Source organism: Malus domestica, chromosome 15, assembly GCF_042453785.1.
Source record: "Malus domestica chromosome 15, GDT2T_hap1".
In the NCBI taxonomy this organism is placed as follows: domain Eukaryota; kingdom Viridiplantae; phylum Streptophyta; class Magnoliopsida; order Rosales; family Rosaceae; genus Malus; species Malus domestica.
This window is the reverse complement of record NC_091675.1, coordinates 17,916,935-17,989,023: the sequence shown is the minus strand read 5'-3', so window position 1 is coordinate 17,989,023 and position 72,089 is coordinate 17,916,935. Positions and strand designations below refer to the sequence as shown.

Here is a 72,089-nt window from a genome sequence, read left to right as displayed (position 1 = left end):
TTAATTTAGTTAATTTAGTTTAAAATTTTAGCCTCCTTAGATCATCTCCAACCTTGAGGATAAAGTTTAAAAATTTAAGTCAAAAAATTTTAAGCTATAACTCAGAAACTGTTTTTTCCTAATCTTTATGGCTTAAAATTTTAGCTTGAGATTATTAAATAATGATTTTAGCCTTTTTTTTGGGTAACTTTTTTTAAAATAAAATTTATGTAGATTATCCTAATTATTTTATGAACATTTTAATCTTAATTAAAAATCACATAAATACATAGTTATTTATAAAGTTTTAAGTGAAATTTTATTTAAATAATTTTCTTACATTATTTTAGACGTTAGATTTAATTTTGGGTTGTCAAAATTTTTTTTTACCGTTAGATTTGATGTTATTTGATCACAGCCGTTAGATTATAAGTAAACAAAAAACAAAAAAACAAAAACAAGCTTGAAATATGACAGTGTGGTGAGTTTAGAATAATTTAAGCCAAACTTAAATCATGGGGGAATCTAACCTAAAGATATATTTTCTCCCCATAGCGTATTTTAGCCTAATGGTTGGAGATGATTTGGGGGGTTTTAAAGTTTATATTTTAAACTTTATCCCATTGGTTAGAGATGATCTTAGCATTACTTTATGTTGGTATAACATGTGAGAGCATGATGACTTATTTGAGTCTCTAAAATATAATTTAAAATAGTTGATGATTTCCTTAAGAATTGGACAAAATGGTACTTGAAACTTTCGTTTTGCACTCCTCAAACTCATGTTGGTATACAGATGAGCGCATCGTGACTAATTATTTAGAGTCAGGGGAGCATACTCCAAAATAATGTGTAATTCAAAATAGCCATTGCCCTTCGCCAAAAAAAAAAAAAAAACCTAGTGCTTTTCCAAAAGAATTTGACAAAATGTCACTTTGCAACTTTAGATGAAAAGGACATGAAATGGTCAGATTCACACAACTGTGGAAGGAAGGAGTCTGCAGCAGTACGTAGTCTGCATCATCACTGATAAGCCCTAACAGTAACATGCACTGATTTACGCTTTGACCTTTCGAGCACTATGTCTGTGTGGAATATGCATGCAATACCACATTAATTCCAGAATTGATCCAAAAGTCTTGTTTGCCACAAGAGGAATCAGAAGAATTGAACATTAATTCTTGATGACTTGCTGGTGAGTTAGAGTTGGTACGTAGTAGAACATAATTAACATTGGAATCAATATCACTCTTTTTTATATAAATGGAGGTCAAACAGAGCCATCGACGTTGGCTTGATCTATATAGAAACTGATTTTTCATTCACATTAAATAATTACAACAAATAAAGATGATATATATAGCCACAGTCTAGCTACACTAGTGCCCTTAGTTTCTAAATCTAATTACACAAATACCATATCTAATTGGTTACAGTTATGACTAATCAGTGACTTGTTTGAATGATTTGGCATCTGTCTCAATAGAAACATGCAGCAAAGCTCCTTTTCCGGCTGACTAACTTGACTTATCATAACCGACATTTTATTTTTATTTTTATGGCATATATGTATATTAAGCACAACTACTCTGGTCAATCTCTAAGCATTCTCCACCGGGACATTATTAGAGTTCTTTGACTGATGTTTTTGGTCAAGTTCTTTGTACACATCAGCACTTACTATTCACATATTTCCATCATTTTTTAATTTTGTTTATTAAAAATTTAATTTATAAATTACCTTTATCACTCATTATCACAGTCAAAATAATTGGAGAACGATGTAGTTAAAATTCCGTTTCTTTTATAGTTTATAGGCAAGAAAGACTTCATGAACCATAAAGTCTGAATAAAAATAAACTTCAAAGTCTGTAACTGAACAAGTCCTCTGTATCTTTACTACAAACACGAACTCACTTCAAAGTCTGCCATTGAAAAGCTAATTGTGAAGTCACCATATAAAAAAGTACCCAATGCAATAAGATTGTACCCACCACGCATTCCAAAGGGGATGCCAAAGTCCAAGCACTAGTACAAAAAATACTTTGCGTGACGTAGGTCCTTCGTCGCGCAAAGTCAAAAAAGGTCGCGCAAAAATTTGTGCGACGAACCTTCGTCACGCGCAAAGTGGGTTTGAACGACGCACAATCCTACGTCGCGCAAAGTGGGTTTGAACGACGCACAATCCTACATCACGCAAAGTGTCTTTGTGTGACGCACAATCCTACGTCACGCAAAGTGTCTTTGCGCGACACACCATTATACATCGCGCAAACCCACCTTGCGCGACGTAGGATTGTGCGTCACGCAAAGACACTTTGCACGACCTATGCAACTTATTCGTCACACAAACTTTTTTTTTTTTGGGGACAAAAAAATTGCGCAACATAGGGATTGTGCGTCACGCAACGCAAACTTTTTTTTTTTTTTTTAGGACAAAAAAAGTTTTGATTTAATTTTTAATAAATATTGTAATTCAATTCTAAAAAATAAATAATAAACCAATAAAAAGTATTTAATTATAAACTATATGAAAATGTACATACAGAATGTCCGAACAAAAAAAGAAAAAACTACAATAAGTAGTCTTCTAGGTTTGATACATCAAACTGCTAGGTATCAGCTGGATGAAGTGGCTGGGAGGTCGGAGGTGGCCTTGCGTCGCGCAAAGTCAACGAAAAAAGCGGCAAAGCTATCTAGATTTGGCACCAAAATCATGCGGGACGCACAAAACGTCGTGCAAACAGCCTTTGATGATTTTTTTACAGATACACTCATTGACCCTATATGAATACAATTAACTAATTCGATCGTCAATTTAAAGTATTTGCACAAGTGGATACCAAAAAATCTTAAGTTATACTTAATGAAAATATAATTAAACTCTAAGTGTTAGTAAATCAATAGTTTTGATGGGAAACGCATTTTATGAAATTAATTTCAACGATCCAACCGTCAAACTTGTTTTATATTCTTAAGGATCTCATACGCCAAAAATAGCAAATAACGAACATGCAGAGATCAAGTAACAAGACAAAAAATTTTGACAGTTATAAACGAAAAACTCACGATTTAAAGGTAGTTTTCACTCCAATTTTGATGATTTTTTACAGATACAATCATTCACCCTATATGAATACAATGAACATATTCGATCATCGATTTAAAGTATTTACACAAGTGGATACCACAAAAGCTTAAGTTATACTTAATGAAAATATAATTAAACTCTTAAGTGTTAGTAAATCACTCGTTTTGATGGGAAACGCATTGTACGAAATTAATTTCAACAATCCAACTGTCAAACTTGTTTTTATATGCTTCAAGATCTCATACGCCAAAAATGGCAAACAACGAACATGCAGAGATCAAGTAACTGGACAAAACATTTCGACGGTTATAAACGAAAAATCACGATTTAATAGTAGTTTTAACTCCGATTTTGATGATTTTTTACATATACACTCCTTGACCCTATATGAATACAATGAACTAGTTCGATAGTCAATTTAAAGTATTTACACAAGTGGATACCACAAAATCTTTAGTTATACTTAATGAAAATATAATTAAACTCTTAAGTGTTAGTAAATCAAGCGTTTTGATGGGAAACGCATTGTACGAAATTAATTTCAACTATCCAACCGTCAAACTTGTTTTTATTTGCTTCAAGATCTCATTTGCCAAAAATGGCAAAAAACGAACATGCAGAGATCAAGTAACAGGACAAAATATTTCGACGGTTATAAACGAAAAATCATGATTTAACGGTAGTTTTAACTCCGATTTTGATGATTTTTTACAGATACACTCCTTGACCCTATATGAATACAATAAACTAATTCAATCGTCAATTTAAAGTATTTACACAAGTGGATACCACAAAATCTTAAGTTATACATAATGAAAATATAATTAAACTCGAAGTGTTAGTAAATCACTCGTTTTGATGGGAAACGCATTGTACAAAATTAATTTCAATGATCCAACCGTCAAACTTGTTTTTATATGCTTCAAGATCTCATACGTCAAAAATGGCAAAAAAACGAAAATGCAGAGATTAAGTAACAAGACAAAAAATTTTGACGGTTATAAACGAAAAATCACGATTTAACGGTAGTTTTAACTCTGATTTTGATGATTTTTTACAAATACACTCCTTCACCCTATATGAATACAATGAACTAATTCGATCGTTGATTTAAAGTATTTACACAAGTGGATACCACAAAATCTTAAGTTATACTTAATGAAAATATAATTAAACTAAGTGTTAGTAAATCACTCGTTTTGATGGGAAACGCATTGTACGAAATTAATTTAAACGATCTAACCGTCAAATTTGTTTTTATATGCTTCAAGATCTCATACGCCAAAAATGGCAAAAAATGAACATGCAGAGATCAAGTAACAGTACAAAAAATTTCGACGGTTATAAACGAAAAATCACGACTTAACGGTAGTTTTAACTCCGATTTTGATGATTTTTTTACAGATACACTCCTTGACCCTACATGAATACAATGAACTAGTTCGATCGTCAATTTAAAGTATTTACACAAGTGGATACCACAAAATCTTTAGTTATACTTAATGAAAATATAGTTAAACTCTTAAGTGTTAGTAAATCAAGCGTTTTGATGGGAAACGCATTGTACGAAATTAATTTCAACGATCCAACCGTCAAACTTGTTTTTATTTGCTTCAAGATCTCATACGCCAAAAATGGCAAAACACGAACATGCAGAGATCAAGTAACAAGACAAAACATTTCGACGGTTATCAACGAAAAATCACGATTTAACGGTAGTTTTAACTCCGATTTTGATGATTTTTTACAGATACACTCCTTGACCCTATATGAATACAGTGAACTAATTCGATCGTCAATTTAAAGTATTTACACAAGTGGATACCCCAAAATCTTAAGTTATACTTAATGAAAATATAATTAAACTCAAGTGTTAGTAAATTAATCATTTTGATGGGAAACCCATTGTACGAAATTAATTTCAACGATCCAACCGTCAAACTTGTTTTTATATGCTTCAAGATCTCATACGCCAAAAATGGCAAAAAACGAACATGCAGAGATCAAGTAACAGGACAAAACATTTCGACGGTTAAAACCAAAAATCACGATTTAACGGTAGTTTTAACTCCGATTTTGATGATTTTTTACATATACACTCCTTGACCATATATGAATACAATGAACTAATTCGATCGTCAATTTAAAGTATTTACACAAGTGGATACCACAAAATCTTAAGTTATACTTAATGAAAATATAATTAAACTCTAAGTGTTAGTAAATCTATCGTTTTGAAGAGAGAGGAGGGAGGGAGGTAGCTGCTGCAACTAGTTTGCAGTTTCTACCTCCCAAACTGATTAAGTGAAGTAAGAAAAGGTCGTTGACTTTGCGCGACGCAAGGCCACCTACGTGACGGCGTCGCGCAAAACTGTTTTGCGTGACATAGGTGAACATGCGTCACTCAAAGCTGTTTTGCGTGACGTAGGTGGCCTTGCGTTGCGCAAAGTCAATGAAAAAATGGGCAAAGCTATCTAGATTTGGCGCCAAAATCTTGCGGGACGCACAAAACGTCGCGCAAACGGCCTTTGCGTGACGGCAGGTTGCGCGACGTCGGTCTCCGTCGCGCAAAATAATTTTGCGGGACGTAATTTAGCTGCGTCGCGCAAGTTTCCGTCGCGCATAGTGTTTTTTCTACTAGTGAAGGTAGAATGCTACTGTAAATATTTGACATCAAAAGTTTTTCCAACCAAAGTATTATTTGCTTATTGGATTTGAAAGCTTTGTGATTTAAAATCAAATTAGATATCAATGTTAAATTGATTTTTAATTCATTTTAATGGTAGATCGCTTGTTTTACTAACATTTCAATCAATAAAAATTTATTTCAGCATTTTTTAAATAATTATAATCATTTAAACTTTATTTAAATAATAAAACAAAAATTCGGTTTGATAAGTTTTTAAGCCCCATTGACTGCAAATCTTCTTCTTCTGGTATTCAAATTCTTTTCGTATTTATGTTTGCATTTAAGATTGGACCCCATCACGCGTGGCCTTTTAAAGCCCCATTAAGCATTGACTGCAAAAATATTCTGGTATTTATGTCTGCGTTCACATTATGTTTACCCGATTACATAGTTCGTGCCAAAAGTTGGTTTTGCAGTCTCCATAAATGCTAACAAAGAAAACGTGCCCAATGCAGAATGATTGCTCCTCACGGTGGCTTTTAAGCCTCGTAATGTAGGGGTGGACGCGGGTTTGTTTGGATTCCAAACTGAAACCGATCAAATTAGATTTAAAATTAATCAGGTCGGTTAATTGAATATGGTAGGTTAGTTTGGATTGGTTTTTAGTTTGTGTGGAAGACAAAAATACATAATAAATTTATCTTTTAAAAGTTACATAATATAACAATAATACGAGTGATTGCTTAAAGAAAAACACAAATGAAGCAGCTCAAGGAGAGCATTAAAGCAGCAGCTGCAGGGTTCTCCAAATGGTGCCCATGTTCTTCTCCAAAGGGACTATTAAATTAAATAGATTTTGTTTTTATGTGATGAAAACATTGTAACTCGTAAATAACTAACATTTTTTTATTACTATACATATTAATTATGACTAAAAAATAAAATTAATATATGTTGGTCGATTTGGTTAACCACGCCCTAAGAATTTTGAGAAACGATTGCCAAACCGATAAAGATCAGTGCAGTTTGGTTTAACCAGGAAAATTTAAAAAAAAAAAAAAAAAAGTAACCAAACCAAACCTTTGGTGCGACTCAATTGGTATTTTTTTTTAATGCCCAGCCCTACCATAAAGGTAAAAAGAATTATTCAAGCAGTTTTACAAGGAGATTATCTCCCCTCTCTTTCCTTCCCCTCTTATTTAAACGGTTATGATTAAGTCATATCAACATTTTATTTTAAATTTTTAACATAGGGAAAAGACAAAAAAGAAAAAGCTGACATGGAAATATGTGAATAGTAAAATGTTAATGTGTACAAAGTACAAGGATCTTAATCAGAAACTGAAATTCAACAAGGTTTCAGCCATAGAGAATTGGTGACTAGAGACCGCATCTTAATTTCTCCTTCTCACACACAATATATAGTACTGTAAACTAATTCTCATTTTATGGTAAGGGCATGTTAAGGCAAGCTTTATTATCGTGGGACTAATAGCGGCATCTGCAACACAATCAGTATATGATTTTAAAAGAATAAGTTATATCTAACCGAAAAGGCTAAATATAGCCCTATCCAAAAATATAGTCTTGCAAAAAAATATTTCTAAATGAATAATGTCAGGTCATATTCATATATTATATCTGGCCGAAAAGGCTAAACATAGCCCCCTCAATAATTTATTATTAGTTTTAAGTTTATACTTTTTGTTTAGTACATCGATATTTTTACACGAAGGAGAGGGGAGTTCGGCTAAGCACACAATGAGCAACCTAATTTGGTATCGAGTTTGCCATCTACAAGATTCAAACTTAAGACCTATCACTTTCAAGTGAAGAGGAATACCACCAGACCATAGTACTGAGTGACAGTTTAAAGTTTAAGTGAAGAGAAATACCACCAAACCATAGTACTGAGTGACAGTTTAAAGTTTAAGTTTATTGATTAATTTAATATATCTATCTTTGGATGTTTTCAAATCTAGTCGTTAAATTTAAATCAATTACTGTAACTGAAGAGTTGGGTCAAAAAAAAAAAAAGGTTAAAAGGAGGGTTACATTTGGCTAGCCTGATGCCTCTTTTGGTCAAATAATAGCCTAGTGGGCTCCACAGAATTATAGACTAGCCATTGATTGAAGATGAGTTTTTGAGCAAATCAGGTCATTTTACAGCAGGTTTTAATGTTGGAATTGCCTGATGAATTTTACAGCAATTTTTAATGTTTTCACATACCGAAATTTTTTGTCAATTCTAAAGACCCATTCATTTCCTTGTGATCTTTACTTCTTCTTCTTATGTAGGTGTAAAATTTTACTATCAAATTCAGATGGAGATTTTGGTACATAAAGTTCCTTCTATATCACTAAAGAAGCCTAGGTAGGCTAAAGTACATCCAACTATGCAATACAAAAGGAGAAAATCTTCTCTTTCAGTTTCAAGACTCGACTGAACTTCCAATATTCGCAAGCGATGCAGCTTCTTCTTCTTTCTTCTCGTTTTTTTCTTTTTGTAGACTTCGTCGCTTCCCTGTGTTCCATCACGCAAGTATGCTTGACACCATAGCCATTGTAACCTTCCACCAAAGTCCTCACCATCTCTCTGTCATGAGATGGACCTCCAGCTTCCCCCACAACAGTAACAAGTGTCTGCCTATTATCGTTTACATAAATTAGAACTCATTAATTAAATTCGTAATCGCCTACATACCACCCACTGGTGGGAATTAAAACAGGGAAAAAAATGTAGAACCCTAACAACCAAAATGACAACACTTACACAGTGATAAGCACTTGTGCATGTCATGTCATTAATTTCCTAAATTAAGATTATAGTGAAAAAAATTAGAGAAACAATTCGCATAAAGTATAGCAAGTCATCATTTACTACAAGGGTGGAAAGATGTTGAGTCATTGCATGACAGCGTGGATTCGAACTCCTTCAATGGCTAATCTAACATCTAATCTAACAAAATCTATTGTTTGACAAAAAAATTGCATAGAATAAAAATACCGAAAAAAAAAAACAAACACACACACACACACACATATATATATATATATATATATATGAAGCTATTAAAAACAGTCGAACAAAATGGTTTTGATCGCTTTATTCATCTTGAGAGTGGCTTTTGATCTCACCATCCCTCTTATGTACTCCTCTACATAGAGAAAATGGTTGTTAAGGGTCGTTGGATAACAATTGGGTTTCTAGTTTTTTTGTTATTGGGAAAGCATGATTGAAACAAGAGAAGAATAAGATGTTGTTAGAGAAGAGAAAAGGAAAAAGAAAAAGAAAACTAAAAACTACTTTAAAGTTGCTTTACTTTCTTTAATATAATGGACAAAAGGCTGTGTTAGTATCTAAACTACATATTAATAAAACACTCATTGTCAATCAAAATCATATGAAATTATCAGTTTAACCCTCTAATTAAAACTAAACATGAATAAGTAATATGGGCATAAATGTAATTTCATACAACCAAATTTTGCTATTTTTTTTTCTTCAAAGTCTCACCTACATGTAATCCTAACATATATCTAATTAAAAAAAATAAAAAAATTAAAAAATAAAAAAGCTTCCCACTCTCATATATTCTCTATCACTCTCTTCCTCTCTTCTTCTACTTCAAAAACCAAAATAAAAAAAAATTCACACACACTTTGTGTGTGCCCATATGCTAGTTGTGGAAGAAGAAAATCAAACTTAAGACTTGGAGGACATGAATAAATATTTTTAACCAACTAAGCTACAAATTTCTTATATCTTTTTCATCTTCTTCTTTAAATGAAATAAAAAGAAACGGATATAAATAAGTTAAAGTTTAGGTGCAACGACAATATCTTAACTAAATTAAAGTTTAGGTGTTGCGACAATATCGTAATTAAGTTAAAGTTTGATAGCACCGACTACTATTTCTTCATAAAATCAGCAATTGTCTCTTCATAACCTAAAATTTACTATAAAACAGATGAATGTGCCACTAAAATTCAACTTAATTATGATACTGTCAATGCAACCAAACTTCAACTTGTTTACTCTATTACCACTTAGTACTACGGTCTAGTGATATTCCTCTTTACTTGCAAGTGAGAGATCTTAGGTTTGATTCTTGCCGAAGGCGAATGTAAACCACATTATTGCTAACCCATTGTGAGGCTTAGCTCACTCCCCCACCCTTTTAACGTAGATAGTATCGTTTATTTAAAAAAAAAATGTTAAACTCTTTTTTTATTGTGAAGTCTTTTTTATTATCACTCTTTATTATTATTATTATTATTATTATTATTATTATTATTATTATTATTATTATTATTACAAATGATATTACTACTTTAAGGTATATCAAAAAGGCTACTGGTATATTGCTTTAGTGGATTGTGTCTTTCTCTTCAATACACAATGTCTTTGGTTCAAAACTCTTCCTGCTTTCCTTAGTCAAATGAATTTTAAAAAATATAGGCGCTAAAAGAAATTAATACATGAGTACAAAATAAAACTAAAAAGAAAATACTACAAATTAAAAAAAAATGTTGCAAATTAAAAGTGGGTACAAACTAAAAATATAAATATATGATACAAAGTTTAGGCATAAAACATAAATATACTATATGTAATTTTTCTATCATTGATTAAATATACAATGTCACGTGACGGTATACATATGGGTACAAACACAAATAAAACTTTAAAAAATATGGGCACAAAAAGAAACTAATATATGGGTACAAATTAAAAATGAAAAGAAAATTGGTACAAATTAAAAAATATTTGCAAATTAAAAATAGGTACAAACTAACAATAAAAATATATGATAAAATTTAGCCATAAATATAAATATACTAATTGTTGTTGTGGCCTATATTTTACAGAGATGTGCGGCAAAGAGAAGAAGAGAGATTGGAGAATAGACTTGAGGAATTGTGTGTTAATTCCCCAGTCCTTGTGCCTTTATTTATAGTAATTAGGAGGAGAGAAACTTGCTCTCCAAGTAATACAAAGTATATTAGGGAAGATCTTCTAGATCCCAAAGGATTCCTATTTTATCTCTACTTAGGATTTACACAATTACATATTGATAAGAACATATGTCACAACACTCCCCCTTGAGTGTGCAAATACTCAAGTAGATGGCGCATCAGATCTTCAGGCAAATGTAGAAGTAGTGGATGAAATCGTCTCGTTTAGTCGGCACAAGTAGCGAATGCGAGTCTCAAAACAAACGGAAGAATGCAGGAGTGGTAAAACTCACAAAACCTTGCTATGGCAAAACCCAAGGTGGGAGAAAAACCCATAGGCTAAGGAGAAAAGTGAGAAGTTGCATTAAGTCAAAACTATACGTCTTCTGGACGCAAGTAGAAGAGCTCACAAGGGTATGATCAGCCTATGATGGGTGCCTCGTTAAAACCTAGTTAGGTAGCAAAAACCCAGTGGGAAAAATGCTCCTAATCGTAGGAAAAAAGAGTACATTAAGATCAAGTGAGTATACTTCTAGATACTCCCCCTGAGTTTGACAAAACTTCCAAATGAAACTACAAGCATCGCAAATGAGAAAGTTACGCATACCAATTCCTTGGACAAGCTTCTGAAATGTAGACTTCAGTAGTGACTCCGTGTAGATGTCAGCAAAGTTATCTGGGATTGGACTGCTTGACTTCAATCTTCTGATGCTCATGCTGATGTAGACACAATATGCTTGGTGTTGACTTGTTGGATGTATCATGATCTGGTCGATACATACAGCGTTGTATTCATGGATCGTTGTTGGGACTCAATGATGGATGAAAAACGCAGGGATTTTGAATATGCTCAACAAGAATTCTCGACCATATCTCTCACGTGATGAGACATAGTGAATCTTGGAATGATTCAAAGGTTTCGCAACAAAAGGTCTATCTAGTTAACCTCCAAGATATTGCGGTGTTCCTTAATGGTAAAGACATAACCATGCGGGAACGTACCTTGTGTGATCAGATAGACGGTCTGATTCAGCGAATCCCACAAGGTAGGCATCATTCCGAAGATCAAGGGGGTGTGATCTATTCTGAGATGTATAGGGAATAAGCCCAAATCCGTAGTAACGGAAAAAAACGTCTTTAACACCAAATTTGGTAGCGGCGTGTTAGGCGCAGTGCTGCTTTATGCCAAAAGATTATCAGCACATAAGATGTTTGATCTAGTGCATTTGAGCTAAGTACAACAAACGCCAATGGTACTTAGATATGGCTGCCTCACGTTCCAATATGGAACCTTATGCTCCATACCCTCCGTTAAAGGTCTCATTTGCATCTAGCATACAAATGATCGGGATATACTCATACATAACACCTTCTGGGTCTAGTTTGAGTGGTGGACCAGAATACCATCAAAACTAGCTCGAAACTTCAGGTCGAGGTAATGTCAAGTTCTCCCAAGATCATTCATCTTATAGTCCGACATGCGAGTTAATTTGCTCAACTCTAGCAATTTTGGATTTTATACACGCAGGGGCATATATTCCTAACTGATCAAATATTCACTTAGACGGGTATACCACATCCGCCCGGATAGTTCTGCATCCGTAAAGTGAAGGCTTCTTGGGAATCAAGATGATGTTCTTGTGGTCTAGAACTATTTGAATCAGTACATGTAAGTCTTTTGGAAACTCCATGTAGGTTCATATCACGATCCCAGAGATACTACAACCACATTTGTAATGCTGCAATCAATCACATGGCGTATGAGAGAAACCTTGCACCACAAGGCGTCATATTGCACTATTTCATTCATCTCATTCATCATAGATTGATTTTTTTAGTTGACCAATCAGTTCTACGTTGATATTAATCAACGGAATGCGGTTCGTTATCGTCGCTTTTCATTTATGTCGGTACCATATAAATGAAACATCATTTATGATAATCTCATTCCAATTCCATATCTCATCCAAACTAGTATACTGGACCAAGAACTTCAGGTCTCGGGAGTAATCCAGATTTAATCTCATGAGATGAAAAGGTCTGAGACCGCGATCGAGGGACGAATTCATTCCTGCCACGTTCCTTCTCTTTTGGGGAGGTGAATCCTTGAACCGAGTTATCTACCATGCTTCTGGCATAAGATAGATTGATTGGCTAGCCGCCAATGTACGAGGGTCGGCCACAATTGTGGTTTTCCTACTTTCAGGACAAAGGTCCGAAGTACATTTGGTACACATCTTTGCAGGCACATTTGCAGCTGGTATATGTGATATTGTCACTTTTTCTAGATCAGAGGAAGTGTCTAGTTAAATTCTGACGATCTAGATTGGGATCGATATGAGACATAGTTGGGACGTCCACGATAATTTGCGTCGTTCTTTAGGGACGGTGACGTTCTTATCTCCCCCTAACGACGGGAAGACTAGCTCATAAAAGTGACAATCCGCAAAACGAGCGGTAAAGAGATCGCCTGTCAAAGGTTATTTAGTAACGATTATTAGAAGAAAAATCATAATCGACATAGATTTCCATCCTTCCCTGAGGACCCTTTTGTTCTTGTGTACGTAAGGGCGGCGCAAATGGCACATAGACCGCACAACCAAAGACGCGCAGATGCGATATGTCGAGTTCGTATCTGGTAACCAACTGACACGCGCTTTATAAGGTTGGGTCTTGACGGGCCTCAGGCGGACCAACATGGTTGCTTGCAATATTGCATGGCCCCAAGCAGAGGTCGGGAACTGTGGTACGTATGACCAGTCGACCACGCAATCATTTGAAGGCGTTTAATGAATACTTCTGCTGGGTCGTTCTGGGTATGAACATGGGACTGGATGTTCAACTTCAAAAAAACCCAACCGACATGCAATATCCATCGAGATTTAAAGTGTTCGATGTAAATGTCGATGTAAATTCTCTAACTTATCCAATCAAATAAAGTTGATCAGATAATCAGGGTGGTGAGCCCTGAGCTTGTTAATCTGAGCTACCAATGTGGAGAATGCAACTTGTGGACAACAACCACACGTGTGACAAACGTGTAGAAACATCAACCAATACTATAGAATATTTAAATGGTCCGTAGGGTGGTTGAATCTATCCACAAATGTCCCATTGGAATCCTTTGTAAAAAGATGGAGGGTGCTAAGGTATAATACGTGCCCATGTATGATTTCTTTACTTCTGGTAAAAGGATGCCCAAAACGGCGCATCACGAATCATCCTAGATATCCCAAACGTACATCCATAGAGAAAATTCCTTAGGAATCGCGGGCTTCTGGCCGGCCATATAATGGGGCTGAATGGATGTAATCCATTCGTTAAGCGTTCCATCTTCTCTAGAATATGCATTTAACTATATTCGTAGGAAGTGCAAAAATGGTGATATGCCAAGGAATTTTTACTCCATTTTCTACATTGGTTTCGATATGGTAATAATACTCTCGAATATCCTTAAAGCTCAAAAGGGCGTTCTTCCGGAACGAAGTGAGTATAAGGCTTCCCTTTATGGTAAAGTTAATACCATTGGACAATATAGGGCAGTGCCATGCCCCACAATCAGGTTGGATAAGCCTGAAAGGTTGTCAGGGGATGATTAGGTATGAAGTTAGCATAGAACTAGACATCTAACTTCCCCACAAAACATACCTAAGCATGAGTTAATTGTAGTCACATATGGTAATCTTCGTTAATTAACTCTTTTATTCGAGAATAATGGTGACATCCAAACACTAATCTTAAATCCGAGAACAAAATAAATTATTCACAAAATAAACCAAAAAAAAACCATAGGGTTCGGCCAATAGGCCGTCCATATCAAATTTCGCTCTTCCAAATGTATTAGGTGGAGCAAAATGAGTCTTCACAAATGGACTACGAGAATTGTACCTATTCATGGACGTAACAGTTTCAATCATGTTTTACTTCAGGCAAAAATTCATCTTTGCATGATTTGAAACAGTCCATAATGGATTTGAAGAGTCATGGAGTCCTCAGCATGGAGGTACTTCCATTGGATATGCTTCAAGCATAATTCTTCGAATAAGGATCTTGACGGATGCTTATTCACGTCTTGTATCCACATAAAGTAGTTTACTATTCGAAACTTCCAAGTCAGTGAAATCGAACTTGTTACGGTTTGACAATACGCTGAATGGAGGAAACAAGAATGTGATTGGTGTTTTAGGAAATAAAATTTCCATAAACAACAAATTTAGAACATTCAGGTTCTAAGACATGGTTTGGTTTAAACGGATTTAAGCATGGAGAACTTCGGGTCTCAACATGAGTGTTGCGCATTAAGAAACTTCAGGTTCATATGGCACTTTTCCGAAACTTTGGGTTCGGAAGTATGAACTTTTAAGTTCATAATACCTGCAGACAAACACAAATATATATATATATGCAAGCAAATATACAACAAGGATATACAAAGATATAACTTCAGGTTTATAATTGTAATTGAATTAATTTATTTGGACTTCGGGCCAAATTAAAATGTGGGTGAAAAAAATATAAAACCCATTGGGCCTAAAAATAATTAGGCAGATAAAATGTGGGGCCCAACAGAAAAATTAAGTCCACGGGGTGGCGTAAACAAATGGGTGTCGTGTGACCTAGGCCCAAAATGGGGCTAGGGTGTCTCGGGTGGGGCTGCAGGCCCACGGGGACAGCATGGGGTTGGGCTGTTGCGGGCATACCCCAATTTTTTTTTTTTTCACACAAAGGGCTGCATCAAGCACGCCCAAAAGAAAACTAAAAAAAATCCCTTTTTTCGGGCTGGGCCGCTACAAGCGAGCCCAGAAACAAACAAAATTTTTTTTTTTTCTTTCGCACGGGTTAGGCCGTGACATCTCAAAATAGCAGCAGGCCCAAAGGCGCTGATGCAGGCCGAGGGACAGGAGCCCACTAGGGCTCGGATTTTGGGATTCAAGACACCCCAGCGGCGCTGGGTGTCGGAATCGAACCGGGGGGATGCCGGCGTCGCTTTGAGCGACTGTCCTCGGGGGTTTAAGGCATGGCGAAGCCTGTGGGTTCAACTGGGAACCGTAGTTGTAGACGGCGACCTTTGGTTTCGACGTCGGGGGATCCGAGAACCATCGGGGTTCAAAGAACCCGGCGGTGTTCATTGAGCTTTCTGAAAAAAAACCCATCGTCTTCGATGATGGCTATGTCCCAATCACAACTGCATGTGTGAGTACCCAGTAATAACGGTGGTGAAGCTGTGGCCGACTTCGGGCGGCACCGTGGGTTAGGGTTTGATGCCAAAGGCATCTTTCAGATTGGAGCAAGGGTTTTGCTCTGGTGCTTCGCATCCTATTGTGGGCTCGCGTGAGCCCAGTGATGTCGAGGTCACGGGGAAGAAACCCTAGGTTTCTTGAAAATTTCTAATATAATTTAATTCAATTATATGCATATGAAATTCAATATATATTTCAATGAATCACATATTTACGTTGATGCATATGCAAATAATAGTTTCAATGCATGTACATATGTAAGATTCAATTCATGGCAAATATCAAATTCACATAATTGCAACAATTTTGGTTATAAGGCATACACAATTTATGTAGAATCTAAAATACGTTAAACGTAAAGTTGGGTCATGCATCATGGTGAATGTTCATGCTATCAGGGCTTCAAAAATATCGAGTTAAAAGCCGTTGTTTTGGAAGAACCTAATTGCGTGATTATATGAATGAACTGGTTTGATGCAGAAAAATTATTTCTTCAATTTCAGCTTTCATCTTCAAGCTTGTATCACGTTCAACATAAGAAGAAAAATAAATTGAATCAATAACAATATATGAATTCAATAAAATCAAGATTTAATCAATTAAAATAATTGAAACGTAATACTCCCCTGATTCTAGACGAATAAATTCTCTTTAAATTCTTCTAAGCACAGCGTGAAGAGCGTGCTGATAACGTGTTGTGGCATATATTTTACAGAGATGTGCCGCAAAGAGAAGAAGAGAGATTGGAGAATAGACTTGAGGAATTGTGTGTTAATTCCCCAGTCCTTGTGCCTTTATTTATAGTAATTAGGAGGAGATAAACTTGCTCTCCAAGTAATACAAAGTATATTAGGGAAGATCTTCTAGATCCCAAAGGATTCCTATTTTATCTCTACTTAGGATTTACACAATCACATATTGATAAGAACATATGTCACAACAAGAAACTAATATATGGGTACAAATTAAAAATGAAAAGAAAATTGGTACAAATTAAAAAATATTTGCAAATTAAAAATAGGTACAAACTAACAATAAAAATATATGATAAAATTTAGTCATAAATATAAATATACTAATTGTAACATTTTTAACATTAAAAGAATATATTTAAAAATAAAAATATTTTATTATTCAAATAATTAATGATGTTATTAATACCCAAGAACCTTGATAAAAAATTAAAAATGAATAGGATTTTAATCAATGAAGTCACAAAAATAAGAATGTGAACCTAATTTTCCCATAAAAAAAACTCTATACAGTATACATAAGAGCAATTCAGTAATTCACCGCTTATCAAGATTCTTAAGCCTTAAATTTAGTAAATTATTGATAAAAGATGTATCATATGTTTGATTCCCCTCCACAAAACAATAAAAATAAATAAATAAAATACATCATCGTTGTGCAAACCTGCTTTTGTATTCGGCATGGGGACTCGGGGGCTTAAATCACCTGATCCACTCCGAAACTATTTTTCTGATTGAATCCTTTCTTGGCCCTTCTTCCATATTTGTCTTTCGGGTTTTCTAAGCTCTATCGCTTGTCATCAACAGATGATATTTGGCTGTTCTTATGTGTAATAGGTTCTTCCATATTTGTCTTTCGGGTTTTCTAAGCTCTATCGCTTGTCATCAACAGATGATATTTGGCTGTTCTTATGTGTAATAGGTAATGTGTTATTTATTTTATTTTCTTATATAAAATACATTTACATTAACAGGCAGGGGAATTAAAGTCTTCATCTACAAAGTTTGAATATAAATCACTGGACTGTAATACTAAGTGGCACAAACAAATTTAGTTTTTTTTTCTTCTCAGGTAGAAAAAAATTAGACGAGATTAGCTATTCGACAATGGTCGTGTGCGAGACACCTACCTTCCCGAAGAGAAGAGAACGATTGCACCCAGAAACCTCCTGCATATCCCTCTTCCACCAAATTTGTTGATAATAATTAAAGTAAACGAAAAAATACAAGCCGGGGACTATGCCAAGAAGCCAAATACAACATGATCAACGAAAACGATAATAAGGACAAAATGAAATGTCATGAGCACGGGCAAATGCAACAAAATCTAGAACCGTAGACTAATAAGCATTTTGCCCCAAATTAAGCTAAAGCTTCTGCAACTTAATTTCCTTTTCTATAAATGTATACATATACATCGCATGATGAAGTCACCATAGACAATTCATTTAAATCTATCATTAGAAACCAAGGGACCGCATTAAAAGCCTTAAAAAGATAACAATTGTTTTTTTTTTTTGGGTATACGTGTGACTTGTCAAACTATTAGTTGAATATCAGAGTGTGGAACGAACAAGACTAACAAAATAATAAGAATATTATTAAATAAACGAGAATGTCGAAATGGCCACAAAACCCTAAAAGACTACATTGTTAATGACTTGTTCTCCAATGAATAACAAAGCACCTTATTTATAATAAACTAACCATAATCTCTAACAAAACCTAATTCTAACGGGCTAAACCCATAAAACCAAACATTCAAATAAATCAAAATACTAATATTTTCCAACCATTTGTATATAAAGTAATTGCTTAAAAGATAGGCCCATCAATTAATCATGACTTCCCCAACCCTATCAGCTTTGGTGCAGGGTCCAAGGAGTTTTGGGGACGAAGGACAAGTCACCTAGGATTCGCTCGGAAAACAGAGTTTTTTTGTACGTTGTTAATTGTGGATTCACTCATATAACTAAACTAAATGTTTGATTTTAGAAGGAGAAATAACCCACTTCAACTGCACAAGACAAATGTGTATTTCTTAATTAGTCAAGTCTGCCATTCTAGCTAGGCTTCTAATACACTATTTAAAAGGCTTACAATATTTAATAGACCTCTTCTTTCTATGGGACTCTTACAACCTCCAAAGTAGACTTAAAAAATTCCTAAGTGACAGTAGACTTAACAAATTCCTAAGTGACAACATTTAAAGTTTAATTAAACCTTATACTCCGCATACAATTGGTTGTCATTTAATGAATTTTGTGTACTGCATCATTCTACTCTTCTTTGTAAAAAAAAAAAAAAAAAAAAAAGAACTTGTTCTCTATTTTCAATTGACTTTTTTCTCATCGATCTTCTGGATGTCCAACTAAGATGTTCCACAAACCCAATTTAGCAACAAAATTTTCCAAATTCCTATAGACCATGCACACATTAATCTTTTCTTCTTGAGAATAATCACATTGGAATAATCCTTCCAAATCACTTCTTCACATTCATGACTTGTGAATGAGTAAAAGATAATTTAAATCATGTTGAAAAGTTCTTCTATCAAAGAGCTCTCCTTTCATCTCGAGCAACGAAACCGTCCCAAAATGGATCATGAATGCTACATATCTTAAGAGCTTGTACTCCATTATATATTTTTACATGGAACTCTTCAACTACATCTTCTTCGCCTTCGTAATGATCATAAACTGCGGCAAAATCCCATTTAGCAAAGTTATCGACTTCGTCACTGCATTCTATATGTTCCCCGTTCATGCCAAACTCAATGTTGGAACATTTTTCAACCTCAATACATGTAGTACAACAAATCTCACATGAACCATCGAGACAATGATAAAAATTGGAGGAAGATTAAAATTTAGAAAGTCGTCACCAGAAAAATCAGAGGCAGACGTTTCTAGAACCCACCTAACCTTGTTTACTGGCAGTAGCAACATGCTTTAGTAAATTGAGGATATCGTTTTGTAGAAATAACAGTTTGAGGAATCGCATGGAAAGTTAAAAACTAGACTGGAAGGGCTTTCAAATGATATATGGCATCAAAGTCGAGAAATGCTCAAATCAAAACATGGCCATTAAGGAATTGATTGTTTTTTTTTTGCCACAACACTGATGCTCTGTGGTGTTTTGCCAATATCTGCACAGAAAAAATTTGATTTGATGCACGATTTGTTGCGTTGGAAACTAGACTCCAAGAAATTTTTGGTGATCTATAACTCTTCAAATGAAAGTCACTCACTTCAATTGTACAAGGCATATATTAATATGTTTCTTTACTAATTAATCAAGTCTGCCATTCTAGGCATTCTAATACACTTTAAAAGGCTTATAATATTTTATAAACCTCTTCTTTCTATGGGACTCTTACAAGACTTAACAAATTCCTAAGTGACAACATTTTAAGTTTAATTAAACCTTATACTCCCCATACAATTGGTTGTCATTTAATGGACTTTGTGTTCTGCATCAAGCTTAAACATTTTGACAAGATATCTACCAGATCATCTTTACCTAACGCTACTCTAATCAATCACAACCACCAATTAGTTCGCTCGGCATTCATATCTTGCATTCTAATTAGTGTGGAATGTGAACACTATACAATCTTGTTTCGTACCAAAGTTTGCATTAAAAGGGCAAGCCACTATTTTAACGTACGTTAAAAGAAAGACATGAGAAAATTGTAGCTCTTCAAGAAAATAAATGGATTGCTGAGAAAAAAAACTGATCAATTACAATTCTCCCGAGAATTGTAGAATTAAAGTTTATTTTATTTCTATCCCCCTCTAATTTCAAATTAGAGTTATTCATTTCAATCTAATTCAAAAGTCAAAATACAATGTAGTATTACATGTGCATGTAACTCCATGCTGAGCTAACAACCTTCTGTCACGTTTCACTTTTCTTTTCTTGAAATTCTTATGAGTAAAGATATTCATACCATATTTTTGTACCACATTTTCATACCACCTTAGGTAGCATTTGATGTGGACAACCAAATCATTTGAATTAATTAGATTTTTAAATTTAGTTTATTATTTAATAAACTAATAATTAAGAAAAACTAGTTAATTAAATGATGCTTGTGGTATACGAGGAGTCTTTCTCTCTCATTTCCTTGGGTGTCCACAACAGATACCACCTAAGATGGTATATAAATGTGGTATAAAAACATAGCATGAATAACATTACTCATTCTTATCCTATTTATTTTCTTACGTTTTTCTTGGTTACTGTTATTAAGGGGAGGAAGATGATTCAAAATTATTACATTAATTTAAAAATGATGGATTTTCAAGCCTAAAATACATGAGTAGAAACTCAATAATTTATCCATTAAAACATTAGACCACATACATTTATTTTATTTTCTTGTGTTAAACTGAAAATAAGGGTAATACTCTACCTAGTGTAATGCAGGCTGATACGAGTCTTTGAATTAAGAAAAAGACAGCACATAATGCAACAATATCCGAAGCTTGATTGGATAATGCCATAATGGTATACATATTTGGCTTTGATATACACTGCACGATTGTCCATTTTTTAGAAAACTTCATTTTAATCCTTAAAAAAGATGAGTTTTAGACTATAATCTTGTATAAGATTAAAATTCAATTTTAGTCCCTATTACATTTAATCATCTCACTTATTAGTTATATTTTGATGTTTTATTTATCTTTTTATTTTTATTTTAATGTATTAATTACATTTAAATTTAATTTTTATTTCATTCATCATAATATATTTTAATGTCTACATTTAGGCAACTAATTTTTTTATAATATATATTCCGATAACAATTATGTATGTTCTTCATCTAGGTTAATATTTCTGTATATCCATCGATATAAACATATAAGTACATTAATTCAATATAATGTATTTAGGTACGTACATTTTGGTACACACATTTGAGTATTGACTTTTAGGTACATTAATTCAATATATTATATTTCGGTACATACATTTTGGTACATACATTTCGGTATTGACATTTAGGTATATTAATTCAATATAATACATTTCGGTACATACATTTAGGTTCATTATAATATATTTTGGTACAATCATGTACGTACAAATATTTTGGTACAAAAAGTCAATATTATATATTTCGGTACAGTTATTTATGTATTTATATATTTTTGTATCACAAATTTATTTTAATATTTTCTCATTTATGTTCATTTATAATTAAAAAACTAAATATGTGCATATTAATAAAATTAAAATTTAATGTGGAGAGATTAAATAAAAATACACATTAAATAATAAAATTGAATTAAATTTTGATAAAAGTGCACTTCAAGGGATTAAGTTGAATATGTAATCTAGCACCAGATTTTTTTTTTAAATTTTAATATTTTGCAAGGACTAATGTTCAAAAACCCCTTTATTTTTTCTATATTCTATAATTTGATATTACCTAAGAAAAAATCGAACACAAGAATTCTAATGTAGGGGTTCGTACTATTAGAAATTACTGTAAGGTGCGGTTCTTTGCTTACGAGAATATATAATTCCATGTATTATCTTAAAAAAAGAGCATACTACATTATAAAAATTAAAATATGTGTGACTAACTTGAAATAACGGAACATTCCTAAGAGTGAGTTACGCGTGGTTAACTGAAATGACTGCCAAAGCCTATCAACCACAAGTATGTTTGTTATCCTACAATTTTCTATCAGTTTCTAGACCATGCTATTTTAATGGTGAGCATGAAGGCAAGGGTTTGCTTCTCACTGTGGGGTTCACGAAAGGAAGACGACACTTGGTTCCTAGCCATGACTCAATCAAATCAAGTGGTGAAAAAATGCGGTATAAGAATTGGGATCTACCATTGAGCGATTCGCATCTTAGCTCTCGATTCCTGGCATCTCTTCTGGCATCTCTCTATCGAGATCCAAACTGGACAGGGCCTAAAGAAACCAACGGCTCACATTCTCCCGCGCCCTCGCTCTCCTACCCCCATAAATTCACCGCCACCAGAGACCAACACCTCGTAAGCTTCACACCTCTCACAAACCTTAAACCAACACCAAAACAAAAACCCTCCTCTGCCTCTGTTTCGCAACCTTCGATTTCAATCATGAACGTGTTGGATTCTAATCTCGAAGCTCTTGCTTTCAATTACTTGAGCTTCGGATTGTTCACTGTTGTGAACAATCTGTGGACTTGGATCGCCGTTTTGACCGCCGCCGTTAGCTTCTGGAGGCTCAGACCTAGAGCCGCCGCCACCAGTGCCATCTCTTCTTCTGCATTGAAATTCCGCTCCCAACCTGCCATTTCCGGCCTCAGCTTAAATGGGTCGTCGCCGGTTCCCGAGATAACTCAGTCAAATTCGGCGGCGAAGAAGGTGGAGCCACCATGCTTTGTTCCGGCATTGGCTAAGTTCGGTGACAGCACAGTGCAGCTGACAAAGGGTTCGAAGTTTGCGGTGTATTTTGAGGATAGTGACGTTGAGAGTGACCTGACAGCGACCTCATCACTGACGCCGGAGAAGGATGAGACGGAAGAAAGCGGCAGCGATGAGGTGGCGGCGGCTAGTTGGTGGGAGGATGTTTTGACGTTGAGAACGGGAGAGATGAGTTGGTACAGGTACCAGGACTTGACGGAGCTTAACGGTAACGTCGTTAGATTATGGGATGATTACAGTAGAATAGTTGGTGAAACCGCGTCCAGCTCAGCAAAACCAAAGCGACGTGTCGTTTGGTAGTTAGATTAGCATGTGGTTTTAGGCTTAATTATGTATTAAGGTCTTGGGATTGAAGGTTCGAAGAAGAACTTGTAAATACATTTTGTTGGGTTAAACATGATTAATAAACTCAAATCAATGCAAATTGCAACGCTACTTGTTGCATTTTTTATGTAATTCCTAGTTGATCTCTGATTTAATTGTGCATGCTTGTGTGCCTGTTATAAAGTATAGGGTAATGTTAGTTACATCAAATTTTTGAAACAAATATGCAAACTAAATTATGTGTCATCAATAAAAAATTAAACACATTAATTATACTTAAGTTATAACTCATTCATCAACAACCATATCATTTTGTTATAAAATTTGGTCTCTCAAATATTACTCTACAATATACAATATATAGAATTGGCAGCTGGTTGTACGAGGAGTGTTTGCAAATTGATGTAAGAATTGGCACTATCCGATGTTCCATTATTGCATGCACATCAAATCACTTCTGTCTCTATTATTGGACATATAGGTCTCCGTTGTATATCTTCTTGTATCTAGTAAGTTATGTAATTGGTTAACGCCAAATAATACTGTGTCTGTTGACCAAAATATATATATAATACTGTGTCTATCAAATTGTGTGGGATAATCAATCAGTTGTATGTCATCTTCCGTTCTCAACAACGAGAGAGTTTGTTTTTATAATCAATTGTATGCTCTTGCACCTACTAAGGTCTGGTTTGATACTAAGGTGATTCTGAAAAAGAATGGGTATAAAAAAAAGCTGGGAGTTTTTTTGTGTTTGGTAAACATTTAACTTTAGCTTTTTTTTCACAGTTTTGGGTGAAAAAAGCCAAAAATACAAAGCTGCAAAACCCAACTTTAAAAAACCGGCTTTTTTCACATTTGTTTTACATAAAAATTTACCAAGCACTATAATACTGTTTTTTTTTTCAAAAGCACTTTTACAAAAAAGTTTACAAAACACTCTGCTGCTTTATTTCACAGCTGCTTATTCTCACAGCACAACATAAGCAGTTTTTTTTCAAAGCATAGTAATATCAAACCAGCCCTAAGTCATTTAATATGTTAACTGTAAGGTTGTGAATGACAATGAATGATGTATTGGATTACTTATGTTGTAGGCCACTTGTTTATTGAGTTGTTAACAACTTAAGTAATCTGATAGTCCTCATGAAATAAGGATTATGGAGTCTTATCCTTTGTAATTGACCTAAAGAAATCTGATGGATTTCACTACAAAGATATAGTATCATGGTGGGACTTAAACACTAAGTGATAGGGTTTGACTTTCACAACCAATAATAAGTGTTAGGTCCCTGCTTCCATATGCTTAATCTCTCAGATACGCTAAACCCTACTCATATAGTAGAGAGATATTATTGAAGTACTAGAAGGAGAAGATAACCTAGAGTTCATCAATGGCTTCATCTTCATAACCATGTCTTCCGAATTCTATAGATAAGTTCAATATAATTAGTCAATCTCTATTTCATATTGATTTGATTTATTCGTGATCCTAATGTCTTGTTGTTGTGATTTCAGAATATGTCTTACATGTGGTATAAGAGCCACACAACAAGCTTAGGGTTCGATTCACAGGTAATTTGATTAACTGTAGATGATTGACACAAGTGAAGCATAATTTGTGTTTATCGTTTGGTTGGCTATTTTGACTATTCGATCTTGTGAGACTTCATAAAGATGCTTCCGATGCTTCCGCAATTTTGTATCACTGAGTCTGCAATTTTGTTTAGGGATTTAGGTCCAAACAAATTAAAATTGGGCATGGAAAATAAAGGGGAAATATTTTAACTACACGGTGAATTTGGAGTTCATAATTAGTCACCGGCTAATTGTCCTTTTTCTTCCTTTCGGTAGAATATGGAGTTTTCTTGAGTATATAGGGTTGTCTTCCTTTTCCAGAATAATTATCGTTGTGCGGCAGAGAAGGATTACAACACGGCTTTAGGTTTATTGTATTTATTAATTATATTGCTGTATTGATTTCATGATTAATTAAATCTGTTGGAAGGAAACTTTTATTGGGCTTTCAATGAACTAGATTATTTTCGAACCATAAATCTTGCAATTCTGATGGACTTTAGTTATTTTTGACAAATTTGAAATTCATGTATCTTATTTATATGAGTAGTTCTGGGCTATCGATTCTTAATTGAGATTTTGGGAAGTTTTTTCAATGACATCGTAAATCTTTTGCAGACTCTTGTTTGGTATAAGTGCATATTTCGTATAGCTGATAGACATTCTAGTTTTTGATAGACTTCCCTAACTTCAAATTTTATGAAATTTGGTCAAGTCGTAATATTAAATGGACTTCAGATGCTGGTATTTTTTCACGTTTTTTGGACAAGAAATGGATTTATGGTAAATTTTTAAGTGAGATACCATGTTGCTGGAATTCTGCAGACTTCTGCATAATATTGTGTTTGTAATATTATTTTGATATATTTTTGTAATTGATAAATTCATGAAATTTTAGTATGATATACATTGAGATATTTATTTCAAATCTGGAAATTTTCACAAGCATTGGTTTGAAAATTGAATTTTTTGTGAATTATTTAATCTTCGGTATGTACTGCAGAATTTTTGCCGTTTCTGCAGCACATCCCATTTCGTATTTTCTTTTAGTACACTTGTCAAGTCTCAAAAATTATGAAATTTTGGGAATTAACAGATTTGTATGTTTAATTTATGTTTGAAAATTTTCATGCATATCGGATGAACAATGAATATTTGGTGAATTTGTAATCTCAAGTCTGTACTGAACATTTTCTGCAGTTTCTGCAGCACCTCTCTTTTCAAATTCAAGTTTTGGCTCTCTTAAAATATTAAAAATCATTAAATTTTACGAAATAGTAGCCATATATGTCTAGTGCATACCTAAAATTTTCATGACAATCAAAAGATAATTGAGTTTTTAGTGAATTTGCAAACTAAAGAAGTACTGCTGAATTTTGGTACTTCAAAACTAGTTTTGTTATGTGATATTATTTCACTGATTTGTGCACATCTATTGGTACCAATTATTATACAAGTTTATGGTTCCAATATGTCCTTATTTTATGCAATTTATCAATACTAATGAATTTTATAGACAACACTGATTAAATTTTGATTTAAAGATGTATTGGTTTGTTTTGCTTAAACCAATGTTTTGTTTGGTCATCAATTCTGATTATGATGATAATTGTCTTTTAAGAGAAAATTGGAAAGCGGCATCAATTTACTAATTGATCATTTTGGTCCCTATCAAATAACTGAATAACCATGTTTCCTCTTTCGAGAACTCTATTGTTCAATGTCAACAACGACATAGTTTTGTGTCTGATTGAATCTTTTGAGAATAATTGAATATCCAACAAAACGGTTATTTAATACTGTTCTAAAGGATTATTTTAAAAATCAGAATTCTAATTTATATGGTAAATACTTTTGTCCCAATGGGAATTTCAGGAAATCACTCACCAATTATAAATTAGTATTATAGCAAATCATAAAGTACTTCTAACATATTTTCATCTGGCCAAAGCTGTTGAAGCTATATGTATGTTGTGTATTTTATGTTTTGGCTAGCTATGCATGTATTTTCTTTGCATGATTAGTTTATGTCCAAAGGTGTAACAATCATGCAATTTGAGTTGGTTCGATCCTCCACAACTCGACTGACACACCCCGTCCCGAAGGAGGGCATGCTGGCCGTCACGTGAGAGTGACGTAACCATTTGCACAGTACGGAAGCTTTAAGATACAATTTAAATTGATACACCCGAAGGTGAGTCCTAATTTTGTCCAATCTGTCAGAACACCGTCGAATTCCTCGTAGTCACCACACCTTTGTGATTCCTGAACCTGGAGGGGCGCAAAACCAAAATTGAGTGGGTCAGTAAAACAATTCTTTTCCAAATCCAAACATTTCTCAAAACGTTGTAACCCCTCTCCGTAAAACCTGTATACTTTCCCAGAAATGTAAAATATAAATATACATATATATTCTCAAAACTTCATTTTTTACTATCTCAACATTATCTCTTTATCAATCATGCCATGCCATGTCATCTCAACATTTCTCATATTAATTATGCCATGCCACATCATCTCAACAGTAATAAGGTATGAATGCATCAACATAATCATATCAGGTGCAAGAAAGTAATCAACCGTAGGCCCTCTAATAGCCCTATACGGTTGAACCTAGAGCTCAAAATCTATCATTATCACTCTACCGGAGTCACCTCTGTGACCCGTCCGGCCTTCTGCACACAAGTTACGCTCTAGTGCTTCTCATAAATCATCTGTGCACATAATCTAAGGTCACCCACCAGTCGGAATCTCACTAACACTCTCGCGACTGGTCTGTCGTACCCACTCCGCGTGGACTGTACGACTAGCATCTACTTGGATCCAAGGCGAGCGTGCGATGCGGTGAATACTATAAGCACTAAACCATGGTGCAGGATTTGAGCTCAATATATATCATCATCATCATAACAGTAATTAAATACTCATCTGTGCGTCCACCGCACCATTTCATACATATGCATCATAAATCAATTCTTACCTGTGCGTCCACCGCACCAATTCATACATATGCATCATATATTAATTCATGCATGGCATTTCAACTCACATTTCTATATACTTTTCATATCAATTCTATGCATGGTATTTCACTTCCCGTTTTTCCACATAACTCATATGCATTTCATTTTAAACATAATTTCATGCATTTTCAATTTCTGGGAAAACGTTAAGTATATATATATATACGGAAAACAAAACTGCCCACTCACCTGGAGTTCGCCCTACAACTCCCTAGCACAATACGCCAAGGCGTCATGACGATCGGCGCCTAAAACAATAATCAATTCCAACCTCAGAATTCATATCGATAGAATATATAACTTATATAAAATACGTCACTACGTAGATTGATCCGGAAGATCCACCCCTCAGATTTTAAATCCATAACTTCCAGAGGTCCACATTATACCTCTAGGACAACATCCTAAAATTTCATTACCATCCAACGGTCGGATCTCCGTCAATTTCCAAAACTAAGTGACGGTTAACATTTTATATTATGGACTTACAATTCCAATTCCGGAAGATCCGTATCTCGGATTCCCAATCCGTAAGTTCCAATAATCCTCAAATATTACGTATTACAACGTATCAAAGTTTGGTGACGATCCAACGGTCGGATCATCAATTCACATTTTCACCTAAATGTGAAAACTATAAAACGTTATTTGAACACCTAACCAACAATCTTCAATAACTTTCTCATACGGTGTTCAATTTAGGTATATGAATATACCACAGTGATCTACTCGACGTCACGGACGTCGACATATTTTTAAAATAATTTTATTTTTATTTTTTATTTTTACTGTAGCACCTTCTTCTTCCTTGGGTCGCCGGACTGGTTTTTCCGGCGGCCGTTTTCTGGGCGGTTTTTCAAATTGCCATAACTTTGTCATTTCTTAACGAAATCAAGTGATTCAAAAACGAAAGTTGTAGCCCTTGAAGAGACAAAGAGAATGGTACCTTTCCCAACACCTAGTTCGCCGTAGTTTGGCCGGAAACTGCCTCGAAAGCCTCGGAGGTCGCCGGAAACTGGGTATTTTTCAAATGAGTATAACTTCTTCAATACTCAACGAAATTGAGTGAAACAAAAAGGAAAGTTGTAGTACTTGACGAGACGAAGAGATTGATACCTACCTCGACGCCTAACTCGCCGGGGATTCGCCGGAACATGCCTCGAAAGCTCCGGCCAAACTTTGAACTTATCGATCTCCGTGTTCTTACGTCCAAAAACTTCCAACGAAGCACTCCGAGCTTCCTTGGAACCTCACTAAGCTCACTGTGAGCTTGGATTGTCCTAAAACAAAGTCAATTCGAAGATCATGAACAGTGCACTTTCACGGGGAGTTTAGAATCTAGGTTTTCCGAAGTAAAACTTACCTGAAATTGGTGTCTACGTGATCGTGGAGCCTCCAGGAGTTCGATGGTGGTCTTAACTCCGTCGTTGGTGGAAGTTTAAGGTTGTTTTGTGGTTGGTTTGTTCGAACGGAGAAGAAGAGTGACAGAGAGAGAGAGATTCGTGAGGGAGGAGAGAGAGAGACAGTATGCAGAAAATAGGGAGAGGATTGAGGGGTGTGGGGATCCCACGTGTCCAACTCAATCCAAATTGTTAAATTTTCGCCCCTTAGTCCCGTTTAAGGGCATTTTCGTCTTTTCATGTCCTCGGAATTAAAATTCCGGGACGGGCTGTGACATCGACTACTTCCATGATGAATCTTTCAGAATCGAGAATAAGTAGGTAAATTTGCCAATCTTTTTCCTTAATTTTCTGTGAGTTCTAAATTGGATTAAAATTATTGTTGAAAATTTGATGTTGTTGATATATCTATGCGTTTACTTTAATCGACTTTGTTTTAGAATTAAAACATAGATTTTAAGTTTGGATTCCCTTATTAGGTTTCATTTTAATTTATGACATAATCTTTAACACATATGTGTTTTCTCTCATACACTAAAATAAATTTTGTAGCCATTGGTTTATCTAATCACTTGTCACTTTTATCGATTAATGATGTTGAGATATTGTTCCTTATATAATCCTAATTTTGATACATATAGATTGGTTTATTATGTCCAAATCAACTATTTTGTGACTCAGCAAATTTATTTAAGAAATTTTCGTGTTTTGAGCATATTAAAGATTGTAAATTGGTTTTATTTAAATTATGATTAAATCTAAAATTTTAGTGGAGCTTGGGAAATACTGATGGAGTTTTGCATACCTTGCAACATGTCCTATTTGATTACAATTTTGATAGATTTTTCTAACTCCAAACTTTGTACAAATTTGCCATGTTATATTATATAATGGATTGTGTACACTATCTTTATTGATTCAACTAGCCTATATTTTGTTATATGAAAACCACTTTCTCTAGTGTTTAATCTTGCAATTTTGAGTGTTTGCCCAAGTGGGAGAAATAATATATTATGGGCTTCACACTCATCAATTTTGCATGCTTTTAATGGTCAGAGTTTTGGTAGATAAAATATAATCTTGTAGGAAATTCAAGAAGGGTTAATGAGTATATTCTGCTCAAAAGTGTTTTGTTTATTAATTCTTGTTTGTTGTTCAAGAAATTGGACTTGTGATTTATATGTTATTGATGAATAATTAATCTGCTCAAAAGTGTTTTCTTATTCAATACAACTATAAATCAATGCATAGTGAAACATGAAATTGACAAGATTGCATATACTTCATCAGCTCAAAAGTGTTGAAGCTATACGTTTGCCCTTGTATTTTATGTTTTAGCTATGCAAACCTAATATAATTAGTTTATGTCTAAAGGTGATTCTAGAATTATATGTTTTTGATGCAGTAAGAAAATATTTAGTTAAAGTTTTCTATTTTTGTCAAATGTTAGATGAACAAAACTGACCAAATGATTTTGTATAGTTTTTCAGTCACAAGAATCACTTCCCTACAGATATCTAGAATAAAGATGTTGAGCTCTTTTAAATTTTATGTTTTAGATCCCATGACTAATGTTTTGCTAATGGGGGTATTTGAAAGGTATCTGTTTCATTCTGTAGACCTTTACAAAGAATTTTTTACTCTCTTAATCAATGGGAGTAATAATAATTTATATAATTTTGTCTTTTTTAATCAGTGGGAGTAAGAGATTATCTTTTGTGTTAAAATTTTGAAGCGTTAGAGGCTGATATTTTAAGAGTTTTTTGTTTAAGTTTTGTTCATAAGTTTTAATAAGAGATCCTGATTTTGTAAATAGTATGTTGTATTTTACTTGTTCTCTTATCATATTCTAAATTGACAGAAAAGTTGGATGTTGTTACCAACATTGTTGAGTTCTTTTGTGAACTATTTTTGTACTGAAATATATTTTCATATTTTCAGTTCGACTATTGTGAGCTAATGTTTTGACTATTAGCTCTTGACACCATGACTTTGTTAGCAACACAGTGCTTTAAGTTGAATGTGTATGTGATCTTGGAGTGCAAGGAACATACCAAGTTGTTCTTTGTTTTCTTTGGTTTTGCATTCGATTCAAAGTGACAGGTTGCTAGGAAATGTTGTTGCACACTTATGAAGACTCAGTGATCACCATGAGTTCTTATTTGTTAGGATAAATCATTGACATTCAAGTGGGAGAATGTAAGGTTGTGAATGTGTTGACCCTAGAAACTACCAAGCCTACGTGGCGCGCATGCCGAATAATCTATAAGCTAACTACGTCCTTCGGTGAATACGGGCGTGCCAACTCGTCGGCCGAGCTCGGCCGAGGACTAAATTTGTTGATGTTGCGTTGGGTGCGCGGCTGACTCCTGCGTCTTGCGATTGCGACCGAGGAAGGAACGCGTCTCGGCCTCTTGGGTGCTCGAACCTGAAGACAAGGTTACTATTCTTACGAAGTTCACGAGTCGTCGTCGGATTCAGTCACAGTGATGTTATTCGTCAGAGTAAACTCACGCCAAATCGACACCAAAGTGTAAGGGCACAAATACTCAAAGCGAATATAAGTTTTAATGGTGAACGTGGTTCGACCGTTCGAATGCCGAACTCTAAATCCCACTTGGGAATATCCAATCATAAAATAACTCGGCGTGCAATGTGCCAAGCTCGATATACTGTAACACCTCACTTCGCCGAGGAGGCTAATAAGATGACCTCAATCAATCAGGATCCGGAAATCCTTCTCGACTGAGACTTGGATAGGTAACCAACCGTCCTCGCCGCAGTGCTGTTGATGCCAACGGAAGATACTGCGAGACCGACTGATTCTACGATGACAGAGCTATCTATGACGACTTAAGATATCACCGGTTGCTTTCACAGTGCTGTTGATGCCAACGGAAGATGTGTCAGCGAGAAAGGAAAAGAAAAAATCTCAAAGTTGTTGAGAAAGCTTGCGCAGGGCAGTTTTGTGTTGAATTGTCAGGCCTTTGAATGGTGCGCAACCCTCTCTACTTATAGTGAATGTTACACCCCTCCGCTTGGCACAACTTGATACTCTTGGAGAGTCCTAATTGGATTCTATCTTGTGGAGTTGCATCTGGTTGTAAATTATATCTCATATCCCTTAGCCAAGGATCATATCCCTTTCTGCCGATAAACTTCCCGTCTTGAAATATGCCAATAATATGCATGTACGACTGACCAACGCCAAGCATGCGGCTGATTAAATCCAAATTGGCATCCTTATCTTCATGCATGCGCAAAAATCTATACCAATCCATAAACATTCACCAATAATGCAGTAATGCATTATGATTCTTTATAAAATGGCCTGATGCCCCACCATCCTACGAACAAATTGGGGTTTTAGATAAAAACTAGGTTTAATAAATTATGATTAAAATCCCAACATTATCTTAATCATAATTTATTTCAACCACTTTGTCGTTCAATGGCTTAAAACCTTGCTCATCCGACGGCCTTGATTGCTCGGACCGCTATTGTAAAAATGGGTCCAAACAGAATGACAATGAATGATGTATTGGATTACTTATTGTAGGCCACTTGTTTATTGAGTTGTTAACAACTTAAGTAATTTGATAGTCCTCATGAAATAAGGATTATGGAGTCTTATCCTTTGCAATTGACCTAAAGAAATTTGATGGATTTCACTACAAAGATATAGTTGTGAACACAGAAAATTCCTGAAACGAAAGAGACAAGAACAACGTGCACAAACAAATATTTGTATTTGATGATTTTGGGTTACAATCTCTCTCTATTTTGATCCTCTGATTCGATCTCCGTAAGGTGTGTATTTGTGGATGTGTGATTGATCCAAAGGGCCGTTGGGCTTGATCTAAGGATGAACGTTCTTCAAGGGCCGTGGACTTGATCTTGAAGGTGGCTTTGAGCGGATCTTCAAAGGGGCTTTTGGGCTTGATCTTTGAAGAACAGTGATGAACGGATCTCCAAGGGCTTTTGGGCTTGATCTTGAAGAACAGTGATGAACGGGTCTTCAAGGGCTTTTGGGCTTGATCTTGAAGAACGGTTGGATGTATGGATTTGTCGACGTTCGTTGATCCAAAGGGCCGTTGGGGCTTGATCTTGGATGAACGATGAACGAAGAACACTTTCTTCAAGAGCCGTCGGGGCTTGATCTTGGAAGAACGATGAACGAAGAACGAAGAAGGCTTTCTTGATTCTTCGGGAACCTGGATGCTTGAGAGCTTCGGAGTTTCAGAGCTTCAAGGTGTAATATGAATTGGTTTCCTCCAAATGAATGAAATTGGCTTGTATTTATAGAATTTTCCAAGGCCTAATTTTGAATATAATATCCCAGATGAAATAAGTCGTTTCTGCCAGGTGTTGACACGTGTCCTATTTGATGACTTTTCCAACTCATTTCAATTTTCGTTGAGTCACACGCTACGTGTAAAATTTATGTAATACATGAGCGTTGAAACTTTAATTTATCGGTCAACATTTATTTACCGAAATTTCGATGTCTACAATAGTATCATGATGGGACTTAAACACTTAAGTGATAGGGTTTGACTTTCACAACCAATAAGCTGGTTGTGATTAAACCCTAATAATATAAATACTATTGTTAAGTCCCTACTTCCATACGCTTAATCTCTCAGATACGCTAAACCTTATTCATATAGCAGAGAGATATTATTGAAGTATTGGAAGGAAAAGACAACCTAGAGTTCATCAATGACTTCATCTTCATAACCATGTCTTCCGAATTCTACAGATAAGTTCAATATAATTAGTCAATCTCTATTTCATATTGATTTGATTTATTCGTGATCCTAATATCTTCTTGTTGTGATTTCAGAATATGTCTTACATTAACAACCTTCGATTCTCAACCACAAGAAAGTTGGCTTTATCCGTGTCAAGTTTCAGCCCTTATCAACGATCCCAATGAATTGTAAGAGAAGATAGCATCTAATTAATTAATTATTAAGACTAATGTGGGGGTAGTTGTTATATTATGGATGTGTTACGAATGATAGACAATACTGATTGCAACCATGTAACCAACTTTTCAATGTAGATTGGGATAGGATGATGCAAGTTTTTACTTACGAGTAAGATCGATCGGTGCATAAAAGAGATTTAGGATAAACTATAAGGATAAATAGAAAAAATGCGGAAAAATTCGATAGGCTAAAGGCCTGCGTCTACATATTTTTGCCCATATGTGCTTGTTGTAAATCACGTAATGAATGTTACAGTAAGCAATCATGGTCTCAACTTGCCTACCATGTGGAGAGAAAATGGCGTGTCAATGAAATACATTGCCTCTTATGTTAAAGCGATGTATATATTCGGTTGCAAGCAAGATTATCTTCTTGTTTTGGGGGAGCAAATGTCTGTTCTGTGTCGATTATTTGCATGGTGGGTTCCAGGCAGGAGGTGTCCAGTTGCTATGGTTGTTTTGTGTTTCCCACCAAAACCACAGCCAATTGCAGCCATATGTTACGTTGGGAAGCGTCATTCTTAATGACCGCGGACACGAGAACTTGTCTGCAACAAAGGTACATAGGAAAGCATGCTTTGCATAATTACCCTATTGTATAATTACCATCAGATATAACATAAAATTAACAATAAAAATAAAATCTATCAATAAAAACTCACACCCGGTAATTAAACCCCAACAAAAAATGAACACTCATTGCAAATCATGTTATTAAAAAATTTATTAGTAATACAATTTTTATGTTTATGTTCATGCTTCTTTCTTTTACACCAAAAATGACAGCACTAGGTACAAATAAACAAGAAATTTTATCAGCAAATGGAGTTGCTCTCAACTAGCTTTTCTTCCATCTTCCTTTGCCTGCTTCTAGGTTCAAATACATGCACACACCAGCGAGTGTGCTGGAGAAGCCAAAATAAATAAATGCAAGAGGGTAGTTTAGAAGGAACGGCTTGTTTGACATGGTTAGACAAATCAATATGAGATTTATCGAGAGCAACACTGTAGAGGTTAATGGAGACTCCATCAAAAGCAACTGTTGATAAGAGAGAGCGTCAGAGGAAAGAATGCTTTGATTTTGGTTTTTAATTTTTCAATTGGTGTAGAGATAAATTTACATATTAAATTGGGGTTGTGAAATTAATTTAGGTAGTAAATTTAAGTTCAAATATATACTGTTAATTTAATTAAAAATAATATAAGTGTAAAGAGTAAACTAGATATAAAAAGAAGCTATTTGAGTTCAAATAAAATTTCCTTTACAAAACACAATTCTAAAAAAGTTTATTTTGTAAAACATAATCTGCAGTGGCCACTAACTATCGATTAATTGCACATTAACCCATTTCATTCCTCATTCCAGAAATTAAAAAAAAACAAAAAACACCTTTCTCTCTGTTTCTCTCTTTAAATGCGGCATTTATCGCCTCTGTAACTCCGGAGACTCCTCCTCCGTTACCTCTACACCTCATCTTCATTCCCATCATCTCAACCCATCAAAATGGTGATGCTCGGAAGGACTGGATCCGAGATAGAGAAGAGTGATGAATCAATCGATCGGATCAATTCGATTTCTACAAAGAGAAGGAGGTTTGCGGATGGTGGCCTTGAATGATTGAATCCAAGCTCAACTTCTGCTATTTTAAAGCCCCACACCAACTTGAAAAGTTGTGGGAGGAGGTTGTGGAATGTGGGTGAATTTTAGAAATTTTGGAATATCATGACAAGTTGGAGTTAATGACGATAAAATGACAAATTAATGATCTATTTGAAGCCTTAAGAATGAGATAATGATGATATAATTGTTGTAGTGCTATTGAATTATGAATGTGATTGTGTAAATCCTAGTGTATATAGTAGTATCTTTGTACATTCTCTTTAGTAGTTAAATTCCTATTAGAGTTGTAATCCTAATAGGGTAAGGATTTAACCTTTCTTATTACTATAAATAAAAGCACAATGGGTGATACAATACATACGTCAGAATTACATCTCTCTCTTCTCTTTCTCTCTGTTGCCGCCAGCCCTTTTCCCTCTCTCTCCTAAATACAGTTCAATCAAATAGGCTTACAAAACGTTATCGACACGCTCTTGCCAGAATCTAAGGAACTGAAGGATCGTGGATGAGGGTTTCTTCTACATTTTTTGCCAATCAGGTTCTTTTAAAATAAATTAAGACATTTGAAAAAACCTTGAAGCATGAAAACATTTCTCATGATGCATGGACCCTATATATTTATATTTTATTTACAATTATATATATTGTATATGTGTTCATATATTTTGTCAATATATATACTTGTTCATGCAATACGTAATTATGCTATGTGGAATTTGTGAGTCAAAGTATCGAAATTATTTTAGAAGCAATTAGGGTCTTTAACCCTAGCAATTGAAAAAAAAAATTTGGGATTTTTTTTGCGGTCGAGCCATGGCTTCATGCCATGCTGCCGCGGGCATCGAGCTGAGTTGGTTGACTTGCAGCCACGCCACCGCCTTGCGACGACGTCGTTTGACGTCATGGACCTTTGTAGCAGCCTTTTAGGCTTTGTTGCACGCATTGGAGAGCCAAGCCGAATGCATGCTTGGGTTTCTAAGTTAGGCCTGCAGCCCTAGCCCACTTCAGCACAGCCCGAAGCTCTACTGGGTTTGTCCATGAGCCCTAGGCCCATCACTAGCATGCTTGAAGCTTGCTACGCTCGTCCCTTTGCCCCGGCCCGAAAGCAGCAACTTTCTTGGCTGTAGGGCTCACCATGTCAAGGCCTAACCACCAAGTCAGCTTCGGTTGGGCTTTTTAGCGCCTCAACCCAAGCCAGCGAATGCGAGGCTTGCTAGCACTTTAGCCTGAGACCACAACAAGCCAACCTTTGCGGTTGGGCTTACCTAGAAACGGCACATGGCCTGCAACCATGATTGGGCTGTCCCGCAATAACTCGTTGACACACCCCGATCCTAGAATCAAGGCGTGCTGGCCGTCACAGGTGAGTATCAGGTGAGTTTATATTGTTCATATGATTTATTGATGATGTGAATTGTGTTGAAAGCTCATAACCTGCACCCTTGGTGTTAGTGCTTATATTATTCACCTCGCACCGCACGCTCACCTTGGATCCAAGTAAGTGCATGTCGTACAGACCATTAGAGGGTTCTGACATGTCGTACAGACCATAGAGTGGTTCCGACTGTAGGTGATTTTAGATTATTATACAGCTGTTGATGAGAGAAGCACTAGAGCGTATTCTTACACCTTCTTATCGTACAGACTACTTCAGGTAGTTCCGATTTATGTGCAGAGTAGCGCCGTACAGGTCACTGCGGTGACTCCGGTTGGATGGGATATTGAGCTTTAGAATTAACCGTACATGACCAACTGCAGGGTTTCCGGTTGATTCATTACTTCACCTGTTATATTGATGCATCCTTATTCTGTTATTGACGTTTAACATGGCATACTTTTTGGTTTTTGATATAGATTGGTGATTTGAGATATATATAAAGATTTATATGTATATTATGTTATTTTCTGGGAAAGTATACAGGTTTTACAGCGAGGGGTTAGAAATGTTATTAATTGAAATGTTTTCAAAAAACTTTGTTTTACTGACCTACTCAATTTTGTTTTGCGCCCCTCCAGGTTCTAGTTAGCAGCGTTGGTGGCCCACGAGGATTTCCACGGCGTACTGACAGACTACATAAATGTAGGACTCACCTTCGGGTGTTATAATTTAGTTATGGTCTTACTTGACTGCACCTAGTACTTACGCTCTGAATATGTGTGTTTCACACTTAAATTCACTCTAGCATGCTAGTTGGATATTACTGCTAGTATTTGGTTTTTATTTCTTCGTAATTCTCTTACCTATTGCTTCTACGTCACGTCACACTTTTGGTTACGTTACACTCATGTGACGGCCAGCACGCCTTGATTCTAGGATCGGGGTGTGTCAGTTTGGTATCAGAGTGGCGTAGCGGAAGCGTGGTGGGCACATAACCCACAGGTCCCAGGATCGAAACCTGGCTAGTCAAGGGAATCTTCTTGCTAATAGATGGGTTGAGACCACTACTTGGTTTTTAGGACCTTATGAGATCACTGAAAGGATTGGTGAAGTTGCTCGTGAGCTCCTAGAAACAAAACCTGATGGCGTGGTCGGGGCCCAAAGCGGACAATATCGTGCTACGGTGGTGGAGCGAGCCCGGGATGTAATGGACCCCGGGCCGGGATGTGACACTCGTGGCCCATTAAGCCCTTTTAAGGCTTTGCCATGCACACGACACCCAAGCCCACCGATATTGGGCTATGGTTTTTCGAATCCAATGTTATTTTTGGCATTCTCTATAATTTTAACTTAAATGTTATTATTATTTTTGCTTCTACAATCAAACATGAATGGTTACGATCTATTGAATTAATTAAAGTGACCAGCAGTCCATTAATCTGACAATTAATCCAAAATTATTGGCTTGAAGTTCACTTTTTGGCAATTAACGATTCAATAAATTATTTTGTTTCTTTGAATCATTGACTATCTTTCATAGTCCCGAAGCACTCACACTTGGGTTCCTGAAGCAATCCACAAATTCACCACATTTTATTGTATATTGTATTATGTGTTCTTACAAGTACCCCTATATATGAACTAAACGTTCATAACTAAATCGAACCTGTAGTTTCAAATTTTGTGTCTTTGAAACCCGAAATTTTCATTCTAAACTTACCACATGAAACCCGTAGCTTTCATGCTTAAATTAAACCAATACATGTCTATAGAACCCGAATGTTCTACAATATATGTCTATGGCTTTCCATATGACTAACCACATTTCATTATACCATATGTTTTAGGGACATATTGAACTTAAACAGGCTCGATTTCACCGCTCTGGAAGTCGCTGGAATAAACTATCTGAAGTGGATTCAAGACGTGAAACTCCATCTTATTGCAAAGAGTCTTAGAGCTACCATCGAGGAACCTACCGACGATGAACCTGTCTACGAAACTCAGAAAGCTATTGCTATGATCTTCATCCGCAGACACATCTATGATGCACTGTAGACCAAGTACCTCGCAGAAGAGTATCCACGTACCCTCTTGTTTTAGTCGATCGCTTCGACCACTAGAAAGACATTTACTTACCTGAAGCAAGACATGACTGGCAGCATTTACGCTTCAAGACTTTAAGTATGTGAATGAATATAACTCTGAAGTTTGTAGAATCCGATCAATGCTTAAGTTCTATAAAGAAGACTTAACCAAGCAAGATCTCCTAGATAAGACTTATTCGACCTTCAATGCCACCAATATTGTCCTGTAGCAACAATATAGAGCACATAAGTTCACCAAATTTTTGGATTTGATATCTGTTTTACTTCTCGCTGAAAAGCAAAACCAACTTTTGATGAAGAATCATCAAGCTCAACCCATTAGGTCGAACGATCCACTTGAAGTGCATGCGACTCATTCTAGCAACCACAATCGATGGAAATCCGGTCATGGCCGTGGAAATGGACGGCAAGCCCCACCACAGGCCCAAGGTCAACAAAACAGAAGCCCACCCATGGGAGAAAATTTAACCCAGAAACGCCAACCCCTTGCCCTTAAGGTCCTAAACTTCAAGAACAAGGGGCAAAGCTACCATTCAATCAGCTTCCACTGAACTAGACATGTGTTATCGCTATGGATCAAAGGATTATTGGTCACACGTATGCCGAGCTACCCCCGAGGCTGTTGCCAAGTATCATTCCCGTCGTGAGTCTAACTTTGCACTTCTAGAACATGCCGAAGATATTACTACAACTCTAAAGATTTTAGATTTTCAGGAGGCATCCACTCTCATAAAAGAATAAAGTTTTATTTTTCTAAGACATGTTAGGGCGTTTTACACCCCTAGTGGCCGAACCCACTAGAATGGTCGAACCCCCCCTTAAATTTTAGGTTTATGGTTTAATTTTCGGACAATTTCTAAGTCTTTGGAATTATTTGTTTGGTTTTGGTTTGTTTTGAATTATGGATAATTACTTTATGGATATTATTTCTCAAATTGATTAATTGAATGAATGGAATTATGCATATGATCGATTCGATTAGGCATAACTAGTGGGAAAGTTAATTGTTTGGCTGATAGTGCCACCACACACACCATATTACATGATAAACACTATTTTACTAACTTCGTACCTAAAAATGCACATATGACACCTCTCAGGCCTATCCAACCTAATAGAAGGATACAGAAAGGCCAATATTATGTTGTCCAATTATACTGAATTAACCATTAAAAAGGCACTATATTCTCCACGTTCCAGAAGAACGCTGCTGAGTTTTAGAGATATTCGAGATAATCAATATCATGTTGAAACCACATAAGAGAATGGTTCCGAATTTCTTAGTATCACTTCTTACAAATATGGCCAGAAGAGTATTCACAAGAAGCTGGAACGTCTCCCGAGTGGGTTGTACATAACAACCATTTGCGCCATTGAGACTCATCACTTGGCCGCCCTTATGGCCAAGTTCCAAAACACTCTCCTGCTTTGGCGTGGTCGAATGGGACACCCCGAACGCGATATGATGCGTCGTATCCTCAAAGTATCACATGGGTGTTACTTAAAATCTTATCCCGGCCATCTGCTTTGCAAAGCATGCTCCTTGGGGAAGTTGAACATTCAACCCTCACTTACAAAGATTATTCACGACCCCCCTAAGTTTATTCAGCGGATTCAAGGGGATATTTATGGACCTATCCAACTAACATGCGAACCATTTAGATACTTCATGGTGTTGGTTGATGTATGGACGCGATGGTCACATGTCTACTTATTGTCCACACGCAATGCTGCATTTGCGAAACTCTTAGCACAAATTATTAAGCTTAGGGCTCACCACCTTGATTATCCGATCCAGTCGATTCGACTGGATAATGTTTGAGAGTTTACATCACAGACTTTTGACGATTATTGCATGTCTGTTGGGAATGAAGTTGAACATCATGTACCCCATGTTCACACCCAAAACGACCTGCAGAAGCTTTCATAAAGTGCCTTCAAACGATAGCTCAGACTTTGGTTATGCGAAAAACTTTGTTAATATATGCTGGGGCTATGCAATATTGCACGCAGCTATGTTGGTCCACCTGAGGCCCACCGCTACCCAACCTTATTCACCGTTATAGTTGGTTACTGGATACGAGCATGACATCTTGCATTTACGTGTGTTTGCGCGCACCGTTTATGTGCCAATAGTGCCTCCACTAAGTACTAAAATGAGTCCTTAGAGAAAAATAGGAGACTGTGTTGGTTATGATTTGACATCAATTACTCGCTACTTAGAGCCATTGATACAAGATCTCTTTATAGCACGTTTTGCGGATTGTCACTTTGATGAGACAATCTTACCGTCATTGGGGGGAGATAAGATCATTAACGTTCATGTAGAACGCCACGAATTATCGTGGATTACTTCCACTATGTCTCATTTAGATCCCCATACCCCTCAGTCTGAAATTGAAGTGCGATGTATTATAGATCTTCAGAGCATCACTTAAAGTATGCCAGATGCTTTTACTGATCTAGCAAAGGTGATGAGATCACATATACCAATTGCAAACACACTTGCAAAGATGGACGTACTTAACGTACACCGTAACACTGCCTTGGAACCGGACTGTCCCCGAGGGTGGGGTGGCCGCACCTCCCACGTGGCTCGGTACACTGGCAGCTAACCAATCACCTATTTCTACCCTGAAGCGTGATAGGCCCCCCTAGTTCAAATGATTCACAACCTCAGAAGAGGAAAATGGCACAAACTAGTGACCATAGTATGAATCCAACCATTGTTTACTCATCTGTTCCAACGCATGTGGTTATTTTAGATTACGGCGATGTCTTAGATGAAACATACCGGCCTCCCAAGAATCATGAGATTTCGGTCCATTACGCAGTATTGGATGAGGTTTGGAATCAGAATGAGATGATTGTCGATGATGTATTCGCATATACCGTTACTTCCGACATCATGCTTAGCGATGACATTGAACCACGTTCCGTTGATGAATGTCGACATAGAACAAATTGGTCAAACTGGAAATAATTAATCCAGGTCGAACTTAATTCGCTTGCGAAATGTAAGGTGTTTGGGCCTGTAGCTCCTACTCCCCCACATGTGAAGCCCGTGAGCTACAAGTAGGTTTTCGTGAGCAAGCGTAATGAGAAAAAATGAAATAATGTGATACAAAGCACGCCTCGTAGCGCAAGGCTTCTCTCAGCACCCTGGGATCGATTGCGAGGAGACGTATTCCCCTGTAATAGACATCATAACGTTTTGCAATCTTATTAGTTTGGTAGTTTTTGAAAAACTGAATATGCAGCTTATGGACGTGGTAACTGCGTATCTCTATGGGGATCTAGATACAAAAATGTACATAAAAGTTATAGGAGGACTTCCATTGACTGGTTCAAATAGTTTTAGACCACGGAACACTTTCTCGATTAGATTGAAGAGATCACTCTACGGATTGAAACAATTTAAGTGGATATGGTATAACTATCTAAGTGAATATTTGACAAGTTAGGGTTATGTGAACAATGAATTATGCCCATGTGTGTTCATAAAGAAGTCACATTCTAGATTTGCAATCGTTGTAGTTTATGTCGACGACATGAACTTCATTGGAACTCCCGCAGAGCTTGAGGAAATCGTCGTTCACTTGAAATTGGAATTTGAGATGAAAGATCTTGGGAAAACGGCCTAGAGATCGAGCATTGTTCGAATGAAATCTTAGTACATTAATCGAACTACACCCAAAAGGTGTTGCGACGTTTTAATGAGGATAAAGCGAAGCTTTCGAGTACTCATATGGTCGTTCGGACTCTAGATGCTAAATGAGATCCCTTCAGTCCAAAGGAGGATGAAGAAGAGATTTTGGAGCCTAAAGTTCCATACCTAAGTGCAATTGGTGCTTTATTGTACTTGGCTCAATGCACTAGACCTATATCTCACCATTAATCTTTTGGCTAGATACAGCAATACGCCTACACGCAGACACTGGAATGGTGTTAAAGATATGTTTCGCTACCTTAAGGGTATGATTGATTTGGGCTTGTTCTACACCCATGAATCCTTGAGAGAAGCCACCGCCCCCCTCTGTCACTTGAGTTTATTCTCACCTCGTTGGTTACACAGATGTTGGTTCTCTGTCTGACCCATATAGGGCACATTCTCAAACAGGTTATGTATTTACCATTGGAGACACCGCTATATCTTGTAGGTCTATCAAGCAAACGGTAGTTGCGACTTTTTCGAACCATGCTAAGATTCTCACCTTGCATGAAGCATTGTTTGAGTGCTTTTGGTTGAAAGCAGTCATGGAACATTTTCGAAGCACTAGTGGTCTTACTTCTGTCATTGACCTTCCTACGATGATGTTTAAAGACAATGCAACATGTATCGAGCAGTTAAAGAATGGTTACATTAAGGGAGACAACACCAAACACATAACGCCGAAGTTATTTTATTCTCACCAGCAACAATATCATCAAAACATTGAAGTCAAGCAAATCCGTTCCCAAGACAACTTGGCCGATCTCTTCACCAAGTCATTGTTTAAGTCTACTTTTCAGAAGCTCGTCCAAGGAATCGGTATGCGTAAATTATCTGAGTTGAATTACTTTCTCTTATTTGGAAGTTATGTATAACTCAAGAGGAGTATCTTGAAGCATACTCACTTGATCTTAATATACTATTTTTCTTATGATTAGGAACATTTTTCCCACTGGGGTTTTGCTACCTAAAGAGGTTTAAACGAGGCACTCATCCTGTGATGATCATACTCCGTTGAGTTCACTATTTTCATCCTATTTGACGTTTGTTTTAAGACATTATGCATACTTCTCACTTTTCTCCTTAGTCTATGGGTTTTCACCTGCCTTAGGTTTTACTAGAGCAAAGTGTTTATGAGTTTTACTACCCATGCATACTTTCTTTTAAATTTGAGACTCCCATTCACCCGTTGTGCCGACGACTTCATCAACTGTTCTACCTTATCTGCTTAAGATCTGATGTGATGCTTTGTTTGAGTATTTACACTCTCAAGGGGGAGTGTTGCAGTTCTATTGGATTAGGAATGTGATTATGTAAATCCTAGTGTATCTAGGAGTATCTTTGTATATTCTCTTTAGTGGTTAAATTCCTATTAGAGTTGTAATCCTAATAGGGTAATGATTTAATCTTCCCTACTACTATAAATAAAGACACAATAGGATGATACAACACATACCTCAAAATTACATCTCACTCTTCTATCTCTGTTGTCGCCGACCCTTCTCCCTCTCTGTATTAAATACAGTTAAGTCAAATAGGCCTACAACAAGAATAACCACATAAAGATCAATTTTTTGAATTTTATTTTAATATTATGACAAATTGGAGCTAATGACAACAGTGTGACAGAATAATGATGATATCATAATAATAAATTTGGGCTGATATGCAATTAACCAATAGTTAGTGCCCATTGCAGATTCTATTTTGCAAAATGGACTTCTTTGGAATTGTGTTTTGCAAATAAGGCTATTTTAGCTAAAATCCCATATATTTTTGTGGCCAAGTCTCTTCTAAAAAGATATACGTATGTTGTATATAAGTTATTTCCAAACGCTCGTTAGAAAGTAAGGAAAACTAATGAAAAGGGTTTGAAAACTTTGAGTTTTAATGATAAGGACAAAATAAAGAGTAAAGTGAATAGTACCAGGATTGACTTTTTAGTGTAAAAATGTGGTTTTTCGTTAAAATGAACAGTACCAGATGCTTTTCGTTAAAGTTCCCTAAAAAGTATTCTTCCTACAAATTATCGTTGCAAGTCTCTTTTTAAAAAAGATATACATATGTAAGTTTCCCTCGAACTGTAGGACATTTAGATGGACTATTACTGGTACCCAAATATTTGAGCATGAAATCCCAATTTGTGAATACAATATGCTCAATAGCCTTTTTTTTTTTTTTCAACAAACAATATTATCTACATTAAGGAAGAGAAGAGTGAGGTTAGCTTCACAAGAGACTAGCAATAATATAGTTCAAATTCACCAAAGGTTCAAATTTGTTTTTGGTGAGAATCAAACCTAATACATCTTACTTACAAGTGAAGAGAAATACTATTATACTGTAGTACTAAGTGACAATATATTTAATAATTAGATCAACTGTTTCGTGAAACGCAAGTATTGTCCTATCTTCACTCTACCTTTTATCAAACAACTCACACGCCACAGATTTTGAACTGGGCCTCCTGGCATGTAGCTGGTAGCCTGGTGCTGTCAAACGATTTTATCAGGTGAAAACCAAATAAAAAAAATTAAATAAAAAATAATTTTTTGCACAAAAAAAAAAAACACTTGAATTATTTTCACAAATACTAAGCTTTACAGAAATTCTTGAAACTTAAAAGATAAGAATTGCATTGACTAAAGATCACAGTTGTTTCACACATTCATTTCAGAAACATAATTAGTGTGATGGGAGAATATATTTTTTCATGAAGTTTTGTTTTTTTCCACGGCATTGCCGGCCCAATAAACAATTTTCTCTCTTGCAATCACAAGTTTAGTAACGGCAATTCAGAGTCTCAGACATACAAGTCATCTAATATGGCCTTGTGCTTACAAGCTTTAGTCGTGAAAAATGAGATTTTTGCATGATCAACAGCAAAAGACATGAAAATAATAGCAAGAAAAAAGATAACCTAAAAAAGAGGAGGTTTCTTGGATTTCCATCGTCTCTTGGATCACCACCAACACCTTCATTTTCAGGGTGCATTTTTGCGGACCCCATAATATTGAACAGAAAACACCCCTCGATAATGGAACTTTCCCATTCAACGTCCCCATGTTGAAGGCAACAACGGCGGAGAAATTTTTGAAGATACTGTCGAAGCCAAGAAAGAAATCAATAGCTTCTTCCACTGTAAAAGAGAGTGAGAAAAATGCTTTTTATGCGGGAGAAGCCATTGATTTCTTGCTTGACTTCAAAAATTTCTCGTCGTTATTGCCTTCAACGTGGCAACGTTGAATGGGAAAGTTACAATGCTTTCGGTTGGCATCATTTCTGTTCAACATCAGGTCCTAAAAGGCACCTGGAAATGAAGGTGGAAGTGGTGGCCCAAGAGACGATGAGAATCCAAGAAAACCTCCTCTTTGTCAGGTAATCTTCTTTCTTGCGACAACTTTCATGTCTTTGTTGTTGATGATACAAAAATCTCAATTCTTGTGCATTTAAAGAGGCTTTATAGACAAAGTTTGAGCGAACTGGTGGTGGCGGTGATTACAATTTATAGAGAAAAGGGACCGGAGGGAGTTTGTGAAGGGGGAGGTCGAGTTGAAGATGAAGGTTTGGCATATTACACGAGGGGGGAGGAGCATAGAAGAAGGAAGCAAACGGGGCGAAGTTGAAATAAGCGGGTGTAAAACTGGAAATGCACTGTTACTAAGCTACATTGATTTCTCCACGGGTTTTAGTACATATAGAATTTCTTTCCCACAGGTTCTCTACATTTCATCTCTATACTTCTTATCCCCACGAGTTTTAGTTAGTTTGTGTTTACCAAAACTTGTGAAGACAAGTTTGATGAAATTTCCTACAGAAATTGACAGCGCATAATGTGTTTATCAAATAAATAAATGTTAGTTTGAAATTGTTTTTAAAATGATGAAAGCAATTTCTTTAAAAGTGTTTTTGGAACCAATTTTTAGTAAAAATATAAGTGAATCTTGAAAAAATATTTGAAGTGCTTTCTGCAAGAAACACCAATTATATGTTTTTTGTAAGAAGAATTTCATGTGGTTTTGGAATCCAAAAATAATTTCACAAAAAACGATTTTAATCATTTTAAAAACATTTACAAACAAATCCTAAGATATTGACATATTATATATATAAACATCGTGCAATTTAAAGAGTGGGGTAGGAATTTTTATAGCGGATTCCAGACTGCAATTCACATGCTTTGTTTCAGAACTTTCACCACTTACATGTCCAATTCTTGGGAATGCTGCTCTGCTGGGCTCACAAGGTTTCGTTTCTTATCGGAATTCAGCAAATAATTCCTGAAAAATCAAGGGTCCCATGTTTCCCCATCAAACTCCCACCACCCCATCACATTCTTTCGTGCAAATACGAAGCTTTTCGAATTCTAATACATCTCATTAATCTATAACACATCAAATAATTAGTTGTGAAGTCCCAACAATTTTAAACAGATAACGTTCTCTCATCAGACTTATTTCAATAAATAAATGTTGACGTCTTTAAATGATAAGCATGATTAATGAATACTGCAACATAAAAAATAAAATCAAAAGTTTTACGCCAACGTTTCTTGCAGGGTTAAACCATGCCAATCAATCTCATTGATCGACGCATTGTTTCTAGTGTACAAGCTAGAGCTTATGTGTTCATACTGTACAATACATATATATGTTTTAGTAAATCATGCATTCTAGATCTTGTTGTTTACGTGTTGGTGGACGACTCTCAGTTATTTATGATTAGTTTGGAGACGTCGCCGATGATATATGTTCCCGAAAAATAGGATATCCGTCTTCGTTTGTTCCCCTCACGTATTGAATACCACTTGGTTACAAACTTGAAAACAAATTGGTGACACAACGCCATTAGAGAGAGGAGCAAAGTAAGAGGGTGCGCTTGCACCGTACATGATGGTCGTGGACTTTGGTTATTGGTTAATACATACACGTTTGCATATTTTAGTTGGTTGGTGATGGGCTGAAAGGTGAGCTATTCTACCAGGGCATTTATTTGGATCTCCTTCACTGGTCCCCAAAACTAGGCAAAATAGCCACAAATCGGGGCGCTTAAATTCCCTATTACATGTTTGAAATAACTAATATTTGTTTGTTAGTGCTTTTAGAAAGATTAAAAACGTTATTTACTTGTAAGCGAGAGGTTTTAGGTTTGATTTTCGCTAAAGGCGAATTTGAACCACATTTTGCCTGCTCATTGTGAGACTAAGCCCACATCATTTCTCTTAGTGTAAATACTATCGTTTTGTTTAAAAAAAAGCTTTTTGAAAAAATCAAAACCATTTATCATATAACATTTGAAATAAAAATGTAAAGTTAATTGAAGAAAACACAAAAAATGCAATTTAATTGGGTTTAAGGAATTTATATAAACAGAAGTGCGTCTTATAAAAGCACTCGTTATAGCTGTCAATGTCGGTTTGAGTGTTACTTTGATCTTCATTGTTGGTAAGGACTATTCCATAAACAAGAAAAGACACTTGAGCACTACAAAAATAGCAATACTGCCATTTAATTTATCATTCTAAAATAGTACATAGTCTGGTGATGGAAATCTCTACGTGGACAATGTAGACATGGGTTGGTTGAATTACGGGAAGTGGTTGAAACTTGAAATAATGTCTTCAACTTTAAATTCAAGAACAATATTAGAGAGTGAAATCGTGGGTAGGTTTTTGAAAAAAAAAAAAAAATTCAACGATTTAGTGACGGTTAAGATGTGATTGAAGTGACGATGAAGAAGTGATGGAGAAGACTAATAACTAGATAGTAATGTATTCTTCTCTTGATACAGGAGACGGTATCAATACAAAGTAAACCGAGATAGGGAAAGGAAACGCACCATAATGGAAAAGGGAGGAGGTGATACTCGGACGCCAAGAGAAAAGTCATATTTTTTGCTTGTTTTGTCGCGGAGAGTTTTTATAGTTGAGGATGAGAGTTTTTGTTGCGGTAATAACTTATTACTCAACTTCAGATTTTAAAAGTGATATTTGTTGTTCAAATTTGAAGTGGTGATTTTGTGGTTTGTGCTTTTGGCAAGGATTATGGGAAGAAGCTCACGTTTGTTGGAGGTGACTCATAGTAAGATTGTTGACTATTTGAAGATCATCAAAGGGTGGTGTGGTCTTTCGTTTGAGGGGTTGTTGCAGTGGTTTGAGGGATTCACAATCATGTTTTATTGTCGTTGCAAATTCTTCAGGTGATGGTTGGATGTTTACCCTGCGAGTCTTGTCATCAAAGGGTGGTGTGGTCTTTCGTTTGAGGGGTTGTTGCAGTGGTTTGAGGGATTCACAATCATGTTTTATTGTCGTTGCAAATTCTTCAGGTGATGGTAGGATGTTTACCTTGCGAGTCTTGATGGTGTTAGGTCCAGCCGGCTCATTGGGTTTAGGCATTGCGAGCTTATCTTTCTTGTTAGTTAGGTGCGGGTATCCCATGATTGAGGAATCGTACCTTTGAAGAGTTTATTTTGTTTTGGTTGTGGTTTCGTTGTTTGTTGTTTTTTTTGGCAAAGGACTATGAAGACATCTCCGTGATGTCTCGTAGCATGACTTATTTGTCGAATGAGCGTCGTCTTTTGCAAGTTATTAAGAAAGTGAAGCAAGATTTTGTCTTTATGAGTGTTATCCTTCCGTTTGGTTAGATTTACGGTTATATGGGGTAAAATTTGTATTGTCTTTTTGTTGCATTTGTAATCACTGAATTGTATTCATGATGAATGATGTTCTTATTAATGAATGTACGTTGAAAAAAAAGAAGAGCATGGCTAGGATTTTGGGTTGTTTATCCTCTGTAAATAAGAAATAGCAATACAGGTTTTAATGATTCAAAATCAAATGAAGTGACCAATAAGATGTGATCGAGAAGAATAATACCTAGATGGAATCAATACAAAGAAAAACGAGAAAAACCAAACCTCATATTGGAAAGAAGATTACAAAAGTAAGGAAATTGTGAACCGATAAAAATATATCTTCGAATGTCCTGAGTGAATTATTGAATGACGCTATATATAAAAAGTTATTTTAATCATTCCTTGATCGGACAGCAAAATATGAATGTCAATATTCTTTGTTTTCTTTTTATATTTTCTTCTGTTAAAGCAGTTTAGTTTAAAAACATTAACGTGATCTATGTTTTGTATTAAACTATTAAAGGCTAGTTTGGATGTGCTTTTAAAATAACTGAAAGTATTTTTGGTGATAATATTTTTTGAATCAATCCTTAGTAAAAATACAAGTGAATCCTGAAAAATTACTTAAAGTGTTTCTTGAAAGAAGCACATAATTAGTGTTTATTGCAGAAATCACTTAAAATGCTTTTGGAATCTAAAAATATTTTCACTAAAAACGTTTTCAATTATTTTAAAAGTATATCTAAACGAATAGAAAGATATTGGAAGGCAAGGCTAACCTAATGTTAAACATTCCTAGTCTAAAACGGAGATTTGCCCGTTTACTTTCCCACTGTCACTGGTTCACTACAGACGCCCCCTATATATACCCAACCTCTCACCCCCCAGCGACCAGACTAACACTGCCACAGATTAATTCCACACTCTTCAATCTTCACTCTACTCACCTCCTCGATGCGTTTCCTACTCTCTCTTCTCCCTCTCCTCGTCCTCCTCTTCTGCTCGCTGTACTCCGCCTCCGCCGCAGGGAAACACCACCCAGCATCAAATATCGTCCGTTCATCATGTCGCCACGCCACTTACCCCAAAATCTGCCTCCGCACTCTATCCAACTACGCCGGCCCCGCCAAGACCCCCCGCGACCTCGCCCAGGCCGCTGTGAACGTTAGCCTCGCCCGCTCACTCCGCGTCTCCGGCTTCCTCGCCCAGCTCTCCGCCTCCTTCAAGGGGACGAAGCTGCAGCTCTCGGCGATCGGCGACTGCGTGGACCTGATGTCGACGTCGGTGGACGAGCTGAGCGAGACGCTCGCCGAGCTGCACCACCTCCGGAAGGAGACGTTTCGATTCCAGATGAGCAATGCCCAGACGTGGCTGAGCGCCGCCCTCACGGATGACGAGACGTGTCTCGATGGGATTCAGGAGGCGAATGTGAAGGCCAAGGCCGTGGATGTGAAGCGGAAGATTACGAATTCGGCTAGGGTTACGAGCAACGCGCTGTACCTGATCAATCGCCTCGACAAGAGCAGCAGATGGCCCAGATCTGGACCTTGATGATGATCTGATGATGGACGGCTGTAATTCTGTCATTATGGGTATCAGTGTCAGTCCATGCCGCAATTGGTATCGTACTGTTTTACTTCAAGTTGTACGTATGATATTAACGAGTATAGTAATGATGCTACACACACATATATATATATATATATATATATATATATATATATATATAATCAGTTTATAATATTGTTGTCTGGGTTTGAATTACTCTAAAAGTTCTGGATATTTTACTTATCAAGATCTTACTTTATTTTGAAATAATTATTTGCGATAAACAGTAGATTGCTCTGATGGATAAGATATTTTTTATGATCGTGATTAGAAAATCCTATGATCCACGAAAATTTGTATGACTGTTTTTATGATCGTGATTAGAGTATCCTATGATTCACGAAAATTTGTGTGACTGTCCCATGTGACAACATGTTAGAGACTTGTTGCATAAGACAACCCGTACGAAAAATATCAACTTATTAGAGAGTTTGTCTTGTGAACCCCGTAAATACCCCACATTTTACCTCCATTTACCTAAAACTATGTTTTGTTCCATCAATCAACCACCCTCATTCCTCAACACCGTATGTCCAAAAATTGTGAAAATTGTGCGGGGGGTCATAATTCATAAATAATTTCACGCTATCCACACATTTTTACTTTTCACACACATATCAATTTTCGACCGTTGAATTGAACGAATTGAAAAAGATCAATGAATAAAAATTAACAAATGTGTGTGAGAAATAAAAGGGAGTTTGTGGATAGCACTATCCTAATTTTACCAACTAAATTTTAGAAGCATTACCTTCATGTATCAGTATTATTGTCATCATTTTTCTATCTTTCTCTCCACGTGACGATAAATAATTGTAACCTCTTCTCTCCTCGCTTGAGTCCTTGACTATAAAATTGGGGAGAATACTATAGAGTTAAATTCGGGTCAATACTTCCGAACCGGCCCAGAAGGAATATAAATCATCTTTTGGTGACGGGCCCGTTGAGTCCAAAGATGTAACGAGTGTCGGTCGCGCGCTTACGAACTCAGTGACCCATCCGAACCCGCCACAACTGGGCCACCCGGTTCCCAAAGGCTTAACTAAAACCTCGACCCGTGAATCCGCAACTTAACGGTCACCTTCTTCGCCCTCAACTGTCTCCCTAAAACCCTAGCCGGTACTGAGAGGTGGGCAAAAAAACAGAAGAACCATCGAAGCTAGGGTTTTTCTGCAACTCCCCAAAACTCCAGCCCAAACATGGAAGGCATCGAAGTGGACGACGTCCACTCCCTCCCTCTAAGCGACGATGACGACATCTGCGCCTCAATCTTCACGCGCTTCAGCAGCTCCACGCGCGAAGACCACCACCACCTCTGTGCCGCCGTCGGCGCCATGGCCCAGGAGCTCAAAGACAAGAACCTCCCTTCGACTCCCGTCGCATACCTCGGCTTCACGTGCTCGTCCCTCGACGGCCTCGCCTCCCAGCCAGACCCACCCGGTCACGTGATCGACGCCCTCCTCACGATTCTCTCCATTGTCTTTCAGAAAGTATCGGTGGGGATTCTCGTGAAGAAGAGCGAGTTCTTATCGGAGCTCTTGGTCCGTGTTCTTCGGTCGCCGTCGTTGACGGCGGGTGCCGCCTTCTCGGGATTGAAATGTATATCGCATTTGCTCATTGTCAGAGGCCGCGTCAACTGGTCTGATGTCTCTCAATTGTATGGATTCCTATTGAGTTTCGTTACGGATTCTCGCCCGAAGGTGAGTTTCTCACATTTTATTTGCCATTGAGTTCTTATCGTTATTGTTGATTGTTTATGATAGAATTCAGATTGCTTCGGTCATTTACTATATAAATTCGATGAATTTGAGGTTTATTAAATGACGTTTTGGTACAATTGTTGCATATTTTGGTAATGTCGATTGATATAATTGATTCAGATTTTGATTCTGTTCCATGTACTGGAATGTATTGTAATTGGATTCGGAAACAGGTGAGAAGACAATCACATTTGTGCCTTAGCGATGTGCTGCAAAGTTTTCAAGGAACACCGCTCCTTGCCCCCGCAAGTGAAGGGATAACTAACTTATTTGAAAGGTTTCTTCTGCTTGCCGGTGGGTCAAAGGCAGATGCGAGTGAAGGACCCAAGGGAGCCCAAGAGGTCTTGTATGTTTTGGATGCTCTGAAAGAGTGTCTGTTTCTTATGTCAATCAAGTACAAAACCGATGTCCTCAAGTACTACAAAACTCTTCTGGAACTGCGCCAACCACTTGTTACAAAGCGTATAACAGACAGTTTGAATATACTTTGTCTCAATCCATCGACAGATGTTTCTCTTGAAGTATTGCTCGATCTATTATGCTCATTAGCTCTTTCTGTCTCTACGAATGAGACATCTGTGGATGGCATGACATTTACAGCTCGCTTGCTTGGTACTGGAATGGCGAAAGTTTATTCCCTTAACAGGCAAATATGTGTAGTTAAACTCCCTCTCGTTTTCATTGCACTCGAAGGTATGTAGTGTTTTGTCGTCCACTGACTTTAGTTGCGTACATTTTACCTTCTTATTAGTTAAAGAAATCTTCTTCTAAGTCTCTTTTTATCTGTTCCATTCTAGAAAGCAGAACTCAAAAAGTTCCGTTGTGTTTCTTTGATTTTGGCAGATGTGTTGGCATCTGAGCATGAAGAGGCTATACATGCAGCAGCGGACACATTTAAGGGTCTCATTCGTGCTTGCATTGATGAAAGCTTGGTCAAACAGGGAGTTGACCAGATTGTAATGAATGCAAAAAATGATGCAAGGAAGTCTGGGCCAACTATAATTGAAAAAGTGTGTGCTACTATTGAAAGCTTACTTGGTTATCACTACGCAGGTGTCTGGGACCTTGCATTTCAAGTTGTCTCAGCAATGTTTGATAAACTTGGTATTACTTTTAAAATTTGATGCATCTGACTGTTTCCTCTTGTTTTTAACTGATTTATTTTTCTGTTACCATGCACTTATTATCTCCATTTGATATCAGAGGTATAACAGCTGTTATCATGCAGGGGTATACTCTTCTTATTTCATGAGGGGTGCAATGAAGAGCTTGGAGGAAATGGAGAAGTTACCTGATGAAGATTTCCCTTTCAGGAAACAGGTCTTTTCTATATTATTCAGTGTTTAACATATTAATTTTACCATGTCCACTATCATCATTTACAAGTTTTTTAGGTTGCAAGTCAAACTCAGTTCATTTTTTCTAACTCAGTGTGACATTTACTAATATAAGGACTTTATTAATATATAGTTGCATGAATGCTTTGGATCGGCTCTTGTTGCAATGGGACCTGAAACATTTTTAGGTCTTCTACCTCTTAATTTGGAGGCTGAAGACCTAAGTCAGGTGAATGTTTGGCTCTTTCCGATACTGAAGCAGTATACAATTGGTGCACGTTTGAGCTTCTTTACGGAGTCAATTTTGGGTATGGTTGGAATGATAAAGGAGAAATCTAAAAAGGTATTGAACAAATCATACTGATGGAATGCTAGTTGTTTATTCCAGATGGAATTTTTTAGTTATGTGCTATAATTTGCAGCTGGAGTCACAAGGACGTATTGTTTCATCAAGGAGTTCAGATGCACTTGTACACGCTTTGTGGTCACTGTTACCTTCCTTTTGCAACTATGCTTCTGATACTGCTGAAAGTTTCAAGGATCTAGAGCAAGCCTTATGCAGTGCCCTTCAGGATGAACCTGAGATTCGTGGGATAATATGCTTGAGCTTGCAGATTCTTGTTCAACAAAATAAGAAAATTGTGGAAGTGAATGATCTGTCTGATAGTGAATTAGGTAGCGCCAGACATAGAGCTATGGCCAATTATACCCCTGAAGTTACAGAAGGTAACATGAGCGTACTCAAGTCATCTGCACGCAAGTTACTACCTGTTCTATCAGGTGTTTTCTTGAATACCACAAAAGATGATGCAGGCTGTTTGCAGGTACTTAAGCATACTGAGGTTACATGTGTTTTGTTTATTTGTTCTGCAAAATACATGACAAGAATGTCAAATCCGCATTGATTTTTGTACAGTACACTTATCCTACTGGTGTAACAAATGCAGTTTCCCTACAAACCATGCCTATCCTCGTTAAAACCATGACACATTTTTTGTAAGAGAGAGAGGCACTTTTTACCTAAATGTGTTAGATACATCGTAGTGAACATTCAAAGAACATAATTCAGCAATAAAGGCACAAGAACAAAATGGAATTGGCTCACTTTATAAGCTGCATCCCTTTTTTACAATATCACCCTTTTCAGTCTTATTTTTCTTTCTTTCTTTTGACTTCCCCTTGATCTTTTGGATACATTTGCACCTCTGTCCCCTCTGCTTCCCCTAATGAACTTGTACATTTTCATATTGGGTTCAATTTTCTACTTAGGAATACATTTTTGGTTAGATACATGTTTGTACTTTCAATGCGAAATTCGTTGATTACTTTTTCATGAATAGTGTTTTGTGAAGATGAGAATAATTATGTTTCCACCTGTACAGTCCACAATTGGTGAGTTTGCTTCAATATCAGATAAAGAAGTTGTCTCAAGGTATTTTAGAAGTACATTGGTGAAGCTTTTGAAGGTTACTGAAGAGGCTAGGAAAGCAGAAAGCTCTAGAGATTCTAATACCATGCGGTACATCATTTTTTATTTTTTTTTTGTCTATGATGTTTAGTTCTTCATTTTCACAGTAGAGTTATCACTTCTCTCTCTCAGGATGTCTGACCTGACATTAATTCTCTTCCATCTTAACTGCAGGGCACAACTATTTGACTTGGCAGTCTCACTTTTACCTGGTTTGGATGCTAAAGAGGTTGATGTTTTATTTAGTGCAATAAAGACTGCATTGCAGGTTTGGAAATCTTTCTCCTCCATCTGGTTATTTACTTTGTTTTTAAGGGCATCTAGAAATGCTTGGTAAAAGGAAATACTGCCTAAGTTACTAACTATGGGCTTCCTGACTTCAGGATAATGAAGGATTGATACAAAAGAAGGCATACAAAGTTCTTTCAATCATTCTCAGGGTATGCAAAAGTTAAGGATTTGTATGATTTGGATGTTAGGGATTATCTTTATTAATGCTTTTGCACTGTACTTGAATTATTATCACCAGTCAGTGGAATATTTGGAAACATGGTTTACTGGTTCAAAGTCGTTTGCTTCACTGCTAATGTCTTAGTTAAAGAAGACATGGTTACAAGGGCACTCATATAATTTTCTGGAATTATGTGCTGCTGAGCCATTCTATCCATGTTATGGTGGTTTTTTTCCTTTGCTCATCTCTTTTACTTATGGATCTTGTTGCTGGATGTATGGTCAGGACTGTGATTGGTTTCTTTCATTGAAGCGCAAGGAATTGTCAGATATTATGATTGAAGTACTTCCTTCATGCCATTTTTCAGCTAAACGGCACAGACTTGACTGCTTGTACCTCCTAGTAGTCCATATTTCAAAGGTATACATAAACATATTGATTTGCCAAATCGTATTACTACGTGTAGCATTCATTATTTGATTCTCAGGAACAAAGTTTGATTTAGGGAAAAAAATTCACATGTATGCCATTCCATGCTAAGAACTTGAATCTTTTTGTAGAGCGACACTGAGCAGATGCAGCATGACATCATAAGTTCTTTCCTGACAGAAATAATTCTTGCACTTAAAGAGGTAAAGTGGTTTAGCAGCTGCAATCTGGTTTCTTGCGTAGTTTTTAATTTCCTGAAAGAATCTAATTCTTGCGCTTAAAGAGCCAGAAGATCTTGCATTCTGCAGCTTCAGAATTTGTTCATTTATATGTAGTGCTACCAATGGTTTTCTTTCTCAATGCAGGCTAACAAGAAAACAAGAAATAGAGCTTATGACATCCTTGTCCAAATTGGCCATGCTTGTGGAGACGAGGAGACTGGCGGGAAGAGAGAAAACCTGCTGCAATTTTTTAACATGGTACTGAATATTGTTTCAGACTGCCTCAGTTTTTACTGTTAGTCTTTTGGCAATAATTGGTCCTGTGGGAAAGCAGAAATTATATAAATTTGCAGCATGTCTAAGGTTGATCTTATGGTCACAGGTAGCTGGGGGGCTAGCTGGTGAAACTCCTCATATGATCAGTGCTGCAATGAAGGGCTTAGCTCGGTTGGCTTATGAATTTTCTGACCTTGTTTCAAGTGCTAGCAATTTGCTCCCATCCACATTTCTCCTCCTTCAGAGAAAGAACAAAGAAATAATCAAAGTTTGTTCCCCTCTCTTTTAGATCAGCATTTCGGAGTTATTCAGTTACTTAAGTGAACTGCTTGATAATTCGTTGACTTATTTGTTATTTCCTTTTTGCAGGCTAATTTGGGTTTGTTGAAAGTATTAGTAGCCAAATCACAAGCTGAGGGGTTGCAGTTGCACTTGAAAAGCATGGTGGAAGGCTTGCTCAAGTGGCAAGATGCTACTAAAAGCCACTTCAAAGCCAAGGTTGTTTCCTCCTCAATATGGTTGAGTTCAGTTGGTTTTATGAATTTCCCCATATTTCTCATCACTTGCTTTTCAAACTCGATTTTTCTTCTTCTTCAGGTTAAGCTGCTTCTAGAAATGCTCGTCAAGAAATGTGGGCTTGATGCTGTTAAGGCTGTGATGCCTCAAGAGCATATGAAACTACTTACGAACATACGGAAGGTTTGTCGAGAGGCATCGTGCTAGATTGAAAATTTTCCAGGGGTACTCACTACTTGTTTCTGATCTTCCCCTTTTCTTGTGAACACAGCTTAAGGAACGAAAAGAGAGAAAGCTGGGTTCTAAATCTGAGGAAGCTAGATCTCAAGTGTCCAAAGCAACTACATCCAGGTCTCACTCTTTCATAATTTAAAAGTTAAATACATGCACGAGCACAACTCACACGGTGCACATGTATTCTTATTGTAAATACACATCACACATGTGCGTATGTGCCGGTGGAACTTTTACATCTCATTTTTGAACTTTCATTTTTTGAGATATATATAGTTTTTAATCTTCATGTTCTCTAACATTCTGTTATTTTCCATCTTCTTTTCAGGCTAAGCAGGTGGAACCATACAAAAATCTTTTCTGATTTTGGTGATGAAGAAAATGAGGATAGCGATGCAGATTATATGGATGCCAAAACAGAGTCGGGCAGACGTGGCAAGGTGTCCACACAGCTCAAATCCAAAGCATCTTCATTACGGTAGGTGGTTGTTGATGTTCATGTTGCAGTGTTTACGTGTTTAGATAGCTACACTTTGCATTATTCATGATCTTGGTAAGCTAGAAGTGTTCGTTGGATCATATCTGATTGTCCAGGAATGTTAAAAAATAATATGATCAACAACACAACCTGGATTGGCCGAAATGAACCAACACAATTGTTTGTATTACAGAAGAACAAATAATAAGAAGTTGCTTGATCAGCTAGAGGATGAGCCACTTGATCTGCTTGATCGGCAAAGAACTAGGTCTGCACTCAGGTCATCTGAGAGTTTAAAGCGAAAGATGGAGTCGGATGATGGGCCAGAGATAGACCCTGATGGGCGCCTAATAATTCACGACGAAGCAGAATCGTACAAGGAAAAGCCATCCGAACCTGATTATGATGCAAGAAGCGAAGCGGATAGTCACTTGTCTGCAAACTCAAAGAAAACACAAAAACGCAGGAAGACATCAGAATCCGGGTGGGCTGCCACCGGCAAAGAGTACGCCAGCAAGAAGGCTGGTGGGGATTTGAAGAGGAAGGACAAGCTTGAACCATATGCATATTGGCCACTTGATCGGAAAATGATGAGCCGTAGACCAGAGCATAGGGCGGCCGCGAGAAAAGGAATATCGAGTGTGGTGAAAATGACGAAGAAGCTCGAAGGGCAGAGTGCCTCGGCCATCCTCTCCGCTAAAGGCTCGAAGTTTAAAGGGCGGGTTCAGAAGAAAGGAGGCAGCAAGAAGAGAACAAGGTGAAGAACCTCTTCAACTTAGATCAACACATTCAAGACAAATATATATAAACACCAAAGGGTCTTTGTATTTTAGTTTTTCTCCACAATAAATATGCTACTTTTCTTGATTTATTGATTACTATTTGCAATCACTTTTCTTGAACCTTTTTTTTTACAAACTTTATTGAATATGTTGATACTGCTTGCCGATTAACATGAACATACATAGCGATCGATGGCGAACAAGGAAAGGAACGTGTAGGTTAGAATAGAATATCGCTTCGTCATAAGTAAGTTTATGGACATCATAAAGACGCTCGAACGGGTCCCAATCCAAGTATAAAATTTGGAAACAAGATACAAGTAGGTCGGAATTCGAAAAACGTAAAGTCATGCAACTGCAAACTAAATTTCATTACAATTATCTGATGAGCCAACTAGTTGTACAGAACACCAAAATCAAACAAGGCAACCGTTACCGTAGCGGCCGTTCAATGACTAGCAGCCGTAAAAGTATCAAAAGCTACTGTGGCTATCGAAAGGGAAAGTTTCTAACAATAAGAAGCAAAAGTATTTCTTGTTAACCGTTGGGTGAGCTCTTAATATTTCCTACTTAGGGGCCACCTCAACAATCTTCTCGAGCGGTTCAGTTTTCATAGCCACAATCTATCCGACCATACACAAGATGAAGTACTTCAATGTCGATTCAGTCCCATCTGTAAATAACGGGCTCTGCTTAATTTTCAACCAAAATATACGAAAGAAAGATATCATTGATTTCATTGTTGAAGAAATACGTGACAGTGCTCGTAACTGTTCTACATAGGTTGATTTCAAGTTGAAAGATGTTAACTCAGACAAATAATCACGATACTACAGGTTTATTTTTCGGACTACTATTTTTCAAAAGAAATACCGACACCTTGCTTGATTTGTTTACATATTACAATCCTTCTAAGTTCTAAAAAAAGGTGGCAGTGTGCAAACATACCGTGTAAGATTGCAGCAAAGGTTGGAGTAGCACACTAGATCTGTGTTTCTACTGGTATGGGGCAAACAAGACCGATGAGTTGTGGCCACCGAACCCAAATGAGTTAGACAATGCCACCTTAACGTCCAGCCTCTCTTTCTTTGGACCCACTAGTAGTTTTGTATCCTGCATTGATGTGCTGACAGAATTAGAGGATTCCAAATATACTTTCATTGGACATTATAAAGGAACGGAAGACAACGTACCACTCCCTCATCTGGGTTTTCCAGATTGATATTTGGATGTATCCACCCAGTTCGTATCGCCTACCCAAAAAGAAGATAACATGTCAAGAACTACACTTCAAACCAAAGAAGAATTGTATTTGGTCTTTAAATATAAGGTCTAAAAATTGTACAGTTTTTCCAAGTTGAAACATCAAGTTACCTGCACTGCTGCAACAGCTTCTACAGCACCAGCTGCTCCTAGTAGGTGACCAATCATGGATTTTGTAGAGTTCACTCTCAACTGTAAAACATAATGATCTCATTGAACATGGAACTACAGGAATTAAGAAAACAGACGACGAATGTAATGTATTGTTGTTACCTCAGGGTTCTGGCCAAAACAATGAATGAGAGCATTATACTCCTTGAGATCTCCGGCTGGTGTGGATGTAGCATGTGCATTAATGTAATTAACATCTTCCCTAGACACCCCAGACTGCTCTAATGCCTTTTCTATGCAGAGAATAACCCCGGCCCCTGTTTCCAAGGACATTAATAAAAAATTCAAATTCCAGCATTTGATGTAATTCGATGAAACAAAGTGCAAGGTGGATAAAATTATTCACACAAAAAATGCTATAACGACATTATTCATTCAAATATTTCCACGTAATGTTCTTCCATAATGAACCTCTAATAGATCAACAGAAACAAGTTGCCAAAAGCTTTCTTGTTTCCATAGCTCAACAAAAAGAACAAGAGAAACGTAGGAGTGATATTTCCAAAGATAAAGCATATTACCATCAGGGTGTGGCTCAGTCATGTGGTAAGCATCACATGTGAAGCTTCCACCAAGGAATTCTGCATAAATAGTTGCACCTCTTTTCTGTAAGAAAATAAACATCAATGAATTAAACTTTCTAAAGAAGCATTTATACAGAAACACCATATCGCATGGTAAGATAGAAATGAATGATTAGAAAATGTGTATGAGACTACTATAGGGGTAGCAGTAAGCTCAGCTGACAATAATCACTCAACATAGTACAAAAAAAGTAACGGAAAGCATGATATGGATTAACTCAAGGGAACCACACAGTATACAGAATGTCCCTACAGACTTTGCACCTACAACCCTACAGACGATGTGATCCTACACAGAAAGAGAAAAAGAATATCCAGACAGACAACCCAAGTGCCATTGCCAAGATCATAGATTTAGAAAATACCTTAGCATGTTCTAACTCTTCTAGAAGCAAAACGCCAGCTCCTTCCCCCATAACAAAGCCATCACGATTCTGTCCAATAACCAAAACAAGATTTCGTTAAAAACACCACTATGTAAGTCTATATGCTAGTAAGAAACAATGATTGCAGTTCCAAACATTTTCATTCGCAACGCAGTACCCTTGCACTTGTTAAACGTTTCTAAAACAAAGAAACTCAAATCTCAAGCTCAATAGATGACTAGGTTTAGTTATAAATTACAACATATCATTTCAATAAAGCTGACTAGATTCCAACACAAATTTACATTGTGATAACCAATATATGACATGCCTTTCAGTGATTTTTACCATTCTTGTTCTTAAGAATATTTACAAAAGTTTCATCATATAACCAATCACAGTGGAAATAAAAGAATAAATGAATCTAGCATAGTTATTGGTCACATTACACTATCCCAAGGGCGTGATGCTTTAGTCGGATCATTGTTTCTTTGTGACAGTGCTCTGCATGCCACAAAGCCTCCCAATCCTGCGGTGACAGCATACGAAAAAAGATTATTAAAAATTACGTTCAACTCAGAGTAAAAATAAGACAGAAATAACATATGCAAGGAATGGGAGCAATACCAATAGGTATCATCACTGAATCTGAACCACCACAGAGCATAAGGTCCTGCATAAGATTTCAAAGAAAATTGTAAATTAGTTATTATATAATACTTAAAGATCATTCATCAGATATCATTATTTTCAATTTTGCATCTAAACAACCACTAAATTACTTCATGTTGTAGAACAATATTTTGCATCTAAACTCTACCACCTAATATGATTAGCAGGATACTTACTGCTTCGCCTCTAATGATATGATTTGCTGAATTCAAAATACAGAAGTTGCTTGTAGCACAAGCAGTAGAGATTGAATAGTTTGGGCCCATCCAGCCCTGCAAGAGTAAAAAGTAAATTGCAGTTAAAAGGACAAGTATAAAATCTCAGCAGCCATCACGAATTGTAAGAGTATTGCATCGATAATATATATACGCGTATATATTGTAATCTCACCAGATCCATTGCCAGCATGGCAGAACCCATATTTGTAGTTGCGAAGGGTACACAGAAAGGGTTCATCTTCTTATAGGAAACCCGTAAAGCTTCAATTGCATCATTGAAGACCTGTTCAATATCAAACACAAAAGAATCTTTTTGTCAGAAATGACTGAAGTGATGAAAATACATCAGATCTTGTTCCAGAGTCAAATTTTGTAGGTCACTGTTAGACTATCTGGCTTCGAATTTAATTTTGCGAAAAGAATCTTTTGTGTTTACAAGATGTTTTACTACAGGAGAGAGATACTGATACACTGTCTTAAATAAACAAATAAATAACATACACAAGTCCAGTTCTGAAATTAAAAGAAAACTAGTTTTCGTGCATCTCCTTCGAAAATGACATTTGGAAGATGTGACATAACATTACAAACTCTAAACCATGCTTGCTAAAAACATCAAATTGAAGACAAACCAGTAGAAAGATTTTTCAATGTTCTGCAAAAAGTGTACATAATATTAAGGCACAGACCACTGAGGTACCTTCATGCCACCCATTGCTGAGCCAATCAAAACCCCACATTTTGCTTTATCTAATGTTTCCAGGACTTCTTCTGTGATTCCAGCATCTGCCAAGGCTTTCTTTCCAGCAGTAAGCAAATAAAGCATGAACTTATCCATTCTTCTAGAAAACTTTGGTGTTACCCATCCGTCCGTTGAGAAAGACTTTATCTCACCACCTATCCTCTAAAGAAAATAAAGAGAAGTAAGAACATAGTACTGAGAAAACAACAATTTGAAGGGAGGTTTAGTAAATTAGTCACCGTTGGAAACTGGGTACAATCAAAAGCTTCTATCTCACTAATGCCACTAACTCCCTCAAGCAAATTATTGTAGAAGACATCAGAATCATGACCGAGTGGGGTCACCACACTCATTCCTGTCACAACCACTCGCCTCTGTCTTGTTAAAGGTTTCTTCTGTTTTGTTAATTCTTCAGTAGGTTGCACAGCTACAGCCATGGTTTCCCCTATATTTCCACCAATAACAATGATTTAAAACAAACGAAGATGTCATGCATGTCAAGGAATATTTTTACTTATACATTGATGGAAAAGGAGGAGGGGGAGGGCGTCAGGTAGTCGACAGCCGGCACTCCATGATCACGTCGAATCCTTATGAAAATGAATCCAGAACAAAATCATAGCCGACCCCACTTAGTGGGAAAAGGCTTTGTTGTTGTTATTGATGCAAAAACCTAAGTTAGAGTCCTCAAAGATCTATAAGGCAACGGACGATCATTCTATATACATTCACACCAACGTAAATAATATATCTTTCCTCTCTTTCCTGGTCCAATTCATAAAACTTCTTCAGTAACAAGATATTCTATTACGTATTCTTTGTAAATTAAAGTTCCTGGGTAGTATAATCATGAATCACTCAACAGTTGCGAATCGGAGATGCTCTGAATCAATGAGTCCAACTGGAATACTTTACTATTAAAACCACTGTTTATTTTTTGGCAACTGTAATTCCAATAGAAAAGAAGACAGCACAGCATGGAAAACTTTTTCCTCTCTTTCCAACAACAATTGGTATACCAACATAACCCACTTCAAATAAATCATACTGCAAAGCAAGAATAAAGTAAAATTCCAGAATATATAATTGAAAAAAGGTTTTTCAGCCAACATGGTCTCTGTGATTAGCATATCACCTCACTTTGACAATGAAAATCGATAGAAGTGGTCCTGAGTTTGACAACTTAACGAGGATATTGACAGGACTAGAATGATTTACGGTGGACAAAACGCAGGGACTACTATCGATTTTCAATGTTTATGCCACCATTTTGGCTAAAAAGCTCAAAAAACACGCACACAAAATACATGCATTGATAGCTGCCCAGATTCCAAATAATCTTTTTTTTTTCTTTTTTTTTTCAAAAGTAAAAACAACAACACAATCAGCATGTTCTGATAAAACAAGCAATCACAAGATTAATAAATTTAACTTTGAACATGTCAAAAACAATCATAAAAACACAATTACCAGAGTAGGAGGCTCCATTAAATTGCCTCTGCCTTCGATTGGATCCAAACAGTGATGAAAGCCCATTGCATCCCAAAGAAGATAAACCCTTTGAGCTGTAGTACTCATCGCAGGGCTCGAAAGCCAAGCAGGAGCTCATGAGGCCCTGAATGCTGGATCCACTGAACGCAGAAATCAGGCCCTTCTGGAAATCGCCACTAAAGCTACTACATTTGGACGGCAGCCTCCTTCTTCCGGCACATTTCGGCCGCCTCCGGGAGGAGCTGAGCATAGATGGCCTGGCAGAGCAGTCCCTGTCGCACGTGACCGACATGCAAGCGGCCACCAGCCACGTGCAGAGCGGAGATGCAACAGAGGAGGCAGCCATGGGGGACGACGACGACGATAACCCAGATGCTCAAATCGGAAAATACAAAAACCCAATTGGGGTAAATCGATTTGGAGCAACCCCAGAAATGAAAAGCTCGCAGCAATGGCAATCTGCGCCCGTATTGGGAAGAGAGAGAAAGGTGGAGAGAGAATCCCAAGAGAGTTAAAGGGTATATGAGGGAGGTGGAAGAGAGAGAACTGGTGGTTTGGTGGAGGAGGTGGTGAAGAAGTCGAAGTGAATCGGTGGTGGTAGTATTCGATATTGTGTGTCGCTGTGCTTTAAAACTGTTCGAGACGAGACGCCAAAGTATTGGGCAACCGAGTCGTCCTCAGAAGAACAATGACAGGTCTCTCTCTCCTCTTTCTCTCTCCTCCCTCACTGAGTCGCTGCGCTATGGGGAAAGAGAGGCATCGATAATACAGACTCGAATACCTTATACATATATCGTCTAGCAAAATACGAAGATCTATGACCAGAAATTTTTGTACGTTTATATATATATATTATATTTAGTTTACAATAATAGATTAAATATATGTATATTTGGTTAGCGTGAGTGAGTGAGTCAGTATTTGATAAAATAATAGTCATCATCAGTATGGTCACTAGCAGCCCTCTAATCTAATTTATAATTTTTTTTTTTTAAATGATAGATTTGTTAAATTAAAAAATTAACAGGGTTCGAACTCACGTGCAAGGACAACGCTTCTCGTCACAACTGTAGTAGAGATCCAATTATCATCTAATTTATAATTAGATTTGTTAATTCATGATTTGAGTTGTGAATCGAGCATGTGTGGCCCTTTTTTTACCCCAACCATTTATCTTGCGTATACGCTTATTTTATTTTAAGTCTATTTTGTTTATAATCTGGCTTGTTAGTTGCTCTCATAAGGTCCTCATTTTGAGGATCTATGAAATTCCTTTTTTATATGAAGCTTCAAATTAATCTTACGGTATATTAAACTATCAACTTAAATAATTTTTGTTATACGGAAACAAAATATAAACTGGTAAAACAAAAAAAATTAAGAAGAGAAAAGAAAGTTTCACGCCATGTCAATCTCCATCAAATATTTAAACCCATCAAATCCAAATATGAAAACCTAATAATTTTACACGTCCAATTTCATCAAATCTTTTTTTAATTACTTCCCCAAATTATTGTGTTTCGGTGTAACAAGAATTATTGATGTTGATATTAATCTACCATAAGATAAATTATTAAAGTTGATATATTAATCTACCATAAGATTAATCTAACGGCTCAAATGAAAAAGGACCTCACAAGTTGTCACAACCCGTCCCGGAAATGTACATTATTTTGTTATCGTTGATGTGAAAAGACTAAAATGCCCTTGAGCGTTTGTGGCATTGTGGGACTATGTGTGGTTGAGGACCAATGTGTTAAGTTCCTATTATTTTGGAACCAATTGGAAGTAAGGAAAATTGGTTGTTTTGATTGGTGACCCAAAAATCTGGACCACACATCCTATCTCTCTCTCACTCTCCCGTGTTCTCTCTTATCTCTCTTTCGGTTTCACTCTCTCTCCTTCGAAATGGCACGGACAAGCACCCAAGACCCTTGAAACTTCACGGATCGTGGCCAAAATTAGTACCATTGTGTTCGTGAGGACCATGCGAGTTCAAATGTACCCATTTCAGGTAAGAACTCGTTCGATATCACTTTAAAAATTCAAGCTCCGAGTTGAGCACTATTCACGAACTTTTAAATGGTTATGTTATAGGACAATCCAAGCTCATTGCTAGCTTAGTAAGGTCCCAAGAAAGCTCGGAGTGCTTCGTTTGAAGGTTTTGGACGTCGGGATCGTGTGGACGAAGTTTGGCCGATTTTCTTCGAATTCTCCGGTGAGATCCCATGACTTTTAGAGCTTTAAATTAGTATGATCGTGTTCTACAAGTTAAGAGCTTCATTTTGGTATAAATTGCGTGAAAAATGGTGCAAAAACGAGTGAGAAAAAGGCAGTTGCAGGTCTGCCCAGAATCCGGCGCCGACGACACTATTCCGACGTCTGGAGGTTGAAGATGATGCGTGCGTTGGGAACGTGAGGCCATGCCCTCCTCGGCGCGTGGGGGCGCGTGAGCCACCTAAAAATTTATCTAAAAATATCACGATGTTCGTGAAGCTGTGTAGGTCACGTTGGTATATTTAAATACCAAAATTGAGCAATGTATGGGAAGTTATTAGCTAGTTTTTGCTTATGTGCTTTAAAATAACGTTTTTATAGTTAATTCGCATATAGGTGAGACTTATCCCGAGGACGAGCGTATCCACGGGCGACTCGGGGGCTACGACCCTTCGACATAGTGAGTGGGCTTTTGTTTTCGGTATATATTTATATACTTGATATATTTCCCAGAAATGCATTTTTAAGGAAAGTATGCTTTGAAATGATATGCCAAATGCTTCTATATTTTGAATATGCATTGCATGGTTGCATATATATATAAATGTGGTGTTGTGGAGGCACGGGTGAGTTCAGGTAAGTTATGTTTGGTTGTGTGAATCATCGATGATGTGATTTGTGATTAAATAATGTTGAGCTCATAAAGCTGCACCTAGGGTGATTGTAAATTAGCCAGAGATATGAGGTACATGCCTGTTTATTTACCTCACCTCCCACACTATATGCTCATATTGGATCCAACTCAAGTGCACAATCTTGTCGTACAGACCTTATTCATGGTTCCAACTCGTAGGTGACTAGCGATTCATCGCCCGGCTATTAAGAGAGAATAGAGTTGAGCATAATTATATTTCACCCAATCTTGTCGTACAAACCCTCTTTAGTAGTTCCGACTTATGTGCAGTATATTGCCGTATAGGTCATTGTAGTGACTCCGGCCAGATTGACGTTGAGTTATGAATTCAGCCGTACAGACTACCTCAGGGGTTCTGGCTAACATATCATGTTTCTATGAAATCATTCTTACCTGGATTGTTTACTTTGTTATATTTTGGCATGGCATACATATGAATATGATTATGTGAAGCATGAATTGAATTGATATGATTTCATATATATATGTATGTATGTATGTATATACTTATATCTTGATTCTGGGAAAATTATACATGTTTTACAGCGAGGGGTTAGTATATTGATAAATGAAATGATTTTGTAAAACATTTGTTTTTACCCACTCACGTTTTTTGTTTTGTGCCCTTCCAGGTTCTAAGTAAACTTATTGTTGGTGGCTCAGGATTGTCGGCTGTTCTGACTTATCTAAATAATAGTAGGACATTCCTGGTACTGTATAACTAGTACTTGTCCTACTAGACTGCACCTAGACTTTATGCTCTGATTAGGAGTGTTTACTGTTGTAACTAACTTCTATCACTTTCTGTTTAGTAATGCACTCTAGTAATCTGGTTTTTAATTATTCATATAGTTGCTATCTTTATCGCTCTCGCATTGTGCACATGGCTACGTCACCCTCACGTGACGGCCAGCATGTCATGACCTCGGTCGGGGTGTATCACAAGTCCTCAAAAGTTAGGACCTTAGGAGATTAATTCTACCGTTTTAAACGCCGCTTTAAACGGGTATTTGTATAATTTAGGGTCTTTTAATTTAAATACTAATTCCTAATAAAGCATTTAGTTAAAGTATCATATTTTTAATTTAAGTACCAACTAAAAAAAATCCAAAATAATTAAAAAAAAATTTACAAAATATGTTAATCGACAAGAAATGACACACAAATAACAGGTTTCACATGAACCTGTTAACTGATAGGTTGTTATCGAGCCATCTCTTGAAATAATGAATTTAACACAAAAACAACATGACGAATTTAAATTTTAATTAGTACCTAAACTAAAAATATGATATTTTCACCATAAACAATGCGTATTGTAATAAGAGCTTTATCAAAAAGACACTTATGCACATGCCTTCTATATTTTAATTTCTTTGAAGAGCATGAGGAAATCTACATAAATGCATCCATGTGAGTGCAAACACATCTCATAATAATGGGTTAATAATAATGTAATTTCAATTTATGACGAGAATCGAATTTAAGATTTTTTACTTATAAGTGAACAAGAATATCATTAAACTGTAGTATTAAGTAGCAAACACCATCTAATTAAGGCCTCGAATAAATAAGAACTACTCAATTTTGAAGTAGAATTCTCTGCCCTCCAATTTCTCTTCCCTTCTAAGTCCCTCCTATTTAAACAGTCACGATTCAACCACATTAACATCTTGTGTTGACTTCTTTATAAAGAGAGAAAAATAAGAGAGAATGGACTAGATGAGATAGAAATTTAGATGAGATAGAAATTTAGGTGGTGGGGTTGGCCAATTAGGGTCGCAAGAAAAGCCGTGCTAGCCATGACATGGAAGATTTGCAAACATGATGGAGGATGAAGACATAGTCCGTTTGGTAAGTTTAATAAAAGAAAGGGGTGTTTGGTTACTTGGTTATAAAACCTAAACATCCAACACATGACTCGTTTTTATTAAGCCACATAGGTTCACGAGTAAAAAGGGCATTGACTAGTTAGTACTCAAGTATTGCTAAAAACTTTAAATCGAGGGAAACAAACTACCTACAAGGAAATGGAAAGTCAACCGGAGCCCCTACTGCTAACCCCCACGGTACTTCCACCTCCTACTGAGTTGGATCCGCCAGAGGATCCTGAAGCCTCCATCACCTCCTTTCTAACAAACTACCTGCAAGGATATACATGCACAATGTCATTTTTTACTGACGCATCCGTATCCAAAGGCAAACATATGACTTTTGAAGGGTGAAGTGATACTTCAAATTTGTATTCTCAATGTTACTTGTGTTTATTATATGGGAATTGTGCCAAAAAAATATGAGGTGGCAGAGTGTGACTGAGATATTTCTATTTTTAAAAGAGTCTCATTAGCATTTCTCTTGGAGATAAATGATCAAAGTTGATTATTCTAAAATTTAGCTACATCTTATTAAGTATTTAAGCGTAATATCGATCATCTGTATGTTATATGTATTTGGACGTATTGACATTAAGAATAGGCTTATTTTTAGTTAAGCTCCTAGAACTTCGTTTTAATCTCATTTTACCCCCTCCCTTGTAACTCAAAAGTCACAACTTTACTCCCTAAAACTCAAAATTTGTTCCACTTTGACATGTAGAGCGAATTTTGAGTTTTATAGATACGACTTTCAAGTTTATGAGGGGCAAAATGTGATCAAAATCGAATTCCAATGAGCAAAGTGAAGCAAACTTTGAGTTTCAAGGAACAAAGTGAGATCAAAATCAAATTTCGGGAGCGTAACTAAAAATAAGCATTAACAATATCTAGCCGCATATCTATTGGTCCTCTTAATGAAAATAAAAGACGTCTAAAACTAAAGAACTTTCAAGAAAGGACCAATGGCTTACCTATATATGACAAGACAACAATCAATTTTCTTCTTGTTCTTCTTCTAAATAAATTATTCTTATTAAGCCTGAGAGGTTGAGATGTCGTATGGAACTAGTGAATGAAGGGTGTCATGGTAAGGGTACCAAGTCATTGTCCTTCAAACTGTATCAACAGAAACTTCTTGTTTTCGGTGGAAAAAAATGTCAATGAGAAAGTTCAGCCCGGCATTTCCTGTCGATAATATTATTAAAAACAAAGAGAATAAGTATATAAGGTTTGTATGTATGTATGTGTGTGTGTGTGTGTGTGTGTGTGTGTGTGTGTGTGTGTGTGTAATAATTAAACAAATCAACTAGGTCAGATTAATTTAAGTAATTTCATATAGATTTATAATCACGGTGGCTTTAGTAAGATTTTCGATGAAGACAATAATACTAGGTTTTATTTCTGCCAAACTATATTACTAGGTTTAAGGTTTTTATATCTGCCAAACCTACTAGATTATATTTTTTTTTCCAAAAACCTTACTTCTAGCTTTTATATTTTCCCAACTGTACCAGGTTTTTTTTTGTTCAAATACGTTAATAGGTTTGTATATTTTGTTTTCCAAACCTATAACTAAGTTTTATTAGTCTACACAGCCTGCAAAATACTTGTGACCCGTGGCGGTGAACATAAATCTACATTTGACATAAAAAAATAAAGAACAGAATTCTATATTAACACTAAAATTTAATTTCAATTTGAAAACAAATTCCAAAGACAATTATATTAATGCTGTGGAGATTGATGAAGAGAGTGAAATTTCAAGTTTGTTTTATTAACTTCTTACACACACAAATTATCTCCATATCAAATTATTAGTCATTGAAAAATTTATCTATTTTGTACTTTTTGTAATTATTTTGTACATATATGTCCATGTTGCTAGTACTATTTTAAATAACAAATAGATTATTGACCATAATAATTGTTGAAAAATATAAGATCATGCATGTTTTTTTTTTTTTGTTTTTTGTTTTATTTTAGAGAAAGCCTCCAATTTATTTGTATGCCAAACAAATAGCAAAATTAAAGCAGCATGTTGGATAAATAAAATTTCTCTGGAAAACACGTCATGCATGCAAGGCCAAGGACATGCATGCGCACTGACGCTCTCGCTCTGACACCTCACTTCACGGTTTTATTCACATGACAATTTATATCCGAGTTCAAATGCAAAATTGCATTTTCCCAAAATCACAAAATTTGCATGACACTAATGAGTTCTCAAGTGCCAAATACTATCTTTAATTAATTTTTAGTTTAATCAATAGAATTGTTATTGGCACTCTAAAACTTCGATTTTGCACTCGAAATTTTCTATATTTTGAAAGAAAAATACATTGTGCAAAATAAAATTTTTAGAGTGCTAATAACAGTTCCTTAATT

The 72,089-nt window shown here is 36.4% G+C and overlaps 4 protein-coding genes and 3 long non-coding RNA genes across 8 annotated transcripts; 4 read left to right on the top strand and 3 right to left on the bottom strand.

Annotated features, from left to right (window-relative positions):
• The first annotated feature begins 22,281 nt into the window (after nt 1–22,281).
• On the top strand, nt 22,282–23,539 carry LOC103400907 (uncharacterized). Its single transcript, XM_008339595.4, has one exon. It carries the CDS (start codon nt 22,298–22,300, stop codon nt 23,381–23,383), a length of 1,086 nt encoding a protein of 361 aa, XP_008337817.2. The 5' UTR covers nt 22,282–22,297; the 3' UTR covers nt 23,384–23,539.
• Nucleotides 23,540–26,864: 3,325 nt separating this feature from the next.
• LOC139192242 (uncharacterized) lies at nt 26,865–29,594 on the bottom strand. Its single transcript, XR_011576259.1, has 5 exons — nt 29,372–29,594; nt 29,129–29,288; nt 28,955–29,023; nt 28,198–28,256; nt 26,865–27,256 (listed from the first exon to the last, which is right to left on the bottom strand). It is a non-coding gene; the product is annotated as an uncharacterized lncRNA (long non-coding RNA).
• A 4,930-nt stretch (nt 29,595–34,524) lies between these two features.
• LOC114821800 (uncharacterized) lies at nt 34,525–45,901 on the bottom strand. Its single transcript, XR_003769617.2, has 3 exons — nt 45,643–45,901; nt 44,677–44,760; nt 34,525–34,949 (listed from the first exon to the last, which is right to left on the bottom strand). It is a non-coding gene; the product is annotated as an uncharacterized lncRNA (long non-coding RNA).
• On the top strand, nt 45,874–46,967 carry LOC114821799 (uncharacterized). Its single transcript, XR_003769616.2, has 2 exons — nt 45,874–45,999; nt 46,065–46,967. It is a non-coding gene; the product is annotated as an uncharacterized lncRNA (long non-coding RNA).
• Nucleotides 46,968–50,541: 3,574 nt separating this feature from the next.
• On the top strand, nt 50,542–51,690 carry LOC103400911 (pectinesterase inhibitor 3-like). The gene has a single exon (XM_008339601.3). The coding sequence runs from the start codon at nt 50,808–50,810 to the stop codon at nt 51,402–51,404; it is 597 nt and encodes a 198-aa protein (XP_008337823.1). The 5' UTR covers nt 50,542–50,807; the 3' UTR covers nt 51,405–51,690.
• Nucleotides 51,691–52,344: 654 nt separating this feature from the next.
• LOC103400910 (uncharacterized) lies at nt 52,345–59,522 on the top strand. Its single transcript, XM_008339600.4, has 18 exons — nt 52,345–53,161; nt 53,395–53,914; nt 54,065–54,325; nt 54,450–54,541; nt 54,692–54,901; nt 54,981–55,382; nt 55,941–56,077; nt 56,201–56,294; nt 56,410–56,466; nt 56,763–56,897; nt 57,038–57,109; nt 57,272–57,385; nt 57,510–57,671; nt 57,773–57,901; nt 58,001–58,102; nt 58,191–58,270; nt 58,482–58,631; nt 58,825–59,522. Exons 1-18 carry the CDS (start codon nt 52,661–52,663, stop codon nt 59,390–59,392), a joined length of 3,786 nt encoding a protein of 1,261 aa, XP_008337822.1. The 5' UTR covers nt 52,345–52,660; the 3' UTR covers nt 59,393–59,522.
• Nucleotides 59,523–59,744: 222 nt separating this feature from the next.
• Nucleotides 59,745–65,738, bottom strand: LOC103400909 (3-oxoacyl-[acyl-carrier-protein] synthase II, chloroplastic-like). 2 transcript variants are annotated; one of them, XM_008339599.4, is made up of 14 exons: nt 64,899–65,738; nt 63,668–63,873; nt 63,387–63,590; nt 62,859–62,969; nt 62,645–62,740; nt 62,424–62,469; nt 62,246–62,325; nt 61,797–61,865; nt 61,369–61,453; nt 60,950–61,104; nt 60,788–60,868; nt 60,607–60,666; nt 60,362–60,526; nt 59,745–60,102 (listed from the first exon to the last, which is right to left on the bottom strand). In XM_008339599.4, exons 1-13 carry the CDS (start codon nt 65,263–65,265, stop codon nt 60,410–60,412), a joined length of 1,677 nt encoding a protein of 558 aa, XP_008337821.1. In that variant the 5' UTR covers nt 65,266–65,738; the 3' UTR covers nt 59,745–60,102; nt 60,362–60,409. The 2 variants fall into 2 exon arrangements, with proteins under 2 accessions (XP_008337821.1, XP_008337819.1); XM_008339597.4 differs by having other exon boundaries at nt 59,745–60,086.
• Nucleotides 65,739–72,089: the final 6,351 nt, after the last annotated feature.

Bases quoted from the DNA above. Each gene is read 5' to 3' on its own strand.
- LOC103400907 (XM_008339595.4), top strand. From the start codon at position 22,298: ATGACTGCCAAAGCCTATCAACCACAAGTATGTTTGTTATCCTACAAT.
- LOC103400911 (XM_008339601.3), top strand. From the start codon at position 50,808: ATGCGTTTCCTACTCTCTCTTCTCCCTCTCCTCGTCCTCCTCTTCTGC.
- LOC103400909 (XM_008339599.4), bottom strand. From the start codon at position 65,265: ATGGCTGCCTCCTCTGTTGCATCTCCGCTCTGCACGTGGCTGGTGGCC. The intron at 62,970-63,386 runs GTACCTCAGTGG...GATATTGAACAG, and splicing joins CAGCAATGGGTGGCATGAAG to GTCTTCAATGATGCAATTGA. The intron at 60,667-60,787 runs GTAACTTGATGT...CTTTTTGGGTAG, and splicing joins AAGCTGTTGCAGCAGTGCAG to GCGATACGAACTGGGTGGAT.
- LOC103400910 (XM_008339600.4), top strand. From the start codon at position 52,661: ATGGAAGGCATCGAAGTGGACGACGTCCACTCCCTCCCTCTAAGCGAC. The intron at 54,326-54,449 runs GTATTACTTTTA...GTTATCATGCAG, and splicing joins AGCAATGTTTGATAAACTTG to GGGTATACTCTTCTTATTTC. The intron at 55,383-55,940 runs GTACTTAAGCAT...CCACCTGTACAG, and splicing joins ATGATGCAGGCTGTTTGCAG to TCCACAATTGGTGAGTTTGC.